At 50.1% G+C, this 71,463-nt stretch overlaps 1 protein-coding gene across 1 annotated transcript; it reads left to right on the top strand.

Moving 5' to 3' along the window:
* Positions 1–16,561: 16,561 nt before the first annotated feature.
* Irs2 (insulin receptor substrate 2) lies at positions 16,562–41,958 on the top strand. The gene is made up of 2 exons (XM_028872304.2): positions 16,562–20,705; positions 39,631–41,958. The coding sequence occupies exons 1-2, from the start codon at positions 16,697–16,699 to the stop codon at positions 39,633–39,635; spliced, it is 4,014 nt and encodes a 1,337-aa protein (XP_028728137.1). The 5' UTR covers positions 16,562–16,696; the 3' UTR covers positions 39,636–41,958.
* The last annotated feature ends 29,505 nt before the right edge of the window (positions 41,959–71,463 follow it).

Below are 71,463 nucleotides of genomic sequence, written 5' to 3'. Positions count from 1 at the left end.
GGGCTGGAGAGATGGCTCATTGGCTAAGAGCACTGACTGTTCTTCCAGAGGAACCAGGTTTAATTCCCAGCACTCACAGGGCAGCTAACAACTATCTTTAACTCCAAGATCTAACACCCTCACTTAGAAATACGTGTAGGCAAAACACCAATGCAAATAAAGTAAAAATAAATTATTTTTAAAAAGGCTAAAAAAAAAAAAAAAGAAGGAAAGAAAGAAAAGACACCTGCTGATGCTGGTTACCTCCTCAGGTACACAGGAAAATGTCAATAACAATGCCTTAGATTTTTATATCAATTACCAAAATAAGATAATCAAAGAATAAAAACAGTAAGTTACAGGAAAATATGTGATTTCTGATGTCTGACTATATAAGAAATCTCAAAGTATTCAGGGCCACTGAATAAATGTTAATGTAAAATAGAGAACAATTTTCACATTCACTAAGAAATTTTTACTTTCTTAGGTTAAGGCATGAAAGGAACAAAATTACAATTCATGTAAATTCAGAAAACACCTAGAGTAGATGTATCATGAAGGTATGGTAATAAAGGTATGGTAATAAACGTGTGTGAAAAGCTTGGGCAACCCAAGAACTGTAAAACTGCAGGAATTGGACCGAAGGGATTCCCCAGTTGTTAAGGGGATAGGCTGTTCTTGCAGAGGACTCAGATTTGATGCTTGGCACCCACATTGAGGCACACAACTGTGTTTAACTCCAATTCCAGTGCACTCAGCACCCTCTTAGGGCCTCCATGGGCACCTGCATGCACACAGTGCACATAAATTCACACAGGCACACACATGTACACATAAAAGACCTTTTAAAAAACCTAACAGGATAGGAGAGATAGATGGATAATGGGATAGAGGAGGTACAGGTGCTCCTCTGCTGAGAACACTTGGCTTTGTCATCAACCAGAGAAAAGTATACGATATGTCACGAGGTACAACTGTGACTATTCAAGCCTTGCAGTGAAGAGGAGTGAAGAGAGGGGCATTCTCACACACAATTGGGATGGATCTCTTTGGAAGCCATTCAGCAGTGTATGGGACACTCTCTGCTGTTCAGTACCTGAGGATCATCACTCCTGTGGGTAGAAATCTGTATGGGAATGATGTAAAAGATAAGTAAAAAGTGTGTAGAAAACATCCACTCAGATGCTGTATGTGACTTCAAAATAAATCCTAAAAGCAGTGATACCTAACTGCAGGGAAATGAAGACGAGCAAGTGTCCTGTGCATCTGCAGAACAGGGCACAACCATTAGATGAGGTCCCTACAGTGGCTGGAAGCGCATCCCTCACAGGCAGATCCAGGGTGGCAGGTGGCAAGGAGAACCCCCAAATCTACCTGCCTTGCTCAGAAAGCTCCCACAGTTAAGTGGGTGCAAGTGTGGGTACAGATATTTAATTCCTGGAGAGCGTCCGACCCTTGAACTATGATCCTTAAACTCCAAGGCTGGAGAAGTGCTTCTGGGTTCAGGACCTTGGAGAACTCCAGTGCGGTGGTAAGAGGGTTGAGGGTGGCAGACTCCAGTGGGAGGCCATTACCTCCCAGCGAGAGAAGCTTGCTGTGGGCTCACTGTAGATGCACAAGACCCAGGCCTTCTTCCCGAGCAGGTGGGAGGGGCTGAAGTGGGAGGGAGCATTTACTGATCCGGTCTTGAACCTGGTGTGGTACAGGGTTCAGGCAACGTTAGAGCTCCCTGAGGAGAGAAGGAAAAATGAGACGAAATGATGTCACCTCACTCAGGGGTTAGGCTGAAGGGACAGTGGTGGGAAACCAGAGTGAGCATGCCACTTTGCGGCTGTCCTTGGCTTTGGGCAGTGTGTTCTGTGGACTTTGTCACGCAACCAAGTTTATAAGCATTTGAGGGAGTTCTAAGAGTCAGCAAAGCTGTGCCAACCCCCAGACACTCAATGCCATGCCCTGCGCTGACCATTGCAGTGCCCTGTGCTGACACCATGCCCTGTGCTGACCCCATGCCCTGTGCTGACCCCATGCCCTGTGCTGACCCCATGCCCTGCGCTGACCCCATGCCCTGTGCTGACCCCATGCCCTGCGCTGACCCCATGCCCTGCGCTGACCCCATCCCTGCGCTGACCCCATCCCTGCGCTGACCCCATGCCCTGTGCTGATCCCATCCCTGTGCTGACCCCATGCCCTGCACTGACCCCATCCCTGCACTGACCCCATGCCCTGTGCTGACCCCATGCCTGTGCTGACCCCATGCCCTGTGCTGACCCCATCCCTGCACTGACCCCATGCCTGTGCTGACCCCATGTCCTGTGCTGACCCCATGCCTGTGCTGACCCCATGTCCTGTGCTGACCCCATGCCCTGTGCTGACCCCATCCCTGCACTGACCCCATGCCCTGTGCTGACCCCATGCCCTGCACTGACCCCATGCCCATGCTGACCCCATGCCCTGCACTGACCCCATGCCCTGTGCTGACCCCATGCCATGCGCTGACCCCATCCCTGTGCTGACCCCATGCCCTGCACTGACCCCATCCCTGCACTGACCCCATGCCCTGCGCTGACCCTATGCCCTGTGCTGACCCCATGCCCTGCACTGACCCCATGCCCTGCGCTGACCCCATGCCCTGCACTGACCCCATGCCCTGCACTGACCCCATCCCTGCACTGACCCCATGCCCTGCGCTGACCCCATGCCCTGTGCTGACCCCATGCCCTGCGCTGACCCCATGCCCTGTGCTGACCCCATGCCCTGTGCTGACCCCATGCCCTGTGCTGACCCCATGCCCTGCGCTGACCCCATTCATGCAGTAACTTCCTGCACGTCGTCCTGTTTGTCCATCTTGTGAAACCTCATCTTGATTCCATGTAGTGAGTCACCAAGTGTGACTTCTGGGGTGAAGGCAGCCTCACAGAGGGATCTGGGAGATGCATCCCAGTGCAACACCTGTTGGGGTACCTTGTGGTTGGTGTGGATTCCTGCGGCAGTCTTGACCACACAGAAGTAAGTAGCACAAGCCCTCAACATCAGGCTCTGCCATCTCCCTTCAGGAAGTCACATGACTTTGGTCTGAATGTAAAGGAAGATTGATTTACATGGAATTCATTTTGCAAATAACCATCCATTCATATACAATGTGTTGAGAAAGTGATTTGCCCTTTTAAGATTCTTTCTTTCTTTCTTTCTTTCTTTCTTTCTTTCTTTCTTTCTTTCTTTCTTTCTTTCTTTCTTTCTTTCTTTCTTTCAAAGTAACCTTGTTAAATATGTTTTATTTAATGTTGCTACCTATTAGTGTGGCTTAGCACTATATCAAATTCTATTTGAAGGACATACATAAAGTATTATGTTCTTTCTAAGTAAAAGGGAATAGCTAATAAACACTTGCCTAGATTGAAAGACTGAATTCTAATACTTGAAGGGTAGGGTGATAATTTGGTTGGAGAAGTGATTGCCTTGCAACCACGAGGCCCTGAGTCTTGCTGGGAAGCCAGTCTATTCTAGTCAGTGAATCCTAAGCCAACTGGAGATATCTTAAACAAAACAAACAAACAAACAAACAAAAACTACAACATGGAGGGCACCTGAGAACTGACCTGAGGCTGGCCTCTGGCCTCCATACAGACCTGCACACACAAAGATTTAAAAGCCTCTGATTTTTTTCCCTTCTGGAAAATACCTCGGCTATGTTCTATGAAATACTAGCTATCACATGCCATAAGGTATAAAAGAAGGTGACAAGGTCATATTTTCAGTTTCATAATGACTGGAGCTTCTTCTATGTAGTCAGAAACTATAGGAGCCAGGCTCAGAGAAAAGACGACAACACTAGACCCACCTGCCTTTCTGAGAGTGAGAAAGACTACTTGAAGATCAAGGCACACAGACCTACAGCAGGCAGACAGATGCTGACCCCTCCCCAACTTCCCTACCCCACCCTCTGCCCACCCCACCCCACCACAGGTGCGGAACAGATCCCAGAAATCCCAGATGAGGGGTCCTTACCTTGCTACCATGTCTGACTCTTGAACTATGGAACCCCAAATTAAAGAAGGACCAAATTAGATTTATTCTAAAATGTAAATTTCAGTGAATATTTAAAAAATCAGTTAATATAATTCACTATTCACTATAGTTTTTGTTTGTTTTTTTCAAGACAGGGTTTCTCTGTGTAGCTTTGTGCCTTTCCTGGAACTCACTCTGTAGCCCAGGCTGGCCTCAAACTCACAGAGATCCGCCTGGCTCTGCCTCCCGAGTGCTGGCATTAAAGGTGTGCACCACCACCACCCAGCCATAATTCACTATAGTTTTAAATTAGATCAGAAAGCCAGATTGTCTCACTGGTGTGGAAAAAAAAGTCGATATAAACTTTTATATCGTTTTAGTTTAAGGTTATTAGTCTATTTGAATGGAAGAATTTTTATTTAAACCGAACTTAAAAAAAAATCTTAAAACAAATATTTTACCAAATCACAGAGTCTAAACATCTCCTTTACAGAGGAACAAAGGGGCAGGGGGGAGGTGGCTGAGCCAGGATGTGCCACAGAAGCATGAGGACTTGAAGCCAGGCTCCCAGAGCTCATGTAAAAGCCAGGAGCAGCATTAACTTCCTATCCTCCTAACATGGGAGAAGTGGACAGGAGGATCGCTCCGGGTCACCGGAGGGTCAGGCTGGCTGACTCTGTGAGCTCCAGGTTCAGTGGGAGACTCTGTCTCAGAGGGTAAGGTGGAAAGAGATTGATGATGACACCCAACATGGACCCCTTGCCTGTGTTCACACACACACACACACACACACACACACACACACACACACACACACACACCTTGGACCCCTTTCCTGTGTACACACACACACACACACACCATGGACCCCTTGCCTGGATACACACACACACACACCTTTGATCCCTTGCTTGTTTACACACACACACACACACACACACACACACACACACACACACACACCCCTCACATACCTGTGTGCACACACATAGGAATATGCACACAAGAGTAGATTAAAGAAAGACCCCACCCTTGTACAATGTTAGTGGCTCTAGCCTGGGAGTAAGATGAGGTTTGCTGAGGAACATGAAGGAATTTGAAAAAGAAGACATAAGACTAATGGTATCCCACAGTATCTCCAAGGAAATCTCCTCATATGTTCAAAATATGAGGACTGGTAAGAGCGTTGAACAAAATCAGAGTGTTTTATTTCTTTGCCCAAGCAACAATTTAAACAACAATTTTTCAAAAAAAAAAAAAAATAGAGTTTTGTATACACATAGTATTGACAAAAAGAACAAAGGATGCAGAATGCTCGGAGGAAATCTAACTAAATCTCTACAAGGCAACATTACAAGATTTTGTATGAAGAAAGTTGAAACTCTCTTAAGCGGATGGGGAGATGTGCCTCGTCTGTGGGTAGGGAACTCGGTGTCTTTGAAGATGTCCAACATTCCTAAATTCATGGCGATCCTCGCGAGTGGCCAACTTGTCAAACTAGTTCCAATTGTAACAGAAACAGAGTTCCCTGGTTGTCTAAGAGCCTTTTGTAGAATGAGCTGATGGGGTTTGCCAGTGGGGGTTCCTTTAACTGCCTAGTAGTTAAGACCCTGATGTATCGGCCTCTGGTAAACAAGGGCATCATCATAGGGAAGGAAAGAGAACACTGAGATTGACTGGGCAACTGTGCAGACCTGACATCCCAGGGAGGCTCAAAGTCACACAGGGCGAAGCCACATGTTCAAAACCACCTTCCAGAGGTGGGGAGAGAAAAGTGAATTTGTATTATCATGCTGCAGACACAAAGATTTGATACAGGTGCAGTCAGCCCCAAGCAGAGAAAGGGGACGTGGGACTAACTACTTGAGAATTCAGGTCGGGAGAAGGAAACAAATGTTTAAACAAAACAAAAACCCCAATCCAAAGGAAAGTGGAGAAATTTAAGTAAAATTAGGAACTGCCACTCATTCAAAAGACAGCTTAAAGAAAATGGAGACTCATGTAGCCCACCGGGGAGCACACATGTCACAAAGCGTGCCGGCAGGCTAGGGGGAGGACGTTGACGTCTGTGCTGCTGGAGGGGTTCGCAACTTGCTTGCTCACTTGAAGTCATTTTCATTATGTGCGAAAATTACAGATGCAGAATTAATATCAGAAATCCAATTCCTCTATATAAAACAGTGTGTGAGAGAATATACGTGTATGTTCAAGTGATGTTGAGTAAGAACTTTGTTAAAAAGTATATGATGAAGATGGGGAGATTCACTGCAGGGCACCCTCTGGAACTCCTTCATGTTTTTTTGCAAAGCAAGTCCCCTGGATCCTGAGATGTCTACACTTTGCTGCCGTGTGGAGAGGCTCCTTATGTAAGTGGCTTTTACAGTCAGAGGATGAGACAGAATGACAGCAGCGACTGAATGTGTGAAGGTGGCCCCTTTCTTTTTTAAAAGATTCATTTTATTTGTTTGTTTTGTATATGTGTGTAGTGTGTATGCACACGAGCATGCAGATGCCCATAAGGTCAGAAGAGGGCGTCTGACTTCCTTGAGTTACAGTTGGTTGTGAGCTACAGAACATGGGTTCTGGGAGCCGAATTCTCACCTTCTGGAAAAGCAGCAAGTGTGTTCTTAATTGCTGAGCCGTTTCTACAATTCCCTCCCCCCCACACACACACAAAAAAACCTACTTTTTTAAAAAAGATTTATTTCTTTATTATATATACACAGTGTTCTGTCTTGCATGCCAGAAGAGGGCGCCAGATCACATTACAGATGCTTGTGAGCCACCATGTGGTTGCTGGGAATTGAACTCAGGACCTCTGGAAGAGTAGCCTGTGAGCCATCTCTGCAGCCCAAAAAATACTTTTGAATTTAAAAAAAAGTCCAAAAATTAAACCAAAAACATAGAACAATCTTGCTAGAGTGCATGGGGCATCCTGGGAGGCCCTTTAAGAATGGGCTTCAAGAGCGGGGCGGGAACAAAAGGTGCAGGCTGTTTTTCCGCTGGTGACTCTCTAGCTCCTGCTACCACTGTTGGGATCTTGGATGTTTTTGATCTCATTATTATTTTAAGACAATCGTAAGGTACTAAATACTCATGAAATTAGTACTTCGTCCTAGACAGCAGCGGCCATTTCTTTCCCTTTCAGTTTTCACTCTTTTCCTCAATGGGATTCTATTTTACAAGATCAAATCATGGTATTGCTTTGTCTTTTCCCCTAAGTTTCATGATTGCATGTTTTAACACTTGGTTCGCTCTGTTCATCTGTCACCTCAGTGAAGGAAGACTGGGGTGGGGGGGCACCTTCAAAGCATCTTCAGTATGTCTTTTGGTGATGCTGACCACACTTGTGGAAGGTCCTGTGTTAATCCTCAATGCAGTGAAATGCCAGTTTTCCAACCCAGCACTTTACCCTGTATGGCAGGGTTGATTTCATACTTACACTTGTCTCTCTGTCCTGCAGGCGTGCTCTATGCCACCCTCCAGATTCTGCACTTCCTAGGGGAACTAGTGGCATCTGCAATGCCATCCCACTCTCTTTATAGGGAACTGAGTGGCCTGTTCCTGGGACTTCCATGATGTCAGGGAACACCTGCTTCTTGAACCAGAAAGCTCAGAGACAAAAAAGCAGCTTGACCTGCCTGGGCTGCTGTTGCTCCAAGCAAGGCGAAGCAATATGCAGGGGTCGATAGTTGTTCCTCTTGCGGGGAGGTACCTCAGGCGATAGCCTGTGCTGGATGGGAAATGAGTCTTCACCTGACGACTTCATCTGGCAGTGTGGTCTGTTGTCCACACTACCCTTGGCAATGACTGCAGGAGGGGGGTGGTGTCAGTATCTAGTATGCCTCTGCTTTATCCAGGAGACAAGTGAGCACTAAGAGACCCAGGAGGACCAGGAGACCTGGGGGACCAAAAGGCTTGGAAGACCAAGAATCCTGGGGGGACCAACATACATCATGAGACCAAGAGACCTGGGAGGGGACTGAGACACCTGGGAGACCTAGAGACCCCGGAGAATGTAAATCCCTGGAATTTGGGGGTGGTCAGTCCCCACAGTGCCTGTGGGACCACTGAGCACACCTGTGGCTGATGAGCCTGAAATGATTCATTTTGTCCTTCGGTCGGTACAACTTCACTGCCAGGCCTCATAACTCATAAGCATGTCAAGTGTGACCGTGAGTTACACAGGCAGTTCCTGGTACTGTCGTCCAGGGGGATCAACCAGACACAAAACACAACAGTAATCACTTTTGATTGAGTGACATTTACAGACTTTCCTGCAGTGTCCCTTTCCTGTGAGATGGTCAGCTCCTAACCTGAGAAGCAGGTGTTGGCTGTCTGTGACATGGGTACTCTCAGTTCTCATATTAAAAGTGTTAACTCTCACAATTATGTTTGAAACTGAAATCCACCAGGGCTTAAGGGAAAGGGGGTTCCCTTCCTGTGGCAGCGACTTGGGACAGCAGACATCATTTTTGTCGGAAAGAGAAAACTTATTTCAAACTTAAAGAAGGAAATGACCACAGAGGCAGGTGGCCAGTGAATGAGTTACGTTTGAGAAGCACCTGGACAGGAAGGGAAGGGAACGTCATGCCGTGTGTAACTGTAAGAGTTACACATGGAGCTGATCCTTACATTTTACCTACCCCCTGTCGTTTTCACTCCTGGAAGGTTACCCACAACACGGGCTGATGGTTACAGGCACCTCTTTGAAGCTGCGGTGCCGGAGACAGATCCAGCCGGCTTCCAAACCAATTTAAACATGATGTGCTCAAAGTCAGACACTGATGCCGTAAAATAAAAAGATGTGTGAGAACAAGATTTGTCTTAAGAGTTGCCACAGTTCTCTTCCCGCTTGGCTACATTTATTCCTCTTCCTGGGCACACATAATTTCTTCAAAAGGCAAATCTATTTAACTAGGAAAGAGGTTAACCTCCTTCCCTCCCTTCCTCCCTCCCCCTTCTTCCCTCCCTCTCTCCCCTCCCTCTCTCCTCCTCCCTCTCTCTCCCCTCCCTCTCTCCCCCTCCCTCTCTCTCCCCTCCCTACCTCTCTCTCTCTCTCTCTCTCTCTCTCTCTCTCTCTCTCTCTCTCTCTCTCTCTCTCTTCTCTTCTCTTCTCTTCTCTTTCATTTTGTTTTGTGTCTTTGTGTTCTGAAATTGCATCACTCTGCATAGCCCAGGATAGTCTCAAACTTTTGCAGATTCTCCCGCCTCTGCTGGCCGAGGGCTGGACCTCAAGCTTGCTTACCCCATCACACCACATACTTGTTTCCTCGTTCTAACTTTGTGTCATCGTTTCCTGGAATCTTCCCAGAGGTGGACCCTAATGTGACATTTGACAATGAAACTCCCAAGGTTCAAAGATTAAAACCATATCAAAGCAGTCTATTACCATGTTTTTAGTAGGTATACATAAAGTATGGTCTTAAGAGGAAAATGGGGGGGGGCAGATAGAAACCACTTTCCCTACAAGTTGATAAGGATGGGCTAAAACAGCAACACCAGAAATTAAAACTACAGTTAAGAAAAATACCAGATGATGTTGTAATAACATGTGACAATTTCTGTTTTCCAATTCTATGTCACAACCATAGATGCTTATGAAGACCAAAGTCCTAACCACATAAAGAAGTGAGCCCTTATGGAGGCAGAAGGGTACAGAAGCAGAGATCTGCACTCTAGATCACTGCACAGGATGAGGCTCCCAAAGTATCCACAGCACGTTCAGTCACTTGGTGCTTGCTGGGTTTTATGATCTGAGCTGAAGATACACTAATGGCCAGTACACCGGTCCATTCTAAGACACACAGTGCAGGATGTGAATGTCACCCTGGACCCTCTACGGTGCTGTGAAGTCTTAAAAAGGAGCTCGTATTTACCCAGATGAAGGTCAAATATCGGTACATCTCAGTTTTTGTTTTGTTTTGTTGTTTTGAATTACACTGCATAATAGGGTTTTCAAACGTTCAAACTCAGAACCTAGAAGGTGGGCACTATTCCACTCTATAGGGAGTAACATTTTAAGACAGGGTAACATGTCACTTTCTTTCAGCCTGGCAGCAGTGCTGTGGTCTCTAAAACACTGAGAAGAAGCAGCCAATGATGGAAGGCCTGCTGCTGTTAATCTCGCAGTAGTGTCCAGTCTTCAGTTCCTCCATTTCAGGGGTCGTGGCTGCAAGGTTCTGCCTGCACGTCACAAGCTGATTGGGTCACTTCGCGTTTGGGAAATTGGGAATGCTCACACTTCTCAGTTACTTCCCTATGGTTACTGTCGTTTGTGTTAGACGTATGTGAAATAAGGCCAAAGTGTAAGACATGTGTGAGGAGGCAAAGGGCTCTGACTTTTGGTTGCAGCCTGGAATCTAACCCAGGGTTCCACTCATGCTGGGTCAGTGATCCACCACTGAGCTACATCCCCAGCCCTAATTCTTCCGTTGTAACCTTTTATGAATCTGCGGACTCATAGGACAGGTGGTGGAAATTCCCTATTCAGGAATTAAAAAACTTCAGCTCTGCACCCCTGACTAAGAACCGGTACTTAAGACACCCGCGCTTGGGAGGGTGAAATTTTTAATGTCCCCACATCCTGCTAAGACCGTCATGTCGTCGTCGTGTGTGAACACAGTAATGAAACACTCTTACCAGATCACTGTTGCTGAGACATTTTTTTTTAGATTTATTTTTATATGTATGTGTGAATATCTACACATATGTCTGTGCACATGCCTAAATGGTGCCCATGGAGGCCAGAAGGTGCTCGATCTACCCCAGGAACCAGTTACAGGGAGTTGTTGGCCTCCACGTAGGTGCAGGAAACTGAACTCCAGTCATGTGCAAGCACAGGAAGTGCTCTTAACACTGAACAGTCTCTCCAGCCCTGGTAATTCATTTTCTAATATTTATTTTATTTGTGTATATGTATGCGTATGTCTGAGTGAATGTCACAAATATTTGGGTGCCCTCAGAGGTCAGAAAAAGGCATTGGATTCTCTAGGGCTTTGTAGACAGTTATGAACCATCTGTCATGGTCCTTTGGAAGGCAGTGAGTACTCTTAACCACTGACCCACCTCTCCAGCCCCAATTACTGTTATTGATACTGTATGCCTGCTTTTGTTTTACATGTAGAATCCCAAGGATGTGATTGGCAGTGCACACGTCAATCAAGCCTTTGGGTTCCTCCCCTCCAGATAAAGAACCACTCTCTCTGAATACAACACTAACTTTCCTACTGCCATTATCTAGCAGCATACAGTAAAATACAGCATCACCTAAACTGAGACTAAGCAATTCAAAAAAGAAAAAGAAGCCCGGAGGTGGTGGAGGCGGCGGCAGCAGCGGCGGTGGCGGCAGCGCACGCCTGTAATCCCAGCACTCGGGAGGCAGAGCCAGGCGGATCTCCGTGAGTTTGAGGCCAGCCTGGTCTACAGAGTGAGATCCAGGAAAGGCACAAAGCTACACAGAGAAACCCCGTCCCATCTCCCCCTGCAAAAAAAAAAAAAAAAAAAAGAAAAAGAAAAAGAAAAAGAAATGGCTGCATATTAGAATGAACTAAGGAGTTGTTAGCACACAGTTCTAATTATTTTGCTCAGAAACATAGCCAAGATGAAGACATGTGGATTGACACTTGTCATTCATAGTTTTGAGGGTATGTTTTCTTTTCCACTTATATTTTTCAAAAACTTCATTTCAATATCTTTCCATGTGACTTTGGCTTATTCTAAAAAGAATCTGAGGTTGAAAGGCCAATGTAGGGGAAAGCGTGTTTTGTTGTTAACTCAGGTGTGATCTAGTAAGCAAAGAATAACCCTGAGCTACATTCTTGATTTATTGTGTTGCTTTGTTTTCTGAAACTTTAAATTGTCATTGATAAATATTTTCCATCTGACTGTGCTGAAACGTGCACGGATGAGTTCTAAAGTTACTGGTCTGTTTCCAAGAAGTCTGTTATATCTCAAATCACTTCTACGACCTTCCTCCAGGAGTCCGGCAAAGTGAATATGTCAGGTGGGAAGCAATTTCACAGAAAACCCTCCAGCCACCAGTGGAGGTAGAGCTGTGCTCACTGGATGTCTTGCGGAGAGATGTCGCCAGTGGGTGGCAGTATGGGTAAGAGACAGCCACATTTCCTGTGTTATCCTTGGGCTGGTTTAAACACCTTAAATACAGACTCTAGAAGCAGCCTGCTCACGGCTGTAGGGACATGGCAGGTTTCAGAGGCGGGCATAGTTCCACCAAACATCAGGGCACCTGGCGGGAGGCGGCTGGCTATGTCTGTTACTTTGGGAGCAACCTGCAAACCCAGGCCAACTGCTTGCTCCTGATCCACACACAGCACCCATCAAGGAGCACAGGTCGACTTTGCTCTCCTGAGGCACCGGACTGACAGAAGGTCACTCTCAGCTGTCTCTACTCTACTCTGCATCCAGAAAATATAGCTGTGTCATTTTGGAGACATTCTTAATGTCACCGGCATCCGCTCTGTGGACTCAGGAACACAGTTCTTACTTCAAACGTGAAGGTGATTTTTAGCATCCAATAAGCTTTTCTTTTAGGAAAGCCCTCACTGAATGAACACCCATGACTATCAGAACTGTTGAATCAATATTTTTTAATGAGCAGAATGAATACTAAGTGGAAAGACACCACAATGTCCAAGGAATTAATATAATCAATTTATACAAACTCCTTTCTTTCTTCCTTTCCTTTTCCTTCCTTCCGTTTGTTTGTTTTTCTTCATGTTTGAGGCAAGTTTTCACTAAGCAGTCCTGACTGGGCTGGAGCTCACTATGAGTAGACCTAGGCTGGCCTTGAACTAGATTCACCTGTTTCTGCCTGCCTGTCTTTACAAATCCTGATTGTGGAACTGTTTGCACTGCCCAGCACAGATACCAAGCAGAGTAAACAACAGTTAACATTCTAGCAGGGAAGTTATCCTGTTGCAAACACAGAGTTCACAGGTTACAAAATTCTTGTGCAATTTCAGTTGAAACATACTAGCAAAGAGATGGGAGGGGCATATAATGCCGGAAGTCCTCTCATTAATCCTAGATGGGCAAAAGTCTGTGCAAGGTTCATTCACCAGAGATGCAAAGGCTTTGAATAAGCTTGTGAACCAAGTTACGGAGCCCAGTGAAACAACGCCATCCTTTCTCAAGAGTAAACAGATCTGCCAACATAAACTGGTGTTAGGCTTCCTGGAACACGTTTTAAGGGAGGGCTGTTCACACTGGCCATGTAGCTTTCCACTTAGTCAGTTTTTAGACTTGACCTAGACAGAAAAGCCTGTCAGAAGAATTGAAGAAAACCTATGTACTTCTCTCCCATACTTGCCTCTCTACATGAAGAAAAAAGTCTATGATCCTTTTTGGTAATAGTATTTATATCATGGGTTTTTAACACATTTTACCCACTTATACAATTAATAACTTAATGAAAATACTTAAATTATTCCAGTAAGAATTTTTTTATTTTAATAAAAGAAGCATAATTGTATGAATCTATGTTAAGAAAATCCCAAATCTTCCTTGATAACAAATTATGGACTTGGGGTGTGGTGGCATATGTCTTTAGTCCTAGCGCTCAGGAGACAGAGATGGGCAGATCTCTGATTTAGAGGCTAGCCTGGTCTACAGTGTGAATTCCAGGACAGCCAGGGCTACACAGAGAAAACAAAAAAACAAAAAAACAACCAAGCCAAACCCTATGGCTATTTGTAAGCTGTGAAAGGAAAAAGAGGGTTTTAAGGAAAGATCCTAAACCAGGGAGAAAACCTGTAGGCAGGCTGTTCACTGGCAACTGTCCAGGTAAGGGGCACCCAGTCCTGTGAGCCCAGCACGTTGACAGATGTGAGGAGAACAGTTGGAAAATCACAAGCTACACAACCCGTTTCCAGCAAATAAACAGCTTATCTGGCAGCGGGAAGGAGAGGGCAAGGTGTGCTGAGGGGAACCTCTCACTTTTGCACTTGGAGCTTCAGAATGACAAACACCGCGCTGTAAAGAGCCCTGCCTCCGCCGCCTCTGTGAGCAGAAACGTCCTAAGTAGTGGTGTCTCTCCCTGGCCCCTCCTGTGTCACGTCAGCTTGGCCACTGAGGCAGCACAGAGAACGGCCCACTGGCCAAGGAGGAGCTTCTGACTCGGGGTACTTCACACTAACACAGCCCCAAGGAAAGCCACGCTCCAGTGGGCATGGGCACAGAACGTCATCACTGAACGCATTCCTAAAAATCTAATTTTGTATGAAGAGTCAAAATAAAAAAGGAAACAACACGGTTACCAAAGATACTTTCTCAAAGGACGCTGACATAGCGGCCTCCTTGTCCCTTGCTACTGCAGGTTACAGAACGCACAGGCCCATGGATGTGTCTCATAAAGTGGGATGTAAATTATCACAATCAATAAAATCGAGCCACATTTTCTTCAAGCGCTAAGACAAAAAACCCTGCCATGTTGTCATGTTCCTTCTGGGTAGAGATAACACTTGGCGATAGAAGAGGAAGAGCCAGCACCCACAAGACAGGGTGTTCCGCACAGACATGGGTGTGCGGTCACACGTATTCGCACAACGCAGGAGCGCACGTTTGCAGCGGCGGCCTTCGCTGCTTACTCTTAAAGGGTATAGTTTAAAATGGAGGACTGACTTCAACGCACCCTTGTAAAGGTATTTTTATGATGATATTTACTACATTGATGATTTTTCGCAAACTTTTGCTGCTCATCAATAATCCTAATCATAAACATATACACGCTATAAACAGAAGAGGTCCAATATTAGCTTGGGTTATCTTGGCACATAAAACTCACCATCAGAGTGTTTAGGGCACATTTTATACAAAGGTTAAAGCAACCATGGTCTTCAAAAATCACAAAATGCAACTGTTTTTCTTAAACGTGTCATGGTGTTGGCAATGATTTTTGTAAATGACGCAGGGCATTCCAAGGCGAACCTCCAGGACTCAGTACAAAATAACCAAGGTTATAGTGTCAGATAAACTCTTGTCGCGATTTGTTTCATTTAGATACTTTCCCCCGGATGGGCAAGGGTTTGTTTTGTTTACCCACCTCGATCAGGATTCCTAGCCTGCCCTCTGTGAACTCGGATCACTGCCCTTTCTAGCGGCCCTCACTCTGTCAGTTAGGAGACGTGACGGGCGGGTGCTTATTTGCCCTCGACTTTGAAAGTCACAAAGGCCACGTAGATAGAGAAATTCAAAGCAGTAGTTCAAGGGCATCTTTGGCTTGGCTCTGTGCCCGCAGCCGCGCTCTTAGGTACGGCCACGCCCGCCAGCAACCCGGGTGCGAGGTGAGCAGGGCTCGGGGTGCGGGCCGGGAGCCGTAAGGGCGCGGGGCGCGAGGAGGACGCCCGCCAGCACCCGCTCCAAGCTCCCAGCTCCCCGCTCCCGCCCAGGCCCGCCCTTTCCCGGCACTATGGAAACCGCATTTTCCTACGCCAACACGCCCTCCTCCTCTCTCCTATTACATCCAGAACAGGCGACTTCCACTTCCCGGGAACCTGACAAGTGAATGGCTCTGATGACGCCCCGGAAAGAGCCCACGGCCGGGGGCGGGGGCGGGCGCCCGCGGAGGGTGGGGCGGTTCCGGGGCGCCCCTCGAGCGGCGGCGAGCGGCCGGGGAAAAAGCACGGAGCTGCCATCGACCCAGGGCTCGGGGCAGCGATGCTCGTAAACAAGCCCGGGCCGCGCGCCTGCCACCCACTGCGGGCACCGCCCTGCGCCGCGCGCCCACCCCGGCTGCTGGGGTCCGACCCGCCGCCCCGCACCGGCTCCGACCTCCCGCCCCCGGTCCCCCCTCCGCGGCGGAAGCCTGGGACCAGTTAGTAGGGCTCGAGGCAGGAGCACAAACCCCGCACGCGCCTCCGCCGTGGCCAGCTTCCCGCCCTGGGTGGCATCGCCCCCGCCCGCATCCACAACGAGCCCCTGATTAATGAGCCCGGCCCGGCCCCCGCCGAGCCCCGGCCGGGCCTTGGCGGGAGGGGGAGGGGACGGCGGGAAACGCGGCCCCGGTGTCGGCCCGCCCCCCCCCCCGCGCCTCACGCCCATTGGTCGGTCTCGCCGTCCGTCGGGGGACGCGGCGCCAATGCGGGGCGGTGGGGCGGGGCGTCCGCGCGAGTGTGCCTGCGTAACGCAGAGTCACGTGTTGTTTTGCTCTTAGTTCAGTCACTCGGTGCGCGATGTGTTACTCACTGTGCGGCGGGGACCGCGACAAGCCCGGGTCGTCGTTGGCGGCGGCAGCAGCAGCAGCAGCAGCAGCAGCAGCAGCAGAAGCAGCGGCCCGAGTGGCGGCGGCGTGGGCCCCGAGTGTCCGGACGCAGCCCGGCGTCGCGCAGCGCGGAACGGCAGCAGCAGCAGGCCGGCCGCGCGCGTCCTAAGCTCGGCCCCGCGGCTCGGGGACCCCGACTCTCGGCCCAGCCAGCCAGTCCCCGGGCGCCGCCCGAGAGCCCGGGAGGCAGCGTCCGCGGACAGTCGGAGCCGGGGCGGCCACCGCCCGCGCCGAGCATCCTTCCGAGCGGCGGAGGGCCCTGCGCCAGCGAGCCGCGCGCGCCTCCTAGCCCACCGCTTGGGCCCGGGGGACGCGCGCGCGCGTGGCCGGGCGGCCGGGCGACGGGTGGCGGGGAGCCGCCCCCGCCCGCGCCCCTCGGCCCTCACCATCCCCTGCGCGCCCAGCCGGGCGGTGCGGCCTGAACTAGCGGCGATGGCTAGCGCGCCCCTGCCTGGGCCCCCCGCGCCAGCGGGCGGGGACGGCCCGAACCTCAACAACAACAACAACAACAACAACCACAGCGTGCGCAAGTGCGGCTACCTGCGCAAGCAGAAGCACGGCCACAAGCGCTTCTTCGTGCTGCGCGGCCCCGGCACGGGCGGCGACGAGGCAGCCGCGGCCGGGGGGTCGCCACCGCAGCCGCCGCGGCTGGAGTACTACGAGAGCGAGAAGAAGTGGAGGAGCAAGGCGGGCGCGCCGAAGCGAGTGATCGCGCTCGACTGCTGCCTGAACATCAACAAGCGCGCGGACGCCAAGCACAAGTACCTGATCGCCCTCTACACCAAGGACGAGTACTTCGCCGTGGCGGCGGAAAACGAGCAGGAGCAGGAGGGCTGGTACCGCGCGCTCACCGACTTGGTCAGCGAGGGTCGCTCTGGCGACGGGGGCTCGGGCATCGCGGCCACCGGCGGGTCCTGCAGCGCCTCTCTCCCAGGCGTCCTGGGCGGCTCGGCGGGCGCCGCTGGCTCCGATGACTACGGGCTCATAACGCCCGCCACGGCAGTCTACCGCGAGGTGTGGCAGGTGAACCTGAAGCCCAAGGGTCTGGGCCAGAGCAAAAACCTGACGGGTGTGTACCGCCTATGCCTGTCTGCGCGCACCATCGGCTTCGTGAAGCTCAATTGCGAGCAGCCGTCGGTGACGCTGCAGCTTATGAACATCCGCCGCTGCGGCCACTCGGACAGCTTCTTCTTCATCGAGGTGGGCCGCTCGGCCGTCACCGGCCCCGGCGAGCTGTGGATGCAAGCCGACGACTCGGTGGTGGCGCAGAACATCCATGAGACCATCCTGGAGGCCATGAAGGCGCTCAAGGAGCTCTTTGAGTTCCGGCCTCGCAGCAAGAGTCAGTCGTCCGGGTCGTCGGCCACGCACCCCATCAGCGTGCCGGGCGCGCGCCGCCACCACCACCTGGTCAACCTGCCCCCTAGCCAGACCGGCCTGGTGCGCCGCTCGCGCACCGACAGCCTGGCGGCCACCCCGCCAGCAGCCAAGTGCACCTCGTGTCGGGTCCGTACGGCCAGTGAGGGCGACGGCGGCGCGGCGGCCGGGGCCGGGACGGCGGGAGGCAGACCGATGTCGGTGGCCGGGAGCCCCCTGAGTCCCGGGCCGGTGCGCGCGCCCCTGAGCCGCTCGCACACCCTGAGCGCCGGCTGCGGAGGCCGGCCGAGCAAAGTCACGCTGGCGCCGGCAGGGGGCGCCCTGCAACACAGCCGCTCCATGTCCATGCCCGTGGCGCACTCGCCGCCTGCAGCCACCAGCCCCGGCAGCCTGTCCTCCAGCAGTGGGCACGGCTCGGGCTCCTACCCGCTCCCCCCCGGCCCCCACCCGCATCTGCCTCATCCGCTGCACCACCCCCAAGGCCAGCGTCCGTCCAGCGGCAGTGCCTCCGCGTCCGGCTCCCCCAGTGACCCGGGTTTCATGTCCCTTGACGAGTATGGCTCCAGCCCTGGCGACCTGAGAGCCTTCAGTAGCCACAGGAGCAACACGCCCGAGTCAATCGCGGAGACCCCGCCAGCTAGGGATGGCAGTGGGGGCGAATTCTATGGGTACATGAGCATGGATAGACCCCTGAGCCACTGCGGCCGCCCTTACCGTAGGGTCTCTGGGGATGGGGCCCAGGACCTGGACAGAGGACTGAGGAAGAGGACTTACTCCCTGACTACACCTGCCCGGCAGAGGCCAGTACCCCAGCCTTCCTCTGCCTCCCTGGATGAGTATACTCTCATGCGGGCCACCTTCTCTGGGAGTTCAGGTCGCCTCTGCCCATCTTTCCCGGCATCCTCTCCCAAAATGGCCTACCACCCTTACCCAGAGGACTATGGAGACATTGAGATTGGCTCTCACAAGAGTTCCAGCAGTAACCTGGGGGCAGATGATGGCTACATGCCCATGACCCCTGGGGCGGCCCTCAGGAGTGGTGGCCCCAGTAGCCGCAAGAGTGATGATTACATGCCCATGAGCCCCACCAGTGTATCTGCCCCCAAGCAGATCCTGCAGCCCAGGTCAGCGGCGGCAGCCTTGCCGCCCTCAGGAGCAGCAGGGCCAGCGCCCCCTTCAGGGCCAGGGAGGACCTTCCCAGTGAACGGGGGCACCAACTACAAAGCCAACTCCCCAGCGGAGAGCTCCCCAGAAGATAGCGGCTACATGCGCATGTGGTGTGGCTCCAAGCTGTCCATGGAGAACGCAGACCCAAAGCTGCTCCCCAACGGGGACTACCTCAATATGTCCCCCAGCGAGGCTGGTGCTGCCGCGGGCACGCCACCTGACTTCTTCTCAGCGGCTTTGCGCGGAGGCGGCGGCGAGGGCCTCAAAGGTGTCCCTGGCCACTGCTACAGCTCTCTGCCCCGCTCTTACAAGGCCCCCTATTCTTGCAGTGGGGACAGTGACCAGTATGTGCTCATGAGCTCCCCTGTTGGGCGAATCTTGGAAGAGGAGAGGCTGGAACCCCAGGCCACCCCAGGGACCTCCCAGTTGGCCGGCGCCTTTGGGGCAGCTGGGGGTGGCCATACCCAGCCTCATCACTCAGCAGTGCCTTCCCCCATGAGGCCGAGTGGTAGCGGTGGCCGCCCTGAGGGCTTCCTGGGCCAGCGCTGTCGGGCAGTAAGACCCACGCGCTTATCTCTGGAGGGACTGCAGACCCTTCCTAGCATGCAAGAGTACCCTCTACCCACAGAGCCCAAGAGCCCTGGCGAGTACATCAACATTGACTTCGGGGAGGCGGGCACCTGTCTGTCCCCGCCTGCCCCGCCTCTGCTGGCCTCGGCGGCTTCGTCCTCGTCGCTGCTTTCAGCCAGTAGTCCTGCCTCGTCCCTGGGTTCGGGTACCCCGGGCACCAGCAGTGATAGCCGCCAGCGCTCCCCGCTCTCCGACTATATGAACTTGGACTTCAGTTCTCCCAAGTCCCCTAAGCCTGGCGGCACCCATAGTGGGGACACCGTGGGCTCCATGGATGGCCTTCTCTCCCCAGAGGTCTCATCCCCATACCCACCACTGCCCCCTCGCCCTTCGGCCTCCCCGTCTTCCCTGCAGCAGCCTCTGCCACCCGCCCCGGGGGAGCTCTACCGCCTGCCTCCAGCACCCGCTGCCACTTCCCAGGGCCCCACTGCTGCTGGCCCCTCATCGTCCTCGGAGCCTGGGGATAACGGTGACTATACCGAGATGGCCTTTGGTGTGGCTGCCACCCCGCCACAACCTATCGCAGCACCCCCAAAGCCCGAAGGTGCCCGAGTGGCCAGTCCCACATCCGGCTTGAAGCGCCTAAGTCTCATGGATCAGGTGTCTGGGGTAGAGGCCTTTCTTCAAGTCAGCCAGCCCCCTGATCCCCACCGGGGTGCCAAGGTCATCCGTGCGGACCCACAGGGCGGGAGACGTCGCCACAGTTCAGAGACCTTCTCCTCTACCACCACCGTCACCCCTGTGTCCCCGTCCTTCGCCCACAACTCCAAGCGCCACAATTCGGCCTCGGTGGAAAACGTCTCTCTCAGGAAAAGCAGCGAAGGCGGCAGTGGCATCCTGGGAGGAAGCGATGAGCCACCCACATCCCCGGGACAGGCGCAGCCCTCGCCAGCTGTGCCACCGGCGCCGCAGGCTAGGCCGTGGAACCCAGGCCAGCCCGGAGCTTTGATTGGCTGTCCCGGAGGCAGCAGTTCTCCCATGCGCAGAGAGACCTCCGTGGGTTTCCAGAACGGCCTCAACTATATCGCCATTGACGTGAGTGATGAGCCGGGGTCCTTGTCCCAGTCTCAGCCGCAGCATCCACAGCCAGGAGACAAGAGCTCCTGGGGCCGGACCCGTAGCCTTGGGGGGCTCCTCAGCTCCGTCGGAAGCTCTGGCGCCAGCGGGGTGTGTGGGGGCCCAGGCACTGGAGCCTTGCCCTCTGCCAGCACCTACGCAAGCATCGACTTCTTGTCCCATCACTTGAAGGAAGCCACAGTCGTGAAAGGTGAGGTCCTTTGACCTTGAGGCTGGGAGGGAGGGTGGAGTATTGGGTGGCTTTGGATGTCACTCTACCCCAGTGGTTCCTCGGCTGCCATGTTATTGTTGTCTCTCTCTCTTCAATGAGCTCGTCAGGAACATTGACTTGGGTTTTGAGCTAGAGTTAATGCCTCCCTGTGGGCAGGAGACTTTGACCTTGTTTTTCGGGCCAGCCATCTCTTGCCTGGGTCTGTGTGGTCCTGCCCTTCCTTCCCATCTGCTGGCTGGGTGGGGTTTCTACAGAGTGGCCACTCCAGAGGAAAGTTGTTTAGGTCTTCACAGTTGATGCTGAGATGCTCCAGCTACTGTCTCTGTGTGTGAGTGACTGGGCCCCAGGTCACTGCTGCCCAGCTCTAAGGTTTATTGAAACATATCCAAGAGTCCCTCAGGAAGTGAGCATGAGTCTTGGTGGAATTGAGCATGAGTCTTGGTGGCTGCTCATAGGAGCCACCTGTCATCTCAAGTTCACATTGTAGACTGGGACAAGCTTGTCCATCAGAGGCACCATGGTTCTCACAAGGGAAATGGTAGTAGTGTGGCTTGGCTTACATAGCCTGATGGCAGCTGTTCTCACCTGAGCATCACTGGGAGTTTCCTGGTGGGTTTCCTGTCTGTGGGTACTAGGCAAGTAAACCTCCCAGGATTTCTGGTGCTGGAGGTCCAGGACTTGGCAAAATGGCGTTGTTAATAAGTCCCCAGGTAATGTTGGAGCTGTTGATGTAAATCCCTGGGGAGGTTTGGGAACTCGGGAGCCACTGGAAGGCCCTCGTGGGCTGGGTGGAACAAGGAATAGGGTTGGCATAGGGACAGGATGGGCTGGGCTTCTCAGAGCACCCCAGGCGGTAACACTCAGCCATGTTTCAGGATCAGGGATTGAAGTGCAGGTCTTTTCCAGAAACAGTGGGACTGGAGGACGCCTAGCACAGTCTCCTCCCCAGTTATCAAATATCCCCCAGCACAGAGATGGGCTTGCTGTGCACCTGGCACAGCCTTCTGTGTGTCGGAAAGGCTGGGGTGTACGAGGAGTCGGGGGCTGGAGTGCTGTGTTTCTATATGGGGTTGCTGGCAGAACAGACTGGGGGCCACGGTGGAGCCAGTTGGTGTGATTTGGAAGCAAGGTGGTGGTCTGTTTCACAGAGACCTGTACATTTTCAGTTCTTAGAGTAACCGGAGCAAGGGAATGTGATCTATATTCAGACTGTGTTTTCTAGTATTTGGGGGGCTGTTAATTCATAGGCTTCAGGCTTATAGCTTGGGGGAAATGCCATTATTCTAAGGTAATGGATGAAAAACTCATTCTTTTATTATTATAATTAAAACTGGAGCAGAGGAAGAGGAGTCTCCAGGAATTACCAGTAGTACAGCGCTTCAGCATCTAATTAAATCAACTAGAAGTTGGCACATTGTCTCCTCCATGGTCAGTCGCTCAGGTGAAGGTCATTTTGTCAAAGCTTTATTAAATAGTACAAAATTTCCAATGCTGGGCAGTTAAGAATCAACAGCCACAGACCATCTAAACACGGCAGGGTGTGACTGAATGGGGAGAGTCTGTCAGCCCCCACACACCACTACATCCCCCGACACACACACACACACACCACACTTATTGAGCAACTTCCATGTCCCTGGTGGAGGGGTGGGTAAACAGGCAGTTGGGGTTGAGTGGGTGGTCTCCTCCTCTGGGAAAACCCAGTCTGAAGTCTACACTTTGAAGCCTGAAGCCTGTGGTACAGTCATTACATTCAAAAAAGGATTCACTGGCAAATTAGAAAGAATGCTGATCCGCAGGGGTTAAATTTGTTTAGACACCTGCTTAGCCCTGCTTAGGGTTTCCCACCAGGATAAAATTCCTGTCAGCCTGCAGGATTCACACATGTGAAATCCAAACAGTTCTTCCTACAGGAGACATCTTGGTTACTGTTATTCTGATTTCTGTGGATATTATGCTAAACTCCTTTCTGAAAAGGGGTATTTTACAGGAAGAAGAGATAACTACAATTCATCTATTGTGCCAAAGCCACATGTTCAAAGGGAGGCATGCATGTATGCCAAATTAGATTTCTAGCAAATTGACTTGAACAGAGAGCAGCATTGCAGGGGGGGGGGGGGGTGAACGAGCACTCTTCCCTCACAGAGCTGAGCCCTTGATTTGTAGAAGCCAGGCTAGAAGCAGGAGTGTGACACTCAACTGCAGAATGTCCTTGCCACTTACCAAGCTGTGCCCAGGCTCTTAGCAGTGCCCTGTGCTTCTGCCCCAAGCTGCTCACTCGTACTCTCCTGGACAGACCCCATTAGTTACACAGACACGGAATAATTTAGCTCAACCCGGGTAGTATGTAGTACCTAAGTAATTCAGACAGAAAGTCCTGGCAGTATTTCATAGTAGATTGCAGTTGAATTGGGAATGGGGGTGGGTTTTAAACACTCCTTACTAAGAAGCTGGTAAACCCCAGGTATGTGTATATGTGTGTAGTTTGATTAATCTGTCAGAATTATCTTGTTTGGGAACTGGAAATTAATTGGATTAACTGTGTTTTAAAACTCCTTCTTATAAAAGTATGCACATTATTGACAATAGGATTATAGATTGGTGTGCTCCTTAAAATGTCAGTTTTCCTCCATAGAGGGATTTTCATTCCTTTAGTTTCTGATGGTAAAGAGGCTGATTGGATAGATAAGTACTATGGAAAGCATCTATATTTAGTTCTGTTTGCTCAAAAGACTATCCACACATCCTTCTCTAACAAGGTTGTCAGATAAATGAGGTGTTTCCAAAGGAGCTGGGGCAGGGTGTGTGTGTGTGTGTGTGTGTGTGTGTGTGTCTTGATTTAGTCTAGAAAGTTCCGCCTTTGGAAGTGTTTGATCCCTGGAGTTGCAAGCCTTGGTGGGTGCCTTCCAGACCTAGTGCCTGGGGGATGAGGCAGTGCCATGCAGGGTGCTCTCACTTCCTAAGGACCAGGCAGCTGAAGTGCTAAGGAAAACACTCTGGCTTGGGTGAATGAAAGTCACGTGGCCAGTTCTGCTTCCTTTATTGAGAGAAAAGCCTTTACAGAGTGAGAGGGAAGGAGGGTGGAGGGAGGAAGCCGGGGTTCTGGTTGCTAATCTCCTTGGAGAGCCGCGTACCCGCGCTTCTGGCTGTGCTGTCTACAGAACAGTTGATTCCGGCCCTTCCCCTGCTGGGTCACATAGACATGAGAAGAAGAGTGTCCTAAGCCCTTCCAGAGGGAGCAGCGTGAGGAAAACAGCAGTTCTGTCCGGTCAGGAATGTGGGCCGCCGCCACCGCGAAGGGACTTTTGGAAATGAGTGCTCTTGAATTAAAACTTAATAAAGAAAACCCAAACTCAGTAGTCTGGGAGTGGAGACAAAGCCTTCTTAAATGCTTACCATCCCTGACGCATGGTTGGCTGTGCGCGGGGCTCTGAGAAACCCACCTCGGTTCTTTAAGAATTACATAAAGCCAGGTGGTAGCTCAGCCTTAGAGCAGTGTGAGAGGAGAACAGCAAAAAACAAAAACAAAAACAAACAAAAAAAACCCACCAAGATTTGTTCCAGAAAGGGGGGAAAAATGAAAGTAACAATGTAGAGATTCCAATTACATAGTAGCAGAACAATTAAGAAAAACAGGCCTGCTGTCTGCCCTGGCTTCAAAGCGCGCTTTACATTCCTGTCTGTGATGTGCTCAGGTATTAAAAGCTGTTGACAAGATGAGGATGTGTAATTAGAATATACATTTTAAAAACTGACTCTTAATGCTGGAAGCTCTAAGTAACAGCCAGGCCCACAAACTTTAGATGTTTAATTAGCCGGAGTTCAGCAGGGATTCAGTTCTGTTTGTTGACTTAACTTGGGGGTCACTCCTGAAGTTTTGATTTCAGTACTGTGCTGTCCGTCTATAGGGTAGGAACATGCTGGATTCTTTGCTCTTCACCCCCAAAAGAGCAATTTTCATAGCCGCAGCTGGGCATAAAGGCGTTCTGTTAGATTCCTGTTAACATCTTTCTCTGGAAGCATATTCTGAGAGCTAGGTAACTTCGCTATCAGATTTGGCAAGACAGCCCGCTTTTTATTTTGTTTTGGGAGGGGGCATTGGATAGTACAGAACTGAATGTTTTCCGCTCACCTTGGGAACTTAAGGGAAAATGTAACTCTATTCTTCTATCTGCATTGCCAGTTAGGGTGGGGGCCACTTTGACTCAGAGGGGAGCTCAGCTCCAGATGCAGCCTCTTTGCCTAGAGAACTGTTGTAGGGGTGGAGTCTCTTCAGTCTCCCTAGACCAGCACAAAAAGTGTATGTTTTCCTGCAAGATGTGCCAAGCGTTTTACTGTTGCCATTTTAGTACTGACCTGCTACAGAGGTTGTGTTCCTTATCCGGCTCTGGGTCTTGTGGCAGCAATGCTTTCCAGATCTAAACAGAATACTCTTTATTTTCATTGGTCTGAATTTATCAGTCAAGACTGCAGGGGGAAGGGGCGCAGTTGAAGGGTTTAGTTGAGGTGGGTGGCACCGGGAGGGTCGATGCCAGTGTGTTTCTGGAAGGAGCTGGTAGGGGATGCTGGGGTCAGTGGCGGCCACTGGTCTTTTGTGGGTAGTTTCCTAGGCTCATACGGAGGGTGCCCTGAAGTAACACATGCAGAAGAAAGTTGGAATAGACAGGGAAGCAAGCTGCACACCAGGAGCTGCTTGCTGGGTACAGAATGTGCCAGACACTTCTGGGCTTGGCAGTCTTAATTGAATTCATTGTGTTAGAATGCCGAAATAGAGTTGGGTTAAAATATACAGGCTGTGTATGGATGATAAAGCAGTCCATTTAATAATTGCAATTTCTTTTTCTGCTAAACTAGAAAAAATACCGAGTTTTACACAGTCATAGTTATTTGTCCAAAGACGTGCTAAAAAAGAGCAGGCAAATGATTTAAACACTGTCCCACTTTCTTGCGTGGTATTTATGCAATGACATTTGCAAAATATTTCTTCTTGTGCATTTACTGAAATTGGGTCAAACGTTTGGATCTACAATATATCTTAAAGATAAACCTTTACATGAACTTTAAGTACCAAGTCTTTTAATATTTATTTTAAAAAGCATCAGGTTTTCTAGAAACACTTGTTTAGAGCTGGTATCTATGTTCCCAAATGGTTTTTTTTCCTCCAAAACCCATAGTTCTTTTTTTTTTCTTTCTTTCTTCCTAATTGAGACTTGAATGCATCTGTCTTTTCTGAGGACATTCAAATCTTTATACAGTCACCTCAAGAATATTGATCCTCTATTGTTTTACTCTATAGAGAGTTGGTATAATTCCTAGTGATTTATCATGGTATTTAAGCTTGGGGTCTTTTTCAAAGCATAAATGTAAGCTCTATAGTTCATCCTGGAATACCATTTTCACTATCGCTTCAAAAGCCATATGTTGGCATTGGGGTGACTCTGCTTTTTCCCTGTGGTCACAGTGTAGTGTTTTAATATTTATTACTATGACACAAGATTTCTCTACTCATTCTGTGGACTTAACTCAGGCCATCTTCAGGGACCAAAGTGTACTATTAACAATCCAGAAACGTGGTAAACACAATATGATGCTGAAAGAATTCTGCCCATTGGGTGTGATGAAAAAGAAACGTATTCTGAGCAGTACTGAACGGTAACTTCACAGGGCACAGTGGGCGAAATTCAAACCTTTATATGGTGTTTTTATTTCTGTAAGTATAATGTCATGTGACATTCATGCATCTTATGATATATGCAGAATCCGCTTCTATGTGTGTGGGTGTTTTGCCTGTATTTATGTCTGTTTATGTCTGTGCACTGCGTGTGTGTGTGTGTGTGTGTGTGTGTGTGTGTGCGCGCGCACGCGCGCCTGCTGACCAAGGAGGCCAGAAGAGAGCATCCGATCCCATGGAACTGGAGTTACAGAGGGTTGTGAGCCACTGTGTGGGTGCTGGGAATCCAACCCAGGTCTTCTGAAGGAGCAGCCAATGCTCTTAAGAGCTGAGCCATCTCTCCATCCCGACTCAGTTTTTGATGGAATTACAGAACCTGGTGGTCAGAGAGTCAAGCGACCTGTCCAGAGTCATGAGGACAAAAGGACGGAGCAGTGTTGGCTCCTGAGGCCGTAGCCCAGGCTCTTTATGTTGGATTCTCAGCTTGGGAAGCACAAAACCCACGCTGCCTCAGAATTTCCCAGCTGGCTTCTGTTTCCTGTTTCTGTCTGTGGTAGTGAGTTAATCTCCCCTTTCCCTCTCACTTCCCTCCTTAAAATTTCAGAGTAAAATGGGAACAGTTCAGGAAGAAGAATGGAAGGATGGATGTTGTGGGAAAGTCCTCTCAGTTTTTAGATTTTTTTAAGCCAGTTTCCACCCATCAATTTGAAGAACTTTGGTGTTAATTTCCAACCCCCCCCCCCTTTTTTTTTAATGAGCCCTCTTTTGTCCATGGATTTGTGAGCTTAACACCTGGTGGTAACTTCTCAAGGTCCAGCCATGCTTCCCGGATCTCTCCTGAGTGAAACATTTCTATTCCTCCAGCAGTTTTTAAGTTTTAGTAAAGAACACAGGGCACGGACATAGCACTTGATACAAAATTTAGCATCCACGTACGTTGAGCCCCTTCAGCTCAGTGTGGGAACAGTAGGGGATGTGGGGCGGGCTCCAGGAGAGCATCTGAGGACACAGAGCCCGAGTGGCAGCCACTGCCCAACGGCGATTCAAGATCAGATTGAGCTAGGGTAGAGCGGTTACGACGTACCACCAGGAGAGCATTGAGAAGGTGGTCCAGAGGCTGGCACGCCTTGGGTGCACTTCTGAGCACTGTGCTGAAGTCTCTCCTGGGGTCAGCCTGCTCCGGTGGATGACAGAGCAGCTGAGCATGCGCAGCAGATCCCACCAGCCCCTCTGCTGTCGCGGCCCGTTCAGGGAACTGCTTGGGTCGAGACAGGGATGCATTTGAGGGAGAAAAGCAAAGTGCCTAGTGAGAAGATTGCTCACACAACAGACGGGGGGTGCGGGGGGTGCGGGGGGTGGGGGGGGTGGGGTGGGGGTGGGGGGGATGTTGTTAAGAAGAAATGTTTCTAGGCTAGTTCAACATGAAGGCTGAGGCTACCTGGCAACCCTGAAGCCTTCGCTCTTCAGGACAGAATCAGCCCTGCTGACCAGTGATGCAGGCTGGGTTAATAGTCTCAGCCTCTGTGTCCTATCCCTGGAATATCATATACTTCTCACAGCCCGTTAGCAGCTTCCAAAGAGATGAGTCATTAACTCAGCTAATGATGAGTAGATTTGGAAACACCAATTCAGAATTAGCCTCAGGACCAACCAGTTAGGGGCTAATCATCTGTTGCTGAGGTGGTTATCTTTTTTGGGACCAAGTATTCCATGGGGTCTTAATGTTCTTAAAGTCCTTAAAAAAAAGTTGTGGGGAAAATCATTTAGCTAGATTTTTACAGGATGACAAATGGGTTTCATTCAAATTGAATTGGACACAAGCTGCCCCCTTCGGAGGTGGTGTGGTTATAAAAGAATACTTAGGCAGAACACCCCAAGAATTCATTAGATGCTCAGAGTTAGAACTGGAGGAGAGCCTTGGAAGGCCTAGTGCCCTAGCTGATTATCTTGCTTATGCTGGCTCCATCCTAGAAGAGGATTCCTTCTCCCTAGCTGAGGGCAGCCCTGGGCCAGGAGCCTGCCATTACGAGCAGCATGTGCCCAGAGCGGGCTGATGGAAGGAGACTTCCACAGGACAAGCAAACCAGAACCGAGGCAGCTTCTCCAGGTTCAAGGGAGGGTCGGGTTCAAAGCTGACCGTCTCAGCCATCATGGGTCTGTGGAGCACTCTCTAGACAGAATGTTTAGGACAGAAGATGGACTCTGGCTGCCCTAACAGACCAGTCCCAGCCACTGTCTCTGTAAATCAATTAAAGAGGCAAAGAGACACGTGCTCCGTCAATGGAGGAGGAATGAGGAATGGTTCCGCGCATCTTGTGACCACGGGTCCATCTTGGGGCACCGACTTGTGTGTTGGGTTTAGAGGAAGAATTAGGGCTAGGGTCAGGGGTCTTGTGTAATTAAGCAGCCCCTGCCGAGCTGTGTCACCCTTATCTCAGTTCTGATTCTCCAGGATGGTCCAGAGAAGTACTTCCTGCCTGGGGGGGCAGCTGGCTCCTGCGGGGTGGGCTGCCCGCGTGTTCATAGGTGATTGCCCTCGTGGGGGTGGGGGCGCTGCCTCGGGAGTCTCTGCTGTTCCTGGAATCACAAGTGGCTGAAAGTCTACAACAGCAGCTTATCTCTGTTCCTTCAGCGTCAGAGGGGGGTGGGGTAGATTAGGCAGAACGAGGCTGGACTCTGAGCCAAAATGAGACACACACACACATGCACGCACGCACACACGCACGCACGCACACAGTTAACATATCAGGCTTTTGCCCTGTTTTTAGTTACTTTGTAGGCTTATATGAGAAGGAAACACTTCTTTGCTAAAGTAGCTTCTAGCTGTATTTAATTATGAAGTTGGTCGTGAGGACTGGGGCCTCCATTTTCCATCTTCTGGCGTGCTGTGAGAGCTCTTGCTATCACAAACATAGAAGACTTTTCCAAGTGTGGCGTGTGTGGATTCCCTGAGCGCGGCCCTGTGCCTCGCTGTAATTGAGCACACGCCGGGGAAAACCACCTGTCACTGCGGTGACCCTGTTGTCCTCTGCCTTCTTAGTTGTCAGAGAGGCAGGGGGATCCTCTCTTCTCCCCTGGATTAGGCCACCCTGGGCCACTGCCCTACCCTCACCCTTGCTCAGGATCTTGGCTGCCTGGCCCTGGCAGATGGAGAAATAGTGACGTGGGGTGAGAAATCTTAGAAGTGGATTGAGATGACCCCGCTAGATTTTAAAAGTGTACCAATAAAGCAGGAGCGTCAGGCGGGGTCCGCCACAGTGGTGGATTAAAGAGCGCCACTGAGAAGCTGGTTTTGTGTGAAGAGGTCAGAAGTGGAGCTGCTTCGGACTGCGGCACCCGGTGGGTATGGGAGGCTCTGGTGGTCACGTGGGATGCTATTCTGGACGTGGAGACCTGGCTTGCCTTGCTGTGAGTGTGGAGCGGAGGATGGCCAGCGTGAGCTTGGAGTTCTTCCGGCCTGTTGGTGTGCGGAACGTGCATAATGGATGGGTCCGGCCAACAGCACGCGTGGTTTTAAAAACTTGCTGGTGTTTGGGAGTGGTTCAGCCTCAGTTTGCTGAATTCCATTTTAACGAGTTATTGCAGAGACAGTGCCTCAGAGCACTGTCCGCCTTGGCAGGCTAGGCATGAGGCTCATCCTCTGTTTACCTCCACGGTTTGTTATCCTCCTGGAAGCCAAGGCATGACTTGCTGCTTTCCAAGGGAAATCGAGGGGAAAAATTCTTTACCATGGTTCATGTAAACGGGATTTCACAAGTGTATACACATAGAAAATTCCTCGTAGGCAGATGAGTGTATAAGCTGGTGTTCCCAAGGGCACTCTCCTCACAGAGAGGCATTCTCACTCTGGGGCACATCTTTGTCCCCACCCCTCCAGCATCCTTTCATCGTTCAGAGAGGGGGGCCGCCTCCCTGCAGACCTTCATTCTGAGGGGGCCGTGCCTGGATGCTGCTGGGTTTCCTTCTCTTGAGTGGCCCCTTCCAGCTGGTGCAGGGGGGTTGGCAGGAGACGGGAGTGCATAGGACAGGAGCAGGTGGCATGTCCTTGTTTGGGGTCTATCTAGCTATCCAGGAGGGTTGGCTTTGTCTGTACCCGCAGCCCAGCTTTTCATCCTCTGTCTCCAGGAGCCTTGACCCTGGAGCTGAAGTTGTCTCTCTGAAAGTGTGGTCCGTACGGCCTGGAGGGCTCGGGTCACCTTATGAGCACGCTGGCCTTTGGCTGCTAGAGCAGTGCACTGCCTGAGGAGTCCCTGTAGATCATGTGGTGTTGGCTGAACTGTGGGCCAGCGGGGGCTAGAGGGAGGCAGGGTAGGGCAGCTGCTGTGGTGGCTGGGTGCTGTGCCACATGGTGGTATACAGTCGGTGTTGACTTGGTTCTGTCTGTCAGGGTTTGGGCAGAGCAGGGAGGCAGAGACCCCTTGGCCTTCTGAGGCCCTTAGCTTTCAGTGGGCTGGAGTTACCTCCAGCAGGAGTTCCCCTTCCCACCATGGTGGTTCACCCTGTCAACTGAGCTGGTTCTCCTTTTGCGAGGACCTGCCTGCCTGCCTAGTTCCGTGTGCTTCCCAGGGGTCCCTGTTTGCATTGTTCCTGGAGGCATCTTAGGGGGATGGGGCTGTGACAGCAGGTCCCCTTTGCCCGACTCCTGTGACTCGCCCAACAGCCAGAAGAGCCAGCCTTCCTCAGCAAGCTCAGGGCCTCAGGGTCTGAAGAAGTCTTTGTAGTTCACAACATGGCATGTGGCTGCATGCCTTCATGACTAATGTGAAGGAGTCTGGCCCCAGAGTGTGAGTCACGCGAGAAAGCATGTGCTCCTTGATGTAGAAAATCAGTATTCATGTATGTTTTGTTTGTAGTCATTATGGTTTCTATATACAATCTCCTTTGATAGTTTCACTGTGATACAGGGGTTGGCGGGGAGCTGAGGTAGGGAGAGAATATCCCTATCTTCAGGAGTAGGTGTGGTTGACCTAGCTGAGAAATCACCTGGTTGATGGTGGCCATGGTCCACCTTGAGTCTAACTCTGGCTATTGTAACCTCGTGCCTCCCAAGCATACATCCCATTGAACCAGGGAAAGCTGTGTGGGCTTCTGGGTGTGTGGGTGGGTCTTCCCAGCTCTGTTAACCCAACCTAGAAATTCCTTCTCAGACATGCCCCAGAGGTTATAGATCCTATCGACTCGACAATCAGTATGAGCCCTCGTATCTCCCAAGTGGATTGGCTATCAGTTGAAGGAAAGTACATGAATCTGCTCTGAATATTTATTCTACTTCTCCATAATTTGACAGGAAAAAAAATAGGTTTTATAACTCCAATTGTAAGCATTTTTATAGTGTACATAAAGCATAGTTTTTACATCTGTGTAAGCATCATACAAAAATGTGCTGCATCTGACAAAGGTGTCCTTAGAAGATGCCTGCCCCTTTAATGCTAGTTCATGCACCAGCTATGGAAGTATAGCCCTTGGAATCACATTTTCAAGCGACCTAAGAGAGCTCTGGCTTGATGATGAGTTGCAGGTGGGGTCCGGTGTCAGTTTCTCTTTGTGAAGCTGAGTATCCCCCAAGCTTGCGTTTGGAGGTGACCAGATGGAATGTGTGCCGGGCTGTGCTGTAGGAAGCCAGAGAGGCTGGGTCTAGAGAGTGCTGGCTTCACACTCGGTCTTATGACTCGCAGGGTCCGTAAGAGGATCGCTTGGCCTTTGGCAGACAGTATTGCATTTCTGAAGAGCGTAAGCTTGCAGATAATTTCCAGAGGCATCGGTTAGTCTCAGGTGTAACACACAGGTGGAAAATGTGTGATGCTGTTTGGACAAACCTGCCTGTGTCTCCTTTTGGCGTTCCTTGTTAAACGCTGGTGGGTTCATGTGCCTTTGAAGGGTTGGTGGACTGGTTCTGTGAGGGATTGGACAGTGAAGGTTCATGCTTGGTTGTCATAGCTACCCAGCTGTGCTAGGTGAGTGACAGTGGCTGTGATCTAGTAAGACTTTATTTACAGAGATTCGGCCGGCCCGTGCTGTGCACCGCCATCCTTTGTGAGATGGAGAGTATTCCCCTTCCTAGGTATCTGAGACACCACCTTCATGCTTCCCTTTGGAGGTTGTGTTTATCTTTTCTGCTCCGGGAAGTGGCGTAAGCTGTAAGGGTGTCTGTTGTTGTTGTTAGTTGAACTTAGCTTGACTAAGGAACATTGTCCTGAGTGCAGAGGACATGAAGGCCAGAAGGACATGGTCACATGCAGTCTAGCAAGCAGGCTGGTTTCTCAGGGCATGTGTATATCACCTAGTCTTACTCATTACATAGGATCAGATACTAGTATGGTATTTAATGTCCTTTGAAGAGAGTTCTGTAAAAAGCCAATGAAAAAAATTTGCACGATCTCATACATAGAATCTTAAGAAAAAAAAAAAAAAATCCAGGTTAAATGTACAAAGAGCAGAGAGCTCCATGAACCTGGTTGTCATGGGGCTGGGTTAAGCGTGGAGAGGGACAGACACAAGGAAGCCAATGCATAGGGCAGCTGGCTCTTTGGAGTCCACAGCGTGGGACAGCTCTGTTAGGGAGTATTGTTTCTGTTTTCAAACAAGTAACCTTTAGCTGCTCTTGCTACCAAAATGTAACTAGAGGAGGTGACAGCGGGGAACTGGTTAATCCACTTCTGGTAACCTTTCTACTCTGTAAGCGTGCCCCACAGCATCCTGCCTGAAGCCTCCTTTCTTACAAAACAAAACCCAACAAATGGTTCAGGGCAGAAGAGGAGACGGGGTTGAGTGGACTCTTCTTCTTCCCTCACCCCCGCTGGGCCCCCAACATCTGTCCTGGGGGGCCAGAGGGGCCCCCCGTTTGACAACATTGGGGAGAAGTTGTCCCTGGCTTCTCCCTCTGGTTTTAACCGGGGTTAGAGTGTCCTAGTTTGAGAGAAAGGGTCCCCTAGGATACAGAAGACTCTGGACTCCCAAGGCCCTGGGCCGGAACATGAAAACAGCTTGGCCCTGTGACGTTGGATCTGCACCTGCCAGTAGCTGAGGCTTCCTGTCGGGGAGAAGCTCGCGATGCCCACATTAGGAAACAGCCATTGAAACCTTGGCTTGTAAAAGCCGCCGGGGCTGAGCTGGCAGGTTCCCATGGGCGAAGCTTTGGGTGTGTAGAGAAAGTTTAAAGTGGGGTACTTCACAGGCTGTGGGGCCTCTGAGCACACCGTGGCTAGGCCATTAAGAGGCTGTCTTCCTTGAAGGATTAAAGCTGCGTAAAGGGGAGATGGTTCCAGCCTTGAGAAAGCTACATGGCTTCATCTCCCGTCTGGGATTGATTGTGCCATTAGCAAGTTCCAACTCGAAGGTAGGGAGTTTGTTTAATAACAAGCACTCAGAATGAAAGGATTTTGTCGGTGGAAGTGAGAGCTCACGTGAAAGAAAAGTCCGACTCTCTCAAGCAGGTCGTCACAGGGAGCTTAATCATCCATGTTTTCCTTGTAAATGATTTTTTCCAATTTAGATGAAAGGTTAAGTAACCGTTTGCTTTTCTTAGAATCTCTGGCGGCTTTGTTATCACACCCAACCTGACTTTTTTTTTTTTAATGCTCTTAGCAAAGTAAGAAGATACTAAATTATCAGGCATATTTTTCTAGGAATTTCTCTTCCAACTGAAAAGCCTGTTTTCCCAACTAGTTCTGTGTTTAAATAAAAAGCCTAAACTGGGCATTGAGATGGGCTTGAAGGATATGGGACCTCACCAAAGGGCTCATTTCTTCCTTAATTTGGTTTGCTACTAGAAACATAAAATACGTGGCCTCCGGTTTTCTTTTGTCATGCAAATCAATATTCATCTAAATAGCAGTAGTGACCCGGAACCCTGAATATGCTAGGAGTCCACACCTGCTCTACTCTGTAGTGCGCAGAGCCTCCCTGGGGCTCCAAGTGAGGGTCTGTGTGTGGCTCTTTGTGGGAGAGTAGGGCTTGCAGAGGTCTGGAGACAGAGCCTGAGCTCCCCAGGGCAGAGCTGTCCTGACCCAGGTATATGCCCGGGATCTTGAACATTGACGTGTGAAAGGCCTTGATGTCAAACGTGCGAAACCCAGCGTCTCAGGAGACAGCCCAGCGGAAGTCCACCTGACTCAGGCGCCCTGTGTCTGTCTTATTTCTTGCTAACAGACTCCGGGGTTGGTGCTCAGCTGGGTAGTGGAGTGGGACTTCCTTGTTTTTCTGCTTGTCCCACAAACTGTGAAGACCTTCTCCCTGGTCCTTCAGCAGTGTGTCTGTCCTCTGTCCTGACCTCAGTCCCCTGTCCCCTCTCCTCCCGCCGTCTGCTCTTCTCTTGAGATCTGAGCAGAGTCTTTGGAGGTGGAGCCGCTGGGGCTCATTGAATTCTTTCTGCCCTGGGAAAAGGTGACCTGAAGGCTCGTCCTCGGGGACTGTGTCCCACGTGGTGCATATCAGTGACATAAGTCATCGGTGACAGCTGAGGGAAGGTGAAGCATAGTTGGGCTCTATGGCAGAGCAAACAGACGGAAGTTGCTTTGCTAATGGCTTTCATTGTTGCTACCTGTCTGCTTTTCGTGGCTCCAGGCACTTGCTGCTTTGCAGGGTTCGTCTCTGATCTTAGGGATTTGGGTGTAGAATTGCAAGGAGATTTCAAATCCTGTGACTCCGGGCTCAGTATGAGCTACCGCCAAGCGCCGGACAGGGGTTTGTGGGTCTGTCCTGTGTGCAGTGCAGGATCTTCCCGGGTCTCTGTTTTACCACTGGGACTGGGCAGCGCCAAGTCTCTCCTTTCTGAAGGCACATGCAGAGCAGAGTGACCATAAATTAATCATCCTTGTGTTGCTTCCAGGGGTTTGACATAGGTAATGAATAAATAAATGTATACTGGCATCTTGTCCTTAGGAACTATAAATATTTAAGGTTGGGGATGTCAGATTAGCAGGGTTAGAAAATACTTTCCTTCCTTGTATTCTACGTGAACCAGCCCAGTCAAAGTAAACAGAAAGGCGTGGGGCACACACATCCTGGTTCACACGCAGAGGGCGCACATCCTACTTTCCACCCGGGTCAGTTCCCAGCTCTGGTTCCACTCCTGATGGACTGGAAAGGGTTGGTGAGGGCAGAGGCCTGATCTTAGGTGTCTAACCCCCAGGCCTAGGCCAGCCTCTTGAATGTGGCCCTCCTCAGGCATACATTATCCTGGCTTTGGTAGGCCAGGGCTCTGGCCAGCATGTGCAACATAGATTTTGCCACCTGCTCACACTGGAGAAAGGTGTTTTGGATGTTGATGTAAAGATAGCCAGCTTCAGTCTTAGGCCTTCTTTTCATAAGGATAGACAAGTGGAAGTTCCTTTCTCCACCTCCTTCTTCAGTGGTACTTCCCAGTTTTAGGGCTCCATGGAGTGGGGGGTAGCAGACTTTCTTTTTAGCAACCAACCAGCTCCCAAATCAAGACATGGAAACTTCTTATTAGTTATGAACACTTGGCCTTATCTTAGCTTCTATTTCTTGCTGTCTCTTATAACTTAAATTATCCTGTTTCTCTTCATCTACATTTTACCTCAGGGCTTTTTTTTTTTTTTTTTTTTTTTTTTTTTGGTTTTTCGAGACAGGGTTTCTCTGCGTAGCTTTGCGCCTTTCCTGGAGCTCACTTGGTAGCCCAGCCTGGCCTCGAACTCACAGAGATCCACCTGGCTCTGCCTCCCGAGTGCTGGGATTAAAGGCGTGCGCCACCACTGCCCGGCTCTACCTCGGGGCTTTTTACCTTTCTTTCCTTCTGTACGTCCTACTTTCATTACTGGCTGGCAGCTGCCTGGTTCTGAGGCATGTCCTTCTCTTTCTCCCTCATTCTCTCCTCCTTCCTCTCTCTTCTTTTCTAGATTCTTTTTCCTCCTCATTTTCTCTGCCTGCTGATTCAGCCTAGTCCTCTCCTGCCCAGCTATTGGCAGATCAGCTTTTTCTTAGACCAATCAGGTGCCTTAGGCAGGCAAGGTGAAATAGCAACCCATCTTTACATAGTTAAACACATCTTTACATAGTTAAATACATCCTTATATCATTAAACAAATGTGACACACCTTTACACAGTTAAATAGTCCACAGCAGAAACAAATGTAGCAGATCGTTACATAGTTACATTTCTACAACTGTAGGTCCAGTGAAGCTCCCAGAGTCCCCTTGGTTCCCTGTTTCTGCAGCTCCCCCCACCCCCAGGATCGCTTCTGATGGCTCATCCTGTTGATATTTATAGAGGTTCCCCAGGTCCCTCACACTGTCTCTGTCAGCACTGTGGCCACCTGAAGACTTGTCTTAAGGAACTGTTGGTAACTGTGGTTCTGTTAGTGTGTAGACACACTCAAGTTGAAGTCCCATGATCCTCAAGGAGTCCTGAGGTCCCCATACTAGTATTATGATCATTTGTAGGCTGTAAGAGTGTTTGACCTCACAGCAGACAAATTCCATCACCTTGTACTTCCCTGGTGTGTGTGAGAGAGAGAAAACGTGGGATGCGCCCATTCTGAGCACACCGGTCTCAGAGCTGGCTGTGGTGCTGATTTCCCTGTCCTGTTGCGCATGTGCTGGGCACTTGTTCATCCTCCCGAAAGAATACTGTTTTTTGCATGAAGAGACCGTACTTGAGGATAGAATTCAAAAAGAATCATGCTGAAAGGACTGTGCATGGCGAATGAGATTCTTCCTGCTTCTCAGCTCAATCTTTGTCTTTAAATACTGTTTGACTTGATATGTGCTCCCGAAGACCTGATGCTTGGGGTTGGATGTCTCGGCCACATGGCATCCCTAAGAAAGTGCAGCCCTCACTGGCCCTTGAACGCACCCGTGATGTAGTGGAGACATGGAGGGACTCCCAGAGCTCCTTCCAAGAGCGTGGGTTCAGTTTCCTCTCCCCAAGTGTTGTGTAGAAATCAGTGAACTTGACTGGTGTTTTCCTGGAGGAGTTTCACTAGGTGAGGGTCACCTGAGTGACAAGATGCTGTCATTTTGTTGTGAAACTTGGGCCCTGCTTGTTAAGGTGTGCCAGCAGCCAGGTGCCACCGTACCCTGGAGTCTCTTGGGGTGAAAAAAATCACAGTGATCAATGGTCAAGACAGGACCTAGATGGCCGACCTTTTCCTTAGGAAGAAATACTGAATTCAATGTCTGTCGACTTCATTTGCATAATGTGTATCTCCTAATTGTAGAAAGAATGTAAAACTTACAAAACAAACAACCATGATTTGCACAGCCTCCAAGTGTCACGTTCTCAGGGGAGGTAGAAGAGTTGGGGTGTTTCCTCTGTCTGCCCAGATCTGTGCTTTGCTGGAGAGTAGCCACACATTCTTATTTGTGCTGGGTGTTCCTTAGGGGCTTCTTTTCAGCTTCAGGGCACACTGCAAATGTCCTTCCTGCTGAGTCAGGCCTGTGAACTCAAGAACACACTCACACGCACACTCATTCTCTCTCAGTAGAGAATGAGGTTCAAGAGTCAAAGATTAGAGTTCCATTCGATGTTGGAGGTGTGCCTGGCTGTATGATGATGATATTAGAGCTAAGAGAGAAAAGGTCTGACCAGTTTAAGACCTGGTGTAGCCTTGTTGCTATCATCAAGAGTGATGTAATGTGGTGGTACTGTGTTCCCCAAAATATTGTGTACCTTAATAAACTTATCTGGGGTCAGAGAACAGAAAAGCCACTAGATACTTAAGATAGGCAGTGGTAGCACACACCTTTAATCCTAGCATTCCAGAAGCAGAAATCCATCTGTTCAAGGATACAGGCAAGCATGGTGACTCACGCCTTTAATCCCAGAAAGCAAGCCTTTAATCCCAGGGAGTGGTGGTAGAAAGCAGAAAGATATATAAGGCGTGAGGACCAGAAACTAGAAGCATTTTGGCTGGTTAAGCTTTTAGGCTTTGAGCAGCTCAGTTCAGCTGAGAGCCATTGGGATATGAGGACACAGAGGCTTCCAGTCTGAGAAACAGGATTGGCTGAGAAGTTGGCCAGGTGAGGTTAGCTGTGGCTTGTTCTGTCTCTCTGATCTACTAGCATTTGCCCCAATAACTGGCTCAGGTTTGATTTCATTAATAAGAACTTTTAAGATTCTTGCTACAATATAAAGTTAGTATGTCAGTTTATTTTAAAAGCTAAGGAACTTTTAAGATAAAAAGACAGGGTCATCATGATGTGACATCAGTTTTCCAAGTTATGCAGTTCATTGACGAAAGAACATAAGTGTATACGTGTGTACACACACACACACACACACACACACACACACACACACACAAAGGTAAACGGACTTTACACACTTAAGAGTGGAGTCTGGTGGTAGAGGTATGCTGCCCCTCCATGGGAGGGGAAAACAGGTGCAGCTGGTCACATGACCCCATGATAGTCTTCCTGCCGCCCAGCTCAGCAGGAGAGTTGGTGCTTGGTGCTTGGTGCGATGTGTACAGGCTAAGAGGTCCTGAGAGCCGTGTGGCAGCAGGCATGTGGCTGTGAGAACTTTCAGGTTTAGGGTGTGGTTTTCTCGAGACAGGGTTTCTCTGTGAGTAGCCATGGCTGGTCTGGAGCTCACTGGGTAGACCAGGCTGACCTCGAACTCACAGAGATCCTCCTCCCTCTGCCTCCCGAGTGCTGGGATTAAAGGGGAGAGGTCCCTGTATTAGTATTGCAACCATCTGTAGAGTGTAGGAGTGTTTGGCCTCACAGCAGACAAGTTCCGTACATTGTATCACCCTGCCCGAGTCTGGGTCTTGTTAAGAAGAGGGGAGATAACAGGCAGTTTCCTGGGGCAGGAGAGTGCACTCCAGGCAGCCCTTCTTCCCTGGAGGAGTCAGGTTGACAGCGGTGGTACAGCCCCTCCGCAGATGAGTGAGGTGTGCGGTGGCTGTCATTCATCCCCAGTGCCTGGGGAGGCAGGCCGGTCCCCCCAGCACAGATGCTTGTCCTGAAGGCCAGAACCCTGCCCATCCCCTGTGACTTCTTTGCTGGACTGCTTGGGAAGGTGTTGGGGCGGGGAGACGGACGGACGGACAGACGGACGGACGGGGGACGTTCCTCACCTATGTGCAGATGGATTGGAGTGCACCCTGCTGCCCCATCTCCAGGACGGCCATCTTGAATTTGCATCTCCCTAGTGCCTCATTTGTGGGGAGAGGCCCACATCCCAAATTCAGGTCCATGGGTTTGGGGGAGCCCTCGGCTTGCTGTGGTCCCTGGAGCATGGCTCACCAGTTATCTGATCTTTTTTTTCAGAGTGAAATGCTGCCGGCTCCATCCCCACCACACGGAACTCCGAATCCATTTGAAGGAGATGCCTAGCATGTTTCCAACCGACGCTGCTCACTTTCCTTTCAACGGGAGCAACTCTACATTTTGAGACTTCTGTGAATTGTGTTAGATAAGGAACCAAGAGGCAAGGCCCCCCCCTCGCCTGTTCCCACACGGGGCACTCGTCGCCATCACACCGTTTGTGTTGCGTTTTGTTTTGTTTGTGAACAGATGAGTTGATGGAGTACACTCCAGGAGATTGGACGTCTCCATCGGCCCCCGTTGATCCTGGCCGTCCTTGTCAGTCCTCTGTTACTTTCATTTTGGCAAAGTGGAGTAATCCCTCAGCATGCAAGGAGATGCTACAATACCCATGAAAGTGGTCAAATCTGGTATTTACTGGCTTACGGTCAAAACTACCACAGTCCTACCTCAGTTCAAGGTGAAGCCCAATTGTTTGGCAGGGTTCAGGGCAGCTCTGCCCCAGTGTGTCACATGCTGACCTCCGTCTCTCTGATAAGTGGGTGTGGATTCCAGTCCAGGTACCTGCAAATGTTTACTTATGCACAGAGCCCGGTGTGGGACTGACAGTTATTTCTCCGTGGGATTGGACTCGAAGACGGATTAATCCTAGTAATTCCTGAATGTGACTGGAGCAGCCTCCTTCTGGAAATCGTCAGCCGTCTTTGGGGGTCGGGGTAGGGAGGGGTAGATCTCTGTCCCTTTAACAGGTTTCCTGACTCTTCTCTCTTCAGATGGTAAAAGCCTTTTCTCCTGCCCACAAGTCTCCTGACTGAACCTTAGCTCGCATCCCTTGAACCAAAAACTCAACGTAGGCATGCTCAAAGCTCAAGGCTGGTTTGGGTTTGGCAAATTTTGTTTTTTTTAAAGATATTATCTCTGACTTAACGTTGCTTTGTTGGATCAACAAGGCTGCCCTGAACAGGAGGGGAGGCATTCCAGCCGTTGTCCTGTTGATGGCAGAAGAGGAAATCCCGCCTCTCTCCCTACACGCCTGTCAGCAGTTCCTGACAAAGACTACCCTGGTTCTGTTTTCAGTGTTCTGAAAATGTCAGTGTTGTGGAGTTGTTTCGTGTGTCATCTCGAAGGGCTGAGCTTGCCAGCAGAATATCTGTCACCTTGCTGCTCCGTCACAGGGCTGGAGACCCTGCCTCCCCCGCCCCCCCCCACACCCCCGCCCCCCAGTGCCTGTCTCCTTCATAGTCCTGTAGAGGCTACACTAATTCTTGGAAATGTGAGTTGCTGGTTTGATTTTTTTTTTTATTGTCATTTTGTTTTTGTTTGGGAGAATATATATATATATATATATAAGTATATAGATATATATCACTATAGAATAATACATTGGTAGGAAGAGGCTTTTTAGAGGACGACCAAAAACTTCCATGTCTTAAAAAAATGTATTTAACAGCAGTGCAGCCGTCTTCCCGCTTCTGTGCCGGGCTTGTAGAAGAGGGCTGGATTGCAAGACAAAGTTGAATGTAAATTGGCCCGCACCCCTCGCGAATTCTCAAGGTTTACCTTCCTGTAGTTACACACCACAGCAGTGCACGGGGTGAAGCGCTCGAGTGAAGGTCCGTTTGGGTGTGTGCTGTACTTGATCGAGATGCTCGAGAATCCCCTGAAACTTGGAACGCGTGTTGGGTCTAGGGACCTGCACCGTGTCTGCTTCGTAACTAAACCCCCCCCCGGGGGGGGGGACGGGACAGGAGGGCCCATCAGCCGACGACGACAGCACACTTAAGCAGATGTGACGCGCCCTCCGTGTTCGGCACGGTCACCGATGGCACCCGTCCCTGCTGCGGCCAGAATGAGCTAAACGAGAATACACTAAATTCCCCTCATCCTGTACATTTCAAGAAGAGCAGGCATATGCAATATTTACATCCTCAATTTAGTTTACAGAATGGAACCAAAATGTGTGAGTGTTACGTCGGCCACACTTCGTGCTGTGTACTGGGTCTTTGTACATTTTGCCTGACTTAATCTTAAATTTAAACTATTTTTTGCTATATAAACTTTTAACAGTTATTAAACAGTGTTTTCTTTGGGTACATGTTGTTTCAGGATTACCAAGAGGTTAAATATATTTCTCGCTATTGTGTTCCCACAAGAGGCCTGCCCACCCTGCCGTCTTCCGCTGTACATGCTGTATATAGGGGTCACGTGATGCCGCTGAAGACGAGAATAAACTGGAGTAGATTAGTGTGCTGTATTTAGTCTGTATTGACCATGGATGCCCTCCTTAATAGCCATATGCAATAAAATAAAATACATTATTTATGAAATGAATACGGATTGGAGGATGTTTTTCTGCATACATAACCAGTGAAACCAGCCTCCTCCTACATGCCTGGCATTAATAAGCAGTGTGTGTGTGTGTGTGTGTGTGTGTGTGTGTGTGTGTGTGTGTGTGTGTGTGTGTGTATGTGTGAGATGTGTATGCCATAGACAACTTTCAGGAGTCAAGTTCTCTCCTTCCACCCCGTAGGGCCCAGGGATAGAACTCGGTTTGCCAGACTTGCCCGTGGCTGCCTTTACCCACTGAACTGTCTTGCAAGCCCCACTTTGTCCTGTTGATACCACCCAGGATGCTAGCCAGGGGACGGTGCCGCCCACAGTGGACGGCTCTTCCCACCTCCATTAACCTCATCAAGATACCCCCCCCCCCCCCCCCCCGCAGACATTCTCAGAGACCCATCTCCCGGATGCTTCTAGATTCTGTCAAGCTGACAAAACCACTATTTTAAAGAGAGTCCTTGTGGTGGGCTGGGTGCTGTTCTAAGTGTTTACTTCTAAGTGTGTTAATTCCTTTCTGGCTCGCCACAGCCTCACAACACTGTTTTTCTCTTTTATGGTGTGTGTGTGTGTGTGTGTGTGTGTGTGTGTGTGTGTGTGTGTGTGTGAGAGAGAGAGAGAGAGAAAGAGAGAGAGAGAGAGAGAGAGAGAGAAGAGAGAAGTAATTAGCATAAAGCAGGCCTTTGGGGCTGGAAGCATTCCCAGCACGGTGGAGTCAGTGTGCTCCCTTCAGACACGAAGACACAAGCTATCTGTCACAGCTGAGGTGCGGCCTAGGAGCAGATGACACTGAAGTGATATTGATAACTCATTGGTTTTTTTTTTGTTTTTTTTTATCAAGGGCAGCTTTGCCTCTGCCGGAAGTGACTTCTCTGCATATATCCATCCACTTTGCTCTGCTTAGCACTTGCAGTTAGTTACTAAAGCCTAAAGGATCCTTGCCTCAGAAAACCTCTCTGTAGGCTGTGTTCACTCACACTAGAGAGTAGACATGAATCAGCCTCCGTGGGATGTGTGCTCTGGCCTCAAGAAGTTTCCAGACATTACTCCTTTGCTTTTCCTACCCTGCTAACCCAAGGGGGGTCTCGACCCACAGGTTGAGAACCACTAGTTGAAATGCTTGAAAAATTCTGCATTTGCTTTCTTGTTTTGGTTTGTCTGGAGATTGGGTTCTCCTGCCTCAGTCTACCCGGTGCTTGGGGTTGCTGGGTGTGTGCATCACACAGCTTTCTGCCTTTGCTCTTGAGACTCACCCAGCATGAGTCTCAAAACACTGAGCATGTCGCTGTATCTAATTGGGAAGACGTGGAACCCTGTGTGGCTCTGGATTTTCCTAATTCGAAGGAACATTGTTTTTAATCTTTGAGTTTCTTTGTTTTCAAGTGTTTGGGATTCCCCGCTGTGGGGACCGTGTCCCCGCCGGCTTTACCCTGATCTGTTCATCCATTCACGTCTCTGTGTTCACTGGATCCCCTAAACTTGCCTCTGTCTGGTCAGTGCCTGTGCCGGCCGGGCCTGCATGTCTTCCTGTAGCCGGTGTATTTATGAATACTGTACAATGTTGGTGCCCATCTTGGCTCTAACTGTCAGCTTGACACAGAGTCACCTGAGAAAAGAGTCAGTTGAGAGATTGTCCAGCTCACACATCAGGCCTGTAAGCATGTCTGAGGGGGGTGGGATTGATTTTTTTAGCTGATGTAGGAGGGCCTAGCCTACTGTGGGTGCCAAGCTTTCCTGGGGAGGTGGTCTGTATAAGAAAGCAAGCTAAGTTGGAGTCTGCAAGCCTCCAAGGTTTCTGCTTCAGTTCCTTCAGAGATGGACTGTGACCTGGAAGTGTGAGTCACCTGTACCCTTATCTCTCCTAAGGTGCTTTAGTCACAGGGCAGGAAATAAGGACAGTGGGGTTTCCTTCCTTTTACTAAATTATGTTTTAACTATTTCAACTCAAGTGTCTTTTATTTTGATAGCACTGGAGTTCCAATCCAAGACCTTGCACGTGCTGAATGAGGTTTCTGCCGTGAGCCACATCCCCACCCTGATTTTATATTGATGGAAATGATCGGGTTAACCTGATACAGTCCAACCTCTCCCCTTCCCGTCTCTTCAGGCTCAACCTTTGCCTCTCACCCCAGGACCCAGTGGTAGTAAAGTGGCTCTTTATTTTAATGTCACCAAATTTGAATCTCTTTACAACTTTGTGCTTTGCATAAAAATCATTTTACAACTGTGCGCGTCCTAGTGCATCGAAAGCTTTTTGTTCTAGAGAACTAGTCACTCTGGTGTATGAGTCAGGATGGGCAGGCAAGGCTGCTGCAACGTGCAACCCCCTGATCCCAGAAGCTTAACTCCAAACAGCACACCCAGTGGTTGCTGGCCACAGCAAAGCGTTCTGCTTTACAGTGTTCTAGAATCCTAGGTGGGAGGAAGACACCGTCAGTAGCTCCATGATCCCTGCCATGAATGGGAATCATAAGTTGACTACCACACCCTATGATTTACACTCAAGGGACTTCTGTCATACCTGCTGTTTTCATTGGCCAGTGTGGAGCCCTTGGAGACAGCTTCAAAAGCAGAAGGAAGCAGCCTTACTGTGCACCTGGAGGAGGAAAACTAGGCTGTTCCGCAAGCTGATGATTTTAATGTCCACACAACCACTGGTCTTCAGTGCAGACCTGGTAACTCACCATCTGGTTCCAGAGTGCCACCTCCATCTTTGGGTTTGCGCGTGTGAGTGTCCTCAAGGGAAAAGGAACCAACCGTGAGACACACACAGCAGCTGGCAACACTGTATCCCTGTCACGTGGCCACTGTGCAGAGACACCACGCCCCACTCCCGTCTCAAACGTGAGAACCCTTGATAATAAACCTGGGTGAAGAGGGTCTCGACCTGTCCCATGTTCTGCTAGTGATGGGCTCAGGACTGAAAGCAGTCACAGGTCTTCCTCACTGTCAGCCTGGACGGAGTGCAGTCGTGTGACACGCCGTGAGTTTCCACTCAGCTACTTTGTATCCGGCTGCAGCGCTCACACTCGGCCCCTCCCTCCCCCGCTTGCTCTGAGCCAGGGTCTTCTGTAGCCCAGACTGGCTTCAGACTCCTGCCAGGTTTACCTGGCGCTGACGGTGGACCCTGGGCTTTCTTCATCCCTGCTACAAGCGCTCTACCAGCCGAGCTCCATCTCCACACAGCCTTGCATAAGCATTTATCTCATCTGTTGGCTTTGGGGAAGGATGACCTCACTCAGGGAATAAAGCCCTGAGTCGTCCTAAATAAACACCACTGAGTCCAGGTGACACATTAGTGTCTTACACGCGTGGGAATCGCGCTTGACACGTTACAGAAGAGGCCAAATAATAACCGTCCTGGCACAGTTAACTGCTGGCGAGGAGACTCGTGAGGTTTGTCTTGTTAAAACTGCATGGTCCTAGGCTATGGGACATCTCTCTTTTTTCAGTGAGAGGGCACAGATAGGGTACAGTTACCTGGGTTCTGGCAGGCAACTCCTAGCTTGATGCCCTACCAAGGTGCCTTGGGTCAATGGAGCAATTGGTTAATGAAAATTCACGAGACTCTGGAGGCCTTTCAGGCTCTCCCGCTGAGGAGACAAGAAGTGTGCCCTGGGCTCCTGGCTGTGAATGGTGGCTGCCTTTGGATGCAGACAGGTGAGACGGGGTACTTGGTGTGCATCAGAGAGGCCCCTCCTCACCCTCCTCCTCCTCCTTGTGCAGCCTCCCTGGCCCTGGAGAGGGGGTGGCAGAGCTGGGGTCTTGTATCCTGGGCCACAAGTCAGAGAATTCGGACAGGGCTTGAGTGGAGGCAGGGAGAGGACATGGCATGCTTGCTTGGTCTGTTGTGTGCATGAGAGGATGGGAAAGCTTCACTGAGTGGTCCAGGAAGTGCCAAGGCCCTGAGGCAGGGGCATGCTCAACAAATCCAAGAGGCAGGAAGGAGATCAAGGACCAAGTTGTGCTCTGCCACACCACTCTTCGCAGCGGTCCAGTCAGAGCCCCTGTGTTCTGGTGAGAAGTGATTACAAACACAATTGATCACAGTTGGCCCTCTGTGCGGCTGGCCCTCTCCTCTACTTTGTAACTCGGTGTGGGGTGCTAGAGGTGAAAGGTCAGCCTTAGGCAGAAAGCAGGAGCCCCTTCTTCTGAGGGTTCTCTTTGGAGGTGGGTCTGTTTTATGGCTGAGGGCAGGCCACAGATGGACTGACCTTTGAGTAGACAGTATGTTCTACCGCAAAGCACGCACGTGGTACCTAGACCCCATCCACATGCAGGTTGAGGGCCAGGCATCGGTGAAGTCCTGGGGACCAGTTTTCTCTGCTCCTGGGTAAAGGGTTTGGTGACCTTGGTGACCCAGCACTGGTGCAGAGACCGGAAGGCAGGACCCCGGTGCCTCTCATCTTGGCATGCCCAAGGACAGTGTGTAGGAAGGCTGGCCTTGCTGGTCCCCCAGGGATGACCTGCTGCACTTCAGTCCTGGTGCCCCGTGTGTACTGTGCAGGCCAGTCTGGTCTCTGTTGCAGGACGCCATGTGTGTACCTGTCACTGCTGATCTCTTGGAAGGTTGCTGATGACACTTGGAGCGAAGGAGCTGGACCCATGCTAAAGGAATATGATGCTGATGGGACCATGCCCCATGCTTTCAATGACCAAAGTACCAGGCTGCATTTTTCGTTATCTACTGATGTAAATGTTAGCCATTCTCTCATCTGTCACATTTCTGGAAAGGTCCATAATGCTCAGAGAAGGGGAACCCAGTGATGGCTCCCTGGTCGCGGTATTGAATGCTGAACACGTGATTAGCCGAGTCGGGAGGAGGTGGCCTCCTTCTGTCACAATAACCAAAGCACAGCTTCAAGTTAGAACCCAGCTTACCTTTACCACCCCCTGCCATGGTTGCTTGGTGCTACAAGGCTGAGACCTGCCCAGAACTGTGGCACTGGCGGTGGATGAGCAGCTTCCCTGGAACGCACGGAGACCAGGTGGTGGCTGATGCCACTGCCCCGTCCGTCTTCATGAACTTCTTGTGTGTGTAAGAACGAACCTGGTTCAGCCCTTTTGCCCCTGAGACAGAAGGAGAAAAGTCTTCAGAAGTCTGTGGTCATGACTTCTGTGGGGTCACAACCACCCCATGGGTAAGCAGGGGCTGTAGGCTTGCCATGACTCCTGGGTGAAGTCCTTGGCTTTTTTTTCCTCCTCCTCCTTCACCACTGGTCCTTGGGTTAGTTTTCCCCAAGCCATCCATCACTGGCTCTCTGTCCCCTGCTCTGCCCTCTCAGCCAGGCCTGGGCAGAGTCTGGCCCTACTGCTGGACTTGCTGGGGTCTCACAGACAGAAGCAGGCTCACGCCACTGCTTCTCCAGACCCAGAGGGAGGCGGCATGGATGCCCTTGGGCTTTCTAGGATCGGCTCAGCGTCGTCCGGTCCATGTCTGCGGCAGCTCCCTGGCCAGCGGCCAGGCTTTTGTTTACTGCTCTCTGAGCAGACATTCTCCTTCCTCCCGCCTGGGCCATTTTCTGAAGACATTAAGCTCTTGGCTCACGGTCCTCGCCTCCTGCTTCCGGCTGCGCTGCCTGGCACAACCATGTCCGGTCAAGTGGCCGAGCCAGCTCTGAGTTCCTCTGTCCTCTGAGCATCGCGGGCCACAGCAAGGCCAGCATTGGGTCCTCTGGCTAGGGCTCCTCCTTTTGTACTGCTTTCCTCCTGTGAGTTATTAAGGTGGGTGCACTTCCCAAGGCTCTGAAGGCAGGGTGGGCACATGAAGCTCCCCCCACCCCACCCCCCGCGCCCCGGCAGTGTCCAGCTTGAACAACGCCTTTGGTGTGAGTCAAGTGTGTGCCTCCCAACTTGTCTGAGGGACAACAGCTGCCTGGCTGGGTTTGCCCTCCACGATGTAAATCCCAGCCTTCCTCTGGAATTGAACTCGCCTCCTGGCATCCCTGGCAGGCCGATGGAGGTCAGCAGGCAGCTGGCAGAAGCTCCCAGTCAGTAGCGGTTGTCTTCTCTCCGAATCGTGTTGACCACAGTTGCCCCCCATCTATCCCTAAGGCACCAGTTACATTAGAAACGGCAAACACCACCTCTTCGCGTGGCACTCTCCAAAGAGAGGCTGCAAAAGCCCCCAGGCTCAGGATGGTGACCCATCCCTCCTGTTCACCCCACCCCGCACTTACATCCCACTGCTCCCTAGAAAGCTACCTGGAGGCACCCAGGCGGGGCTGAGGACCTGCGCAAGGCTGAGTCAATAGCCAGCCACACCTGAGGCCCCGCGGCCTCTGCAAAGCAGCTTTCCGGTAGCTCCCTGGCGGCAGCACCTCCACTCACAGCTGTTCCCCTGGTGACTCAGGCAGGATGCGGGGCCAGATGGTTAGCTTCGTGACTGTTTCAGGAAAGCTCCCACCCACAAGGGGCCTCACACGGGCCACTTGCATTCTGGGGCTCCAGCCTTTGGTTAAGGGCCGTTACCAGCTATCTTGGAGAAGGGGAAGAAACATTGTTCCCTTTGTAGCCAAGAACAGGTGGATAAGCGAGACTTTGAAGGACAGTGTGGTACATAGTACAAGTTAGCCTCTGCCTCCTGCCTGTCTCTCTGCCTGTCTCTGTATCCGTGTGTATCCTTTCTCCCCGCCCCCCCCTATTCCTCCCTGTGTGTCAATCGCTAGCCCTCTTATTTATTTATTTTTTGAGACAGGATTTTTTTTAATGAACTTGGGGCTCACAATTCAACTAGGCTGGTTGGCCAGCCGGCCAGCCCCAAGGAGCTCTCTGTCTTTGCCTCCCTAGTGCTGGTACTACTGACAGTATGGCTGCACCCGGCTTTTATGTGGGTGCTGGGGGGTCATGCTTCTATGACGTCACTTAGTGAGCCATCTCCCTAAGCCCCTTCGTGTTGTTTTCTAGACGATAAGATGATTAAAATGCCACCTTGTATATGGAGGAAGTTAAGAGGAGCCATCTATATGGGACTCAAAACGAGTGGCCAGTGAGGGACAGAGCATGTTGCTTCGAACCTTGGGGACATTGATGATACCGGGCAGGAAGTTGTTTACGAAGTGCTCAGGCTCTGTGATCAGCAGGCAGAGGAGTGAGGTCCCTCAGCCTGTCTGTGTGTCAAAATGGAGTCCTCAAAGATCAGGCTGCAGTGCCTCGTAATCTGCCTCGTTTCTCTGGGCTCTCTTCCCCCCCCCCAACAGTGCTGGGGTTTAGCGCAGGACCTCACAAAAGCTAGACGAGCACCCCACCACTGAGCCATCTGTCCGCCCTCTTTTGACTTTTTATTTCCAGATGGAGCCTCGCTGTGTCGCCCAGAATGATCTTGAACTCGTGAGCCTCCTGCCTCAGCCTCCAGAGTAGCTGGGGTTTCTTTTCTTTTTATCACTTTCAGTCAAGCCTAATTGATAAAGACTGAAATAAGGTAAGCGGAGGCAAAGTTGGAGAAGGTTCTTTTGTGTGGCAACGGGCACAGTAGGACCTCTCTTCTACATGAACGATCTCCCCAGGAATGAAACTCGGTCCCTGACAGACGTCCTCCTTGATCACCCGTCTACATTAGGTAGAGGTCTTCGGTAGAAGTCATTGATTTTATGATAAGTGACAAGCTTTCAAATAATCCTGTAAAGGAACCCTGAAGGCCCTTCACAAATTCACTAAATGACATGCTCCATGACAGGTGACAGAATCAAACAGCAGCTGGGAGCATGTGGGAGGCTTAGCAGGAGCTGGAAGTGAAGAATCCCTAAATCCCGAGCCTAGGGGTCCCCCCACCCCATCACTGCATACGGATCCCCAGCTCTCCTTCAGCTGGGAGCAGACAAATTGCTGAGAACCGCTCTGCTTCCTGTTCTCCTAGTCCTGCCACGGATCCCCCCACAGCAATGCTGCTGCCCCCATGAGAAGCTGTAGCACACGTGTACACACACACACACACACACACACACACACACACACACACACACACACGCACGCATGCACACCTCTTCCAGCAGCCTTGCAGCTTGCTGAGGCCAACAGGATATGGAGGAGAACATGAGATGAACTAACAGCAGCTTCAGTGTACCCATGAATCCAACTTCCTTCCATGTGCTCCACGCTGGGACCCTGCTCCCCTCTTCACTGCTTTCAGCAGCGGGGCCAACAGGACAGATGTGACTGTTGACCGTGTCCTGAGGACTATCCTAATTCATCCCTGCTCATACCCTGATCATGCCTCTGGCCAGCGCTGCTGTCTCCATGACTACCTGTAACCACCTGTCATGCTCTCCATCCTTGGTCTCTCTACTTCCACCAGGGTCATTGTTGCTCCTGTCCTAGGGATGAGCTTCCTCCTTCAGGGCTGTGCTCTGTGGCCTTCTGTCATGGGCCAGCATGCTATAGAGCTGGGCTTACGTTCTCCATCCCCTACTAGCCCCCTTGAGACTCCTCAGCACGGTGCAGATTCCACTGCTGCTGGACTAACTCCCTCATGCGCACACCCTCCCTCCATCGAAGTCCTCCTTCTGGTCTCACCTTCCCAGTTGCTTAATGGAATCACCTCCCACGTGAGTTACTGGGAATTGCGGGTAACACCGAGATGGCTCCTTCCGAATAAAGCATCATCACTCATTAACAGTGGAATCTCCAGCCACCGCCTCTGTCGCACAGACTCCTTTCCTGCTGGACATCTGTCACTTGCTAATGTCCTGGATGTTTGCCTGGCTATCGGTCGTGACTCTTTCCTATCAGAATTTGACCTGAGCGGTTGGGCAAACTTTGTTCCCTTCTGTTTCTTCACACGGTGGGGGCTCATTGAAGACTTTGCTAGCTTCATGTTACAAAAAAAAACTTGGACATTTCTTTTCCATCGGGTGTCATAGTGAATAGTCTTGGGGTTGGGGAGTCCCATGCCCTCTGGAGTACAGAATCCTGGGAAGGCACACCGGACACATGACCCCCTTTACCTCCCAGCCTTTAGCTATTCTGTAGGTGGGGGTTTGCTCTTCCACAGAGCCAACCCCTCTGTTAGAGGATTCAGTTAACTCAGTTCATGACTTTTTTTTCTATGATGACTTAATCCTGCTCAGTCCTTAGACTTTGCATCCAAGCAGGCAGGCAGCTCGCTTGCTGAGGGAGGGAGGTGCTGCCCTGGACATCCTGTTATTCTTTTGGGCCTCAGTGATGGGGAGGGGTATGCTGGGGCCCAGGGAAGGGTTTCACGGCCTGACTGGGAGGTCTTCTGTATTTGGGATATTGTGCATTCCTCACAGCTTGATCGCTGCCAGCAGTCAGTTTGGCTGGGGGTGTGGGAGAGATGATTCGTGTGTGTGTGTGTGTGTGTGTGTGTGTGTGTGTGTGTGTGTGTGTGTGTCACAGGAAGGGCATGTCTGAGGATGAAGCTCAGGCTGTGTGCAGACACAAGGGATCTCTCAACTCCTCCATCCATTGCAGTCTACACTCTGGGCTTCCATATGAAGCTCATCACGTGTCCTCACTAATCTCCTTTTCAGAGGAGTCTGAAAAGGCCAAAGGACGGCATACAGGACGTGGACATGTGACAGACACATTCCTCAGGGCAGGCTGGTATGTGGTAAGCAGGAGGCCTCCTTTCCCCACACTCCTCTCGTGGGGAGTTTAGGTTATAATTAACCCTTTCGTGGACATACAGGTGAATACAGGAAGAAAACAGCCCTTTCGTTTGACTTCCAGCAAGGCTAGAATTTGATTCTGGTGAACATAGGTCACTCCTCATATCACAGATATTTGCCTGGCTAGCTTTGCTGTCTCTTGCCTATCAGAATTTGACCTGACTGGTTGGGGAAGCTATGCTCACTCTTGTTTCATGCACACAGTAGGCACTCACTGAATACTCTGCTAGCCTCATGCAGTGAAAAAGTTGAGCATTACTTTTGTGTAACCGTCTACAGTCTTCGGTCTTCGGGTTGGAGGCTTCAGTTCAGTTTGAGTTCCGTGCCCTCTGCTACACAGACAACTATTTCCACGTGCTGGGACTCTGTTGTTTGCATTTTAGACTCATCTATTCTTAGGCATATGAAGTCAGCCTGCCTTTGCTGCAGATTACTGTGTTACTGCATTTTATAGTTTGGACTTGGGTTTTGTTGTTGATTCTTTGTTGCTGTTTTAAACCGGCTTCTATTCTGTATCTCAGGCTAGCTTGGAACTTACTATATAGCTTCACCTTCTGGTGATCCTCCTGTCTCAGCCTTCCAAGAGCTGGGGTTTCCGGTACAAACCATTACTGACTTTCCCTTAGTTTTTACAGAGAATGGGATCCCTGTAGTTCTAAATAAATGGTTACTTAAGATAACCCAAGGGGATCATGACATGGTCCAAATCATGAGTGATCAACCTGAGGACATCACTGTGACTTGATACCACTTCCTTAGGTCACAGAAGCATTTCCTGTGTAGACCTCAAAGGAGGGCTAATTGTGGGAGATGGTTTACATCCTCACCACCACAGCAAATCTTCCATTACTGAACTATAAGCTGAGTTTCAACCTGGGACATAGTCTGATGGTTGCTCGGGTGACCGAGTGACTGATCTTTTGTGCCCTTCAAGCATGAAGCCACCATGTCTCCCTCAAAAATCAGGAAATAAAACACGCCCACCCAAGTATTCCTGCAGCGTGAGTCCTGCACACACTTTTCCCAAGCACTGCGGGGGTGGGGGGGTGGGGCTGGGGGATGGGGAATGAGAAAAACAAAAAAACTAGAAAGCACTAGACCTAACAATGAGGAAAGCGGGGCTGGAGCCGAGCACCCCTCCCCCCCCTCCCCCCCGCCCCGACCCCCACCACACGCTCAACTCTCTGTATTATGCATCCCTAGGGGAGAGGCCACAGTTAAGCCTAAAACAGTTCATAGAGGTAAGGTGTCTGAGCGGATGGGGATTTCAGAGTGAGCTACACACACACAGGCATGCTGGAGAGCCACAGAAAGAAAGCGAGTGTCTGTGCAGAATCCAGGCAGCCTGCAGGCAGTCCCGAAGAAAACACTTTAATTAATATGTAAAACAGCAGTGGGAAGAAAAGCCAGGTTAATTTCCAAACCACATCAGTAAGGGCACATTCGGGTTAGGAAACCTTGGAGACGTAGAGGCAGGCCGTCTGGTTTGAAGCCACAGAGGTGCTTTTGTGTAAGAGCCGCTTCCCAAAGGCCCTTTGATCTCCCCCCACAGTGCATTCCTTTCTCTGTGCTTAAAGACGTCCCGTTGACCGGCAGGCTGTTGTCTTTCATTCGCACTGTGCCCTCTGTTTTGGTGGGGACCTAGGAGCCGGGGCAGTTTCTCCTCTCGTTTCTTGCTGCCTGCCCCATCTCTAGGCCAGTCATCTTTGGCCTGGGTGACCAGGGCCTCCTTTTGGCTCCCCACAAAACTCTTCTGCGCACGTCTGCGTTAAGCCTTCAGCTTACCTATTGGGCTAAGGTCCAGAAATGACGTGAGCTGAGGGCATGGGATGCGTACTGTGCCCAGGGCCAACATCTGCCTGAGATCCTGGAGTGCTCCAGTTCAGGTGGAGGACCCCGAGGGACAACGCTTTCTTCCCTTGGCCAGATCACCTCTGCGCTGTATTGGCAGTGAGAACCATGAAAACACTCCTACAGCTTCCTGTGTGAGCTTCCTGGCTCCTCGGTGCAGCGTGTGTGTCTGAGATCCTGAAATTCAGAACAGCCTGTGCCCACCTCACCCCCTTAATTGCCAGGAAAGACCCAACCTATCCACTCACCACCCTTAAGGCCCTAAGACGGGCAGGAATCTACCCTGGGCCACACACTCCTTGGAGAATCAAACTTCCTAGGGAATTTCTGTGGTGGACCATTAGCCTAGCATGTTCAAGGCCTTGTGTTCGATCCCAAGCACAGCAAACCATTTGACAAACACGCAAGCTTCTTCATGGTTCTTCAGAGGTTTCTACCCAGGATCTGTCTGTACCTTAGTCCCATTTTCTTTGGCCCCTTGTCTGCCACTGGTTCTGGTCCGGGGAGTTGCTGTGGGCTCCCAGTCACTAGCTGTTGTCTTCTCTATCATGTCGGCCAGAGTTGTCCCCCATCTATCCCTAAGGCACCAGTTACATCAGACACTGCAGACACTGGCGTGGAGATCAGATCGCGCTGAGCTCTGCATCTCTTGCTATACCTCCAGTGCGCCTGCCAAACCCTCTCCATCCATTTCCGTGAGCGCAGAGGCTCTGCATGGGAAGATGAAGCCCACATTCCAGGACCATCCATCAAAGCAGCTCCCATCAGATACTTGCATCCTTGTGGCTGGAGACGTGCGGGCGGCCTGGGTGCCAGCATTCCCGCTGAGGAGGTCCATTAGGGCTGGCTTTCACCATCTGCCCTGGTCGATGGTCTCTGCCCAAGCTTCACATTCGCCCCAATCTCCAGGATGATGGGAGAGTAAAACTCACTTCCTCTGGTTGCATTTATCTTATAGTACAGATGGCAGAAAGGCAGAAAGGAAGCTGCCTGGGAGAACAAAGGAGACTAACCAGAGGGGAAGGGGAGGGGAGAGTAGCAGGGTATGGGGGGGATGCTCAAAGAACATCATATACTCACACACAAAAAGGGGTTACGTAATTCCAGTCCAATAAAATATAAAAGTTGACAAACAAAACAGAACATTTCATGTCTCTTAGCTGATCCTTGCAACTCCAGGGTTCTCCCTTCCCGGACCCCCCCCCCCAACTCCATTAGTGAGCATTCCTGCTGAAGCTTATCCAGGGCCTTAGGGTGAGTGTGTCTGTGGAGAGAGTCCTCCACCCTCAGCATCCTTTGTTGCAGGAGCTGGCCAGCACAGCAACATGGAGGGTGCTGGCCACCACAGCTTTTGTTCACTGAACATGTATTCCATGCTGAGGGAGATTGTTTAAATTTTTTTATGGAAAGCTCCATAATAAAGCCAGTGAAGTCAATGCTGAGTTTTACAGGCCAGGAAACCAAAGCTCCCACAGCATAAAGGTTTCCTCAGGGGGCCACATGGTGGATACAAGATGTCGCCTGGGAATGGGGGTGTCCAGCTTGCCTGCATCTCCACATCTCACTCATTGTTTACTCAGCCCTGGTTTGGATTTCCCCACCAAGAATCACCGTGAACACGAGGTTGTGGATGTTTTTCTAAAGTGGATTACTTACAAGTTCTCTCCCTCCAACACGCAGTGAGGTTTTGGCAGCCGGAGAAGACTCATTCCCTAGCTGTTACCATGGGTGATTTTCCCAAACTACTTCTCTGAGCCTGGGGCCATCATCCAGTTCACAGCCTCTGTTAGCACAGAGGAAGCCTCAGGTAACCCTGCCTGATGCACCTCTGATTTTGGCACTAAATTCCTGCTGGAATTTGAGTAAGGGAAATGGGACCGTCCTTCTCATTTTCCTTGGGAGCAGCGGGCAATCAGCTGAGCTTCAGAAGCGGGTCCCTTGGTTCCCATCTGCCCTGTCCTGCTTTCTGAATCTGAGATGGGCCACTGGGGAGTCCTGCTGCTTTGGCAAGCAGGTGGCTTAGCCTGAAGATCGAAACTGTGCTTCAAGTCTCAGGGTGTGAGTCCCTGTGGTCTGAGGGGAAACCTGTCCATACCGCTTCCTGTCTCAGCACAGATACTCAGGATGTGATTTACACATCAAGGGTATACAACAGACTCAGCACCTTCGTGGTTTTGCTGGCCTCCTGTGAGCTCTCTGCCTTAACAGCTTGCCACCTGCCTCTTGCTTACGACCGAGTGAGTCAGCCTGACGAACCAAGGAACCACTGCTCTGACTTGAGCCCTTCAATCAACCCAGACTGGAGAATGAGAGCCACGGCAAACTCAGATCTCCTTTCTGCTTGGGGACAGCTAGATCTTCAACCCTGGGGGCCAAGTTTGGGTGTGTGAACAATGCCAGCTGCATCTGGACGAAGGAGGCACAGCCTGCCCTGTCCAGCCTGGTTCTGACTTACTGCCCTTTCCTCTCTCGATGATTAGGTGATGATTAGGTGAGCCTTACCTGGGAGGAGCCCAGAGGAATACCTGGGTGAGGACTAAAGGAACATTTGGAGACAGAGAATGCCCGGTGGATTGTGCCTGTTAATGGGCACTGTGCAAGGTGAGACCCACATACTCTCTCCTTAGAGTGAAAATCCACCTGCAGTGATGGACATGGAGGACATGAGGGTCTGTGCTCACTGGGAGTGACCATAGATCACCAGCACATGACTGCTTTCCAAGGTCAGGTTCATGTGCATTCCTGTTTTGCCTGCATGTATGTCTGTGTGAAAGGTGTTAGATCCCTTGAGACTGGAGTTACAGTTGTGAGCTGCCATGCGGGTGCTGGGAATTGAGCCTAGGTCCTCAGGAAGAGCAGCCAGTGCTCTTAACCACTGAGCCATCTTTCTAGCCCCGCCCCCTCTCTTGAGACAGGGACTCTTCTGGAATTCACTATATAAACCAAGTTGACCTCAAACTCTGCCTCCCCAGTGCTGGGATTAAATGCATGCACTACCACACCCAACTTTCTTTCTTTTCTTTCTTTCTTTCTTTTTTTTTTTTTGGTAATAAGGTGGATTAAGTTTTTTTCTGATAAATATGTGACTTCACTTTTTGTACCACCCGCAGAATGACTTGGGTGCATTCAGACCCGGTTGGAGGAATGAGGATCGCCATCCAGCACTCTGTTGTTTAGAACCACAGAGCAGGGAGTGTGGCCTTGTTGGTAAAGAACCTGACATGGAAGAAGGCCCTCAGTTTAATCTCTAGCACCCGTGTGTAAAAGCCGGGCACAGTAGCGTGTGTCTATCTATAGTCCCAGCACAAGTCCGATGTAGACGACAGATGGATCCCTGGAACGCACACTGCCCAACTCGTCTTGTCAAATTAGTGGGCTCCAGGTCCACGGAGGCTCTGTCCCAAAAATAAGGTGCGTGAGTTGGCAAGAGGGTTCAGTGCTGCCCAGCATAATGGCCTGAGTTCAAGCCTTCGGGCCTCCGTGGTGGAAGGAGAGAATCGACTCCCACAAGCTGTCATCCTGACGGTCACACACGCCTCCCTCCCCCACACAAAATAAGTAAATAGATGTAATAAGAATGGTCTTTAAAATATGACGGGAGGTGACTGAGGAAGACTCCCGACATCAGTGTCAGACCTCCACACTCACATGCACACACATGTGTGCACACAGGTGCACATCCACGTGCTGCAAAACACACAGAATTCCCACCAAAAAAAAGCAAAATGAAGTAAAAACAGAATCACAGGGCTGGGGATTTAGCTCAGTGGTAGAGTGCTTGCCTAGCAAGCACAAGGCCCTAGGTTCAATCCTCAGCTCAAAAAAAAAAAACAAACAAAAAAAACAAAAAAAACCAAAAAAACCAACCAACCAACCAAACAAACAAACAAAAAAAAAACAAAAACAGAATCACAGTGCTATCTTCAGTTTTCCCAGTCAAATAAGAACTGCAAGGACCTGAGTGGAACTGATAGGTCTCCCCAAGACCACACAATCACACAGTCTAGAGTTCCCTGTGTTCATTGCTCAGGCCTGAGAGAAGCTGAGAGGTGTGAGTCCTCTGGTGAGTTCCAGAGGATTCCATCCATTCACCGCCTTGGCTGAGGAGTCCAATCAAACAGCGTCTGTGACCTACTCGGACAGGAATTCGGGATGTGCAAAGGGGGGATTTTTCTTTTCCACTATCTTATCAGCCAGACGACTTGTCCGTGTGGCATCGGCTTGGTTTTGCAGGCTTCAGCTATTCTCGGATCCGGGGGAAAAAAAAAACTTTCTGCTGTGGAAAAATCAATGTACTTGTCTCTAACATAGATCTACCATGTTGCAGGACCAGACAGATGCCCAAGTGATACCTGGAGTGATCACCCTGACCCTATCTCTGTTTGATGAAGAGACTTGAAGTTAAATAAAACTATCCAGCTTAGGTAGGCCATTGTTTTCATAACAAACTTGGTGATTTCAGAAGCAGAAGGAAAGCCACTAGAATGGCTTAGAATGATTTCCTGGTGTTTTTGAATCCAGGGTTCTGTTTGTAGTTTCAATGGTAAAATCTTTGAATTTGGCTCTGTTTGGAGCTCTGCAAATTAGTGTGAGTTGGTGTTTTTTGTTTTTGTTTTTTCTTCTTTTCTCCTGGTTTTATCTGAGCTTCTGTTTGGTCTGGGTCCTGGTGCCCATGTGTGTTTGTGAACAAGATCTGCTTCTGTCCGCGCCTGTCAATAACAGGAAAAGCTGGGCTGCCCGGCTGCCCTGTACCCCTTTCATCTGCATTGCCCTGGAGGTAAAGAGCTGCTGCAGGCACCGTCCAGCCTTGGGGGCCAGAGAGAGCTCTTAGGACAATCAGCCAAGGGGTGGCCCGTCATGGCACACACCAAGGAGTCTGACTTCCGTGTCCTGCCCTCACACACCTGCTGAAGGGACCAGAGGGAGCAGCCTATTTTGCATGCTTGCGTCTCTGTTGGGACAGGGAAGGATGACCCCTGAGTCTCTGCGGTGAGAACTTTGCCCCATGTTTACCCTTGAGGAAGGACTGGGATTTGGGAATCTTGCCCTGTGAGAGGTGAAGGTGTGCTGGAGGCTTTCTGGTTCCCCAACTGTAACCTCTAAACATCCAGGGAATCGAGACATGGGGACTGTGGACTTCAGCGTTTTCATAGTATCAACGTCAGCGTGAACGTAGTTGTATAATTATAAAAATCCCACGTAAGTATAAATATTTTAATATGGCAGCAGACAGCAGCTCCCTTCATCTGAATGCAGGCTTATTACAGGGTCAGCAGCTCCGGCCTCCTCACACGCAGTCATTACACAAAGCGAGCCCGTCATTTTCGTAAGCCGTCTCTCTTACCCTCCGTACGGCTGGCTTTTCCTGGGCTGCAACATGCTGTGGAGCCTCTCTCTTGTTTTTCTCTTCACCAGAAGTGAGCGGATGTGGGGATGAGGGAGGTGACCCTCGGGAATGTTTCACGAGCCCCCTCATTCCAGGCCCACGGTGTAGATAAGCCGGGCTGGGAGGAGTGCTCCTTGGTTTTCTGTTACTGGGCTAGAATTCAGAGACAGAGAGGGAAAAGGGCTGATTGCAGCTCACAGCTCAAGGCACAGTCCATCATGGCGAGGAGGTCGAGGCAGGGATGCTTGAGGCAGCTGATCGCACTGTATCCACAACCAGGAAGCAGAGAGATGAGCTCCGGCTGCCTGCCACTCAGCTCCCACTTCCCCGGGAATGGTCCCGCCCACGGTTAAGCTGGGTCTTCTCACGTCAGTGGACACAACAAAGGGAATCTTTCACAGGTGTGCTCAGAGACCCATCCACAGAGGATTGTAGATTTTGCCAAGCGAGGGGACATTCACCCTCATACACTGCCACCCAGCCAGCAAGCTAAATCTTGAAGGTCAGCTTGGAGCCCACAGCATATGACCGTCAGAGGCCATGAAGTTGGCATGACTCTCTGCTTGCCTCGGCCTCAGTGACCTGAGCAGGCAGCTGAAGCACACCGTCAGAGGGAAGACATGGATTGAACGAACCAGCCAGTGACAGCGGCTGTCTGATTCATTTTCAGTGAGGCTCCCTCAGCGTGGTTCTTATGTGGATCTTTTCTCTTTGGAGGGAGGGGGGGTTTAAAAATGAAGTTTGAGTAGGAACTCCATGCCTTGCACATTCAAGGTAAACATTCTGCCAGCATGCCACACACCCTCGTTTCCTCTTACTTGCTTTTCAACAATAATTGGAACTCAACAACAAAAATGTTCTCCCTTCCTTCCTTCCTTCCTTCCTCCCTCCCTCCCTCCCTCCCTCCCTCCCTCCCTCCCTCCCTTCCTTCCTTCCTTCCTTCTTTCTTCCTTCCTTCCTCTCTTTCTCTTTCTTATATCCTTCCTTCTCTTTTTTCTCTTCCCTCTCTCCCTCCTTCCCTTCCTCTTTACCCCCCTCCCTCCCTTTCTTCATTATTGGTATCTTGTGAATATACTCCTAAGCTTATCCACAGCATTTCACCTTCCTTAGCTGTGCCTTAATATATCACCACAGTGACTCTTACAGCGAACAGAACAATCCCTTTGAACCCTGAGACAGGTGAATGACCTTTTGAAATACACACACACACACACTGTGGTGCAATGCAGCCAGGTACACCAAATGATTGACAGCTGAATAAAAGGTAGTTTTCTCAATTGAGGTCCAGCTGCCAGCCAAGGCTGGCAGCTGGGAAATTCTTGCACATTCTCCTAAGTGTCTGTCATCGATAATATCGAGGCTGTGAGTATGGGTAAGTAGTTACTGCTGTGATATTTAAAGAGCCTTGTTCTTTTATTTTTTTTTCCTTCCTGGAATAGAGAACCAAGAGAACAGAGTTTTACAGACTGAAAACGAGAAGCAAACAGAACAGTGCCTCATTCTTCAGAGTAAACAGAGCAAAGGCCAGCGGTGGCAGATGCAGCCAAGAGCTGGCTCTGTGCAGACAAAGAGGAGATTATGAAAACAAAACTCTCTATCCACTGAAATCATTGTCTTTAATTACCGACCCAGGAGCCTCGTTTAATTCTTCCCGTTTGCACAAATGTTTGGAGCAAATGATGCTGAGAAGCACAGGTCAGAAAACAAGATTGTTCCGTGGACCGGGTGGGGAAGAGCTGGGGGTGACACAGATCTGTCCTCCTCTTCTTTCGGCAGGCTTGGACTGCTTCTTCTTCAGAGTCCTGCAGAGACCCCTCCTCACTGCCCCACCCCCGCACCAATTCTCGCTCACCTCCTCCGTGGTTCTGAAAATCTACACAGTGGTCTTATCGCCACCGCAGCACAGGGCACCAACTTCAGAGCCCTCTCTCACACTGACACTGGGGACAGGAAGTGGGCTCTGCCCAGGACTCAAGTTTGGGAGATCAAATAGCAAAAGGGAACATGCCTCTGCTGTGCTCTGATATCTGTAGTTCCGGACACACCACGGCGCAGGAAGCTCCCCCTGGGGCAGGGTGCTCTGTCTGCCTCCTTTCCTCCCACAGCCTGAGCGTGGTGTGTGAATGACTAAATTGTGAATGACTGATGAACAGATGTGGAAATGGGCCCAAGCGGTTGCACTTTTGTTTTAAAAGAGATAGTAAAACTCTGTGCTTTAGCCAGAGTGGAAAGAGAACAAGGTGGGCTGTGAGATGCCCCAAAGAGACACCCGCATCCCTGTGCACATGTCGGTAGCCTTCCCCTGGGCTTGCCGATGCCCGACAACCCTGGTGAGGTTACTCTTGTGTGCCTAATAAGCTATGAGCACCCTAACAGGAGCCCCTAAAGATGGAGTAAGGTCATCAAGGCAGCTGTTTGTTTCCCATGAACTCACTGGTCCTTCAGAACCCTGGGCAAGTCTCTTTTCACGGGTTTTAAAACAGAACCCACTGCAGATTGTAAGGATGCCCAGTTAACATAGACGGCACCAAGTTCCTTTAACGCTAACGATGAATTCTTGCTTTGGACTCCATCAGAAGTTTCTGCAAATGTAATACAAAGGACTGAGTAGCTTCTAAGAAAGGGTACTATCCCTCTCATTGGGTAAACATTCATTGAGAACTGTTCAGCATCCATCGGATGCTGTTTTGAAAGACTAGTTACCGTTTCCATGACTTGAGTGTCATCTTTGGCTGCGGCAGTTGACACGGTGATCTGTTTCCACGTCAGTAGTCATGGCCTGAGGTTGGGATCATGGGCATCAGAAACACATTTGGTATAGAAAATGATTATTAACGTGTGTGGCACATGTATGTGACATGGTTTGCAGTACTTTGTGAGTGTGCATGTACACCCATGCATACCCATTGATATATCATTTCTTTAAACACTTCTTTCCTTTCATCTCAATAAATTATTTGTCTAACAAAAATATATTTGGCATGTTTAGGCTGTTGATTCCAGAGATTTCCCCTTGGGAAAACAGACAAACAATTAAGATCTTTTCAGGCCCATAGTACTGTTTGAGGCCTTCTACAGTCTAAAGCCCAACTCCTTAAACTGGGGGTCATGAACCTACATGGGGTATGAATGGAAACATTGGGGTTGCAAAATTTTGACAAAGCAAAAAAACCTTTGGACACACAACACCCAAAAGTTAATTCAGAATCAATCATACAGTGCATCTGAGGTGATTCTCACGATACCTACTCCTGTATCAAGTTCACTACAGCCTCGGCTCTAAGCACACCGCGAGTGCCTTCTGTGGTGCAAGCCCTCACACCACACAGTGCCAAAGAATGCTCCCGAAATGCCTTGGTTCAGACTCACATCTCTTCCATGCTATGAATTTTAGTGCTTTGACTGCATTTTCTGTCCTTAGAGAAACAGGACACTTTAATGATGGGAAGCAAAAGGTTCTTCTATTTTCCTACTGCCATGTAAGCATCATGTTACTATACCTTTGGACTATATTGTATTAGAATGTTAGATCTTAAAACTTGCTGCTCATGATGTTGACTTGAATTTCATGAAAAAAATTGTTCAGTGCATTTTGGCTTGAAATTAGGACAGAATTTCTGATAACTTCTGAATGGTCCGACTTACCCCTCCCTGTCTGCGTGACACATTTATATGAAGTGCTGCCCTCAGCGCTGTCGTTTATAAAAGCAAAATATCCATCAACTCAGAGTGGTGACCACTTAATCCCAGCACTCGGGAGACAGAGGCAGGGAGCCCTATGAGTCTGAGGCCAGCCTGGTCTACATAGCAAATTCTAGGCCAGTCAGGGTTACACAATGAGGTCTTGTCAAATATTTAGCCAAGTTTTAATTCTTTATGTAAAGATGAACAAGCCTATCCATCTTATCAACATGCAAATGCGCTTTTCACTTTTAACAAATGATAAAAATAAATGTAGCAAAGACTTGTCTTAAAATTATGATTTATTATCCACAAGTATCTGACGTGTATACCTGTTTTATACAGCTGTATACCCGAGGTCACACTGAAATTTATCAGGTGGAAAGTGGTCACCAGTGGAAGGTCATAAATCCTGCTTCAGACGGCAGTGCTTCCTATGTGTGCATATCGTGTGTGTAGCTGTGTGGGGAGGTCACGAACCCATAAACGAGAGCGTGAGAAGGGAAAAGGCGGTTGTACACAGGGAGAACGCAGGAAGGATGATCAGCAAAATAGAGAGTGTCAGAAAATGCCACGGGGACACCGGTCCTGCGTGTGCCGACTGAAAAAGCCCCATTTCTAAAACAGAGCAAGAGCCGTGTTTAAAAAAACTGGTGTCGCTGTCCTTTCTGTAACCAGGCCACAAGCAGCAACAGGACGAGGAGCCTGCTCTGCCCCATCCGCCCCGAGAGTTTTATGGCTGTCCCCTCCCCTCCCACTAAGCTGCCTTCACTCTCTCTGCTGGCCCCCAGCCCTTTCCCATTAATCAGCCCTGCTCTTCATCTGTTCCCTGGACCTGCAGTGGCCCAGAGGAATTCCAAGAATTCCTTTAAAGAAAGAACATGAGATTTCCTGGTAGGACTCACAATTTGGCCCAGAGGCCCTGCCTGCAACAATCCGCCAGGAGCTGTGGCTAGATTTAGGAGCTGTGTGCCCACTGACCTCACAGGACAGTCTTACCTGGGAGTTATAACTCAGTCTTTGCTTTTCAGAGGGTGTGTGTTAACCGGCATTATGACTTCCTAGGAAAATGTTTGGTCTTCAAAGTAAAGTTAATTTTCTCTGGCAGTAAACATACACAAAACAGATGGAACATCAAAGTCTCCAAGTATGAGCTGATATCCACCCTGCCTCCATTTCCTCTCAGGAGTCAGTTTCTTCTGCCGTCCAGTTAATTAGGTTGCAGGGCAATCTGACAGCAGGGTGGTTTTCTGGATCCATCCCCCAGGTGGCCTCACTCAGGAGGCCCCCCCGGAAAAGAGGTGGTGGCCTGGGTTCCTGCTTGGCCAGCTTTGGTGTCTACATGCCTACAAACATGGGACTCTGCCCCCACCCTGGCTGGCTGCAGGCAATTGGGAGAGTCCAGAAGCTTAGACTTCCCTAGAGGGCAAAGGTACCTCTGACATTTGTGTGTGCCTGGAATGTGCGGGCTGTGAGCGGTGGGCCTCACCTCCCTCGGCCTTCCGTCCTGAGTGTCTGTGCTGGTAGGTGGCAGAGGAGAAGTAATTTGCTGTGGCCCAGGTGGTAGGTGGGCGGTGGATGTGGACCTGCCCCGTGGCACTGTCCTCTGGCCTCAGCTCTGCGATCGCGGAGTGCTTGGTTCCCCTCCTGCCACCATCATAGCGTCCCGGATTCTTTCTGGGTCCCTCACTCCCATCTGTTGCTCCCCTTAGATGTTTGGAGGTCTATCAGTCGTGTATACCACGGATTGTTGGGTTGAGATCTCTATTAAGACTCCTGTATTGCTCCCCACCCATTCACTCATTTCCTTTATTTGCGTGCGTGACTTCTCCTTCAGGACAATCAAGGCAGCAAAGCAGGACTTCTCACTTCCAAAGATCCCGGGTGAAGGTCCTCTCCTCCAGAAAGGACAGCCACCACTGCCTGCGTTACAGTTCACAGAAGCTGTGCTGCGATGGAACTGTGTCTCCTCCATGTTCACGTGCTAAACTGAAGGACCCCCCCAGTGCCGTATTTGGGAGCTAGGGTCTTGCCGGTCTAATCCAGTATGATGAGGACCCTCACTGAAAGAGGGACATTTACACGTGTAGAGGTGCAGGGGGAAAACAGAAGGCAGAGAGGAAGTGGTGACGGAGAAGACAGAACACCAGACTCCCCAGCTTACACCTCAACGTCCCCGTGAGCTGTAAGAGAACTGACCCAATCCGTAGCACTTCCGGTGGCTTCTGAGGTGGCCCCAACAGCGCAATAAAACCAGCAATAAATAGCCTAGTACCCACGCGCTATCTGCCTTTAACAGCAAAATGCTTTGAACATGGCATCCGAGTTAACCCTCCCACAATTTAATGGGACCTGTAGATCTGGGGCCGGGGCCTGAACCTGCCCCGGGATGGGCACAGCAGCAGTGAGACACCAGGGTCTCCCGGTTTGGCTGCCATGGCGTGTTACTTTTTCCCTGCCTGTCCCCACTGTGAATTGTTCTTGTGTCTCAAATGTCAGCAGCAGCAGCAGCAGCAGCAGCAGCAGCCGCCGCCGCCGCCGCCACTGTAAGTTCTCCAAGTCAGGGGGGCTTGATGTTGAGGACTGTGCCTCTCAAGATCCGCGTCTCCCAAAGCCCAGGCTGTGCTGAATGGAGAAGGTGATCTCCCAGGCAAGCCACGGCCTCAGATCGGAAGCACATACGCTGTTGTTACTTCTGGCAGCGGATGAGTGTGATCTGAACAAAGCCAGCCTGGTGCTGTGCGCAGGCCGGTTATGAATAGATCACTGTTCACAGTGCACGGCTGAGCGTGGCCTCAGCGCCAGCCTGGCTCCTTGTCATGTGGGTCATGGGTAGTGGCAGCAAACTGGTGGAGGAGGGTGGGTCTGAGGGTTTCTATGAGAATGGGACATTTCAGCTCCTTCCTGTCCTCATCCCTCAGTAGGTAACCACGGGTCTTCCCACTTGGCCGGCCTTGCTGGGGGCTTTGGAAAGCCGACTCTGAAGCTGTTGTGCTATATATAGTGATGGATTCACATTCTAATCTTTGGTCTTTGCGAGTGAGTTTTTTTTATTTGATATGCATTGCTTTTTCCAGAGATTGGCCTTTTCTTTTTTCTTTTCTTTTCTTTTCCTCTTTCCTTCCTGCCTTCCTTCCTTCCTTCCTTCCTTCCTTCCTTCCTTCCTTCCTTCCTTCCTTCCTTCCTTCCTTCCTTCCTTCTCTCTCTCTCTCTCTCTCTCTCTCTCTCTCTCTCTCTTTCTTTCTTTCTTTCTTTTTCTTTCTTTTTTTTTTGTGGTAGGGTTTCTCTTGTAGCCCTGGCTGTCCTGGATCTCGCTCTGTAGACCAGGCTGGCCTCAAATTCACAGAGATCCACCTGCCTCTGCCTCCCAAGTGCTAGGATTAAAGGCGTGCGCCATCATCATCCAGCAAGGCTGGCCTTATGTATACATAGATTACCATACTAAATTATTAGAGATATCATGGTAGGTGTTCAGTGTTTCTAAGTGAACAAACAGAACTTTCCCCAAACATCACCTGAAGTAAAAAGTCTTCCCAAGTCTGGTGCCTCAGGTCTGCCATACCAGGTACTCTCGATGCTGAAGTATAGAAGAGTCAAAAGTTTAAGACCTGGGGCTGTAGAGACGGCTCAGTGGTTAAGAGCATTTGACTTCTCCTCCAAAAGACTCAGGTTCAGTTCTCGGCACCCACACGGAGACTGGGCCACCCATAACTCCAGTCTCAGGAGATCTGACATCCTCTTCTGGCTTCTGGAGGCACCGGGTACGTATGTGGTGCACATACAGAGAGGCGGGCAAAAAATTCATACATATGAAATGAAAATAAATAAATCTTAAAAAAATAAAGTTTAAGGCCTGCCTGGGCTACAGAGTGAGTTGAGGGCCAGCCTGGGTAACTTAGTGAGACCCTGCCTCTAAAGAAAAGAGGGCTGGAATGTAGGGGTGGAGCCCTCACCTAGCATGCACAAACAAGGTCAAAGTTCTCCCCTTAATGCAAATCTTCAAGCCAGGGTTTGCTCTAATTACCCTTCCTGAACCACTGCTCTTGCGAATCTGTGAGGTTCTTGCTGCAAAGGGTGACTAAACAGTGGATCTGGAGGCTGTGTGTGACATCGCTCCCACAGGACTTCCTTTCAGGAAGAGTTACAACATAAGAACTTGAAGCCTCCGCTTCCAACCCACCCCACTTTGAACACACGTCTGACTTTACCATGCACACCCTTCATTTACACAATTGTGCTTTTTCAATAGTCCAGGTGAGAAACAGGCCACCCCATACCTCAGTGGGCAGTGGGAGGCCAAGGCAGAGAGAGAGAGAGAGAGAGAGAGAGAGAGAGAGAGAGAGAGAGAGAGAGATAGAGAGCGCTAAAACCTAGACAGTTTAAGAGCAGAAAGGGTTTATATCCTTGTGGACAACTGACAGTTTTTACAGGAGACAGACTTCCAGTTGAGGGGACATGTGGACTTGTCCAAGGTCACACACAAGTAAACAGCCACACCGAAGCTGTGGACTTGGCCGTTTCCAGCAGAGCCGAATGCTAGCAGTTGCTTGTCAAATAGAGTAGTGTTGCTGTGTGGTGGATGGTCATTGCCATTTTTTTAACTCCTTGACCCCTGAGGGCCTAGGATAGAGCCTGGAGCCCAGAGCTCAACTGTGTGTCCTTAAAGCACCATGGGACAAAAGCCTCTTTGTCCCCATGGTCACTTTAAAGTGAGTCTAATATTCACTCAAGTATACAGACACCCTCAGCCCTTGAATCGCGTCGCTGCAGTCGGAATGAAATTCACTTTTTTTTTGCTACCTGTAGCTAATGATTGCAAACCTTTATGGGAACAGAAAATGACAACCTCCAGGAAAACGGGGGAATTCATTGCAGAATCCCCGTGAACCTTCTGTGTGGGCTCCAGGAATTTGCATCATCACAAGAGGAACCACAGTGAAATGATCTGAACAAAGGGCATGTTAATGAAATCCTTACTCAATAGCTCTTGGTGATATTTAAGGCCACCGGGTCCCCCAGCACAGTCCTAGATCCATAGAAGTCAACTAAAATTTTCAGGGAATGTTGAGCTATCCCGCCTCCAGGTACCGAGGTCCCAACAACCGTGGTAGGGGTTGCCATCTGCATATTCACTCAGCTCTTGTGGATCCAGACAACTGTGGGCTGAAGACAGTTAGAAACACTAGATAATTAAAAATTATCTGCACAATAAAAACCAAATCGAAAGCACACAGTACAGCTACATTTGAACAGCATGGACCCACCATTAGCCTTTCAACCCAGATATGATCTGAGGAGGGGGGAGATGCTGTGTGAACTCAGTGCAGTGTAGCAGCCTGCCCCCCCCCCGCCCCCAGCCCCCAGCCCCCGGTCTCCTAGAGCAATACCCTGCAAGGAGCAGGCATTTGCAGGTAATGTCATCAGGCCATGCGGGCATAGTTCATTGTGTTCAGAGTAACAGAATGATTGTAAACATTCCTGCAACAGAAGTTCCCACATCCCTATTCTTTTAGCCTCTTCCTTGCACCGTTCAGGAATCTGAGGAATCTTTCATGTGGAGATCATGAGCTGCCCCCTCTCTCTTGTGCGTTTATAAAAAAAAAAATGACGCATTTTATGGCTTTAAAATTCAGATCTTCGACACAAACACTGCTCTGTGACGCCCTGAATGTGTTCTAAGCACAAAGCCACTACTTTCCAGTTATACATAGGCGAGCCCTTGTGTTATTTGTTTTTCCGAGCTGACGGAAATTGTTTCCCAGATGACGTGGGAGCTGCAGCCTGATGAATGAAGCAGACCTGGGGGGTGGGGTGGGGGGAGTCATGCCCTGCCCTGGCTCAAGGATGTGGAGGTTTGCGTTGCCACTATAGATCCCAAAGCTGTAGAGTGGGTGAAACTCACCCACCCATCAAGGTATCACCAAGCTATGTAGACTGGCTGTCCTGTCTACCCGGCAGTAGCCTCGGCTACACCGCAGACATTCTGTCTCAATCCCATCTCATTCTCTGCCCAGGCCTGCTAATCTTTCTCCTCAAGTGCTAGCTGAAAATTTAAAGTGTGGTCACTCCCGGGAGGATTACATTTCACAAGGGGCCTCCAAGATAGAAAATACCTCCATGAGAGGAGCTGGAGGTGGGGAGGGGGCTGTTATATTTTAACCCGATCACACACTGAGTTTCAGATCATTTCATTCCCATTCAGCTAGAGCCCAGGGAAGTCTGCCCCCATGGGCATGACAGCGCCCTCCATCCCTGAGAGCTCTCAGTACTATTTCTTCCCTGGAACGTAGTCCATCACAGCAACTTCAGCCTAAAATCTGGTTTATCTACCTGTGTCCTGGCTACAAATGGCGTCGATTTCGTCTAGAGCAGCATCTTGGAGACTGCCACTGCTTGCTGCCTTGGCAGCATTGAGTGTGGGAACTACATCTGTGGGCTCCATGATTGCATGTGCAGGTGGACCATGCTGTTGGAAACAGAAGGCTGTATCTTATGCTTTGAGCTTAAAATACTATTGCAGCATCTGTTACCTGTTTGCTCAGGTATTTGTCATGCTTGGGGGAGGAGCCACCGGCCTACCAGGCTTGACTCACAGTGGTTTTATGGTGCCAATATCACCTATGTATCAGATCACTATAGATGGGCATGCATGCCATGTCAGTCTTTTCGATCCTTTCTGAATGTCAGGAGGATTATAATAACATTGATTTATGAGTTCAAAATCAAATGTTTCCGGGATTGTTTCTCCAGTTATCTGACACTACACCTGGGCATGTAGCTATAGATGCTCCAGTCAGAGGGGTTTTTCTTCTCTGTCTCCCATTTCAGTCTTCTTGACACCCCAGTCAGGGGCGTCAGCATACACTCACCATGTGGGAAACAGGCTTTGTACGGGCTCCTTTTGCTTTCAAGGTGATGATGTCTGGTTTGGACTTGGCTTGGCCGACACCACAGCTAACATAATGATAGTATTCTCTTGAAAGAGGCTTTGCCCTGTGTTTTAGTTAATGTGGAAGCCCACAGAGGTTTCCTAGTGAGAGCTGAGCTTTCCTTACACAACAGAACTGTGTAAGAGGATGATTGGACTGTGGACCTGGGTACTAGCTGTTTGGAAGGGACTACACTTGGTTGTATTTAGCAAGGGGGAGGTCTTTTGCCTTGCCCTTTGGCATTCTTATAAAAAGCCCTTTGAAATGAAGTTCTCGGCCGGTGGATAAGGATCCAGGCCCTCCTGTGTTTCTGTTTCTCTCCCCTGAATATTTCTATCTAAATCTCTTATCCCTCACTCCTCAGAAGCACCCAGTAAAGGTAGGAGCTGGTCCCCCACCAGTTAAAGAAGATAGACCTCAAAGTCCCATGGGTGGGACTGCACACTGCCCTAAGGGAGGGACACATAGCAGTTAATGCCCAGCTGTCCCTGCTAATTCTTGGCAGCTGTCTTCGTCCCAGGGTATGGGGTCTACTTTGATAGGAAGCAGAAATAGTATCAGTCCTCTTGAACTTGTAAAACTTTGGTGAATGACTGACGGTTGCTAGGTTTTCTTTCAATATCACCTTCATCATCATCACCACCACCACCATCATCATCATCAGCAGCAGCAGCAGCAGCGGCGGCGGCGGCATTGCCATCATCATCACCACTGTTATCACCATCATCTTTGCCACAATTATCTCTATGATCATCACTACAGTTATCTTCCTCATCACCACTACCATCATCACCACCATTACCACCACCACCACCACCATCATCACCACCACCATCACCACCACCATCACCATCATCACCACTACCACCACCACTACCACCATCACCACCACCACCATCACCATCATAACCACCACCACCACCACTATCACCACCACCACCACCATCACCACCACCACCATCACCACCATCACCACCACCACCATCACCATCACCACCATCACCATCATCACATCACCACCATCACCATCATCACCACCATCACCACCACCATCACCATCACCACCATCACCATCATCACATCACCACAATCACCACCATCACCACCATCACCACCATCATCATCATCACATCACCACCATCACCATCATCACCACCATCACCACCACCACCATCACCACCATCACCACCACCATCACCATCATCACCATCATCACCACCATCACCATCACCACCATCACCATCATCACCACCATCACCACCACCACCACTATCATCATCTTAATCAATTTGTAGTGCTGGGGGTAGAACTGACCTGATATCTTCTATTTATTTTTGATTGACTGATTTTGAGTCAGGGTCTTGTTGTAGAGCTCAGACTGACCCCTAACTCTTGACCTTCTGCCTCTGTCTCCCCAGTGTTGGATTATAGGCACACACCACCAACTCCACTGTCATGTAATCCTTACCTTTCATCTGAATAATACATTGTCCCGTGGGTTAAGAGACTTACTTTTCCCAGAGACAATAAGGAGGTTCCCTTTTGGTGCCGTGTTTTACAGTGGTTGGAGGAAGGCAGAGGCCCCTATTCTGGTTTAGGAGGTGACCCCCGCAAGCTGCCTGCACATTTAGCCACTATCCTACCCAGTTTTGCACGCCTTGTAGGAAACTCTTCTAAGAAAACTCACCGATTTCTGGGCAACTCTCTTCTAACCACCTTTGAGGGGCATGTTCATTTCCCAGTGGATATTAGGTCTTTAATTTAAAAACATTTTTCATGGGTAGTTAAAAACACACAAAAGCAAATAGCACAGTATAAAGAGACACACCATCACCTACCATTTGCAATAACAAGCTCTCTGTCAGTTCTATTTCATACAATGTTTCCCACCCAGGGTTAGAGTGGGTAAGTGAGGTGTCTGGGTGAACAAGGCCAATCTTGTTGGTGTGTGTGTGTGTGTGTGTGTGTGTGTGTGTGTGTGTGAGAGAGAGAGAGAGAGAGAGAGAGACAGAGAGAGACAGAGAGA

This window comes from Peromyscus leucopus, chromosome 17 (genome assembly GCF_004664715.2).
Source record: "Peromyscus leucopus breed LL Stock chromosome 17, UCI_PerLeu_2.1, whole genome shotgun sequence".
Taxonomy (NCBI): Eukaryota; Metazoa; Chordata; class Mammalia; order Rodentia; family Cricetidae; genus Peromyscus; species Peromyscus leucopus.
Note: the sequence above shows the minus strand (reverse complement) of the source record. Positions and strands in the feature narration are given on the sequence as shown.

What these genes read in the sequence shown, in the direction of transcription:
- Irs2 (XM_028872304.2), top strand. Translation starts at nt 16,697, where the DNA reads ATGGCTAGCGCGCCCCTGCCTGGGCCCCCCGCGCCAGCGGGCGGGGAC.